At 43.6% G+C, this 61093-nt stretch overlaps 1 protein-coding gene across 4 annotated transcripts; it reads left to right on the top strand.

Annotated features, from left to right (window-relative positions):
• Window positions 1–2065: 2065 nt before the first annotated feature.
• Window positions 2066–19168, top strand: LOC110488809 (protocadherin-10). Of its 4 annotated transcripts, none has more exons than XM_036942957.2 (5): window positions 2066–5271; window positions 6378–6436; window positions 6809–6915; window positions 14718–15074; window positions 17791–19168. In XM_036942957.2, exons 1-5 carry the CDS (start codon window positions 2770–2772, stop codon window positions 17808–17810), a joined length of 3045 nt encoding a protein of 1014 aa, XP_036798852.1. In that variant the 5' UTR covers window positions 2066–2769; the 3' UTR covers window positions 17811–19168. The 4 variants fall into 4 exon arrangements, with proteins under 4 accessions (XP_036798852.1, XP_090054179.1, XP_036798854.1 ...); XM_090198053.1 differs by having other exon boundaries at window positions 2219–5106; window positions 14718–14875; XM_036942959.2 differs by having other exon boundaries at window positions 2219–5106.
• Window positions 19169–61093: the final 41925 nt, after the last annotated feature.

The following is a 61093-nucleotide window of genomic DNA, read 5'->3' as shown; positions in this document are numbered from 1 at the left end:
ATGGACCCTTGATTCTATTCCCCGTGTAGCACTCACCATTGGCTATCAAAGTGAACAGTATAGCAGCGCGATAGATCGACTCTTCTGATTTTATCTGACTTAATTTTAGAAGGAAATCTCCTCTTGGAGGCATCTGATGCTTACCCTCCTGTGGCATATTATGATTTGCCTTGGCAGTTGGCTGCTGAAGCCAATCTCATTCTCCCAATGTGTGGTACGTTCCTTTACTGGAGCCTACGCAGGACATCTTTAACGTCTCCTCTTTCGATCAAAGACGATAAAGGAAGAAGTGCTAAATGGGAAGAAAGGGTATAGTGCTGTTGTTGATCACTAGGGGGAGCTGTTGTTCTCTGGCAGCCTGAACAGGTTCCCCTCATCACCTGTGTTCATCAGTCCATTCCCACTGAACACTTGGCTCTGGGTGGAATCAGCCCACATGCACAGATCTAGGATCAGCTTACCCTGTCTCATTCCTAAACTTAAACCATTGGAGGGAGACACTGACCAACTCATTGGCTGTTTCCCAGTAAAAAATGTATAAAACCATCCTTCTCTTGTTTCCTTTCCTATTTAAACACAGACCTCTGAGGTCCAGGTTAGGAATAGTTTTTATAGGACACATTTGTGAGGCATTTATATGAGGAACAGACTCTGCAAGCAATCTATCAAGTCCCCTCTGATCAGTGCTAGGAAAAGGCTGTTGTGTAAGAGTATAGGGATGAATCCATTTTGTTCCATTAGAAGTAAAAGTACATCCAGAATAGTAGCCTATCTATGCTTCACAATACGTGATGTGTCACCAATGTACTACTTACCACAATGGGCAGTCTAAAGCTGGATGTCAGACATAGCATTTTTACATTCTGATGAGTACAATTACAACAACATGAGGAGGGGATTCACTTCATCCAGACTAGGGTACATACTGCACTCTATAGCATCTATATGGCCTTATTCATATTTTCATTAGATTGAATAATTCCTACAGTAATCATCTGAGAATGCACACTTAAAAATAAAAAATAAAGATTATTTAACCTTTATTTAACTAGTCAACCTTACCAAAAGCTATTCAAGGTTGAAGGTCGGAATCCAATGAAATTACAATCAATTGTACCTTTGTGTGAATCATTCTGTGCAGAGCCGATTCTGTCTCTTTCCTGTGAATGTGCATTATGTTACTGTCTGACGTCATGGACAGCTCCCGGTGATGTGGGATCTTCGTTTCATAAAAAAAAAAAAAATCTAGCCTAGTTATATTCACATCATCAACAACAAAAACAACATCACACGAGTTGTATAACCTATGACTTTTTATATAGAGAGTGTCAATGGGGAGCGTGAATTAGAGTAGGACACTATTTATAGGTCCGGTTTGTTTCGTTCTGGGCGAACCGGTGGATTTGGTTTTATGTTTCTCTCCTGGCCGCTAGGGGGCGCGTAAGGTCTGTGGTTTACGCCTTGCTTAGACAGAGGCTCAGAAAGATTCCACACAAATCTCCAGATTCAGCGTGAGAGCAGTTACAGAGAGAAGTTGCTGGATGAGGAATACTCACATTGTGGTGGTTAAAACTATTATATGAGCATATAAATGATTGACGCATATCCGGCATGTTTCCTATATATCACATGTCAATACATTATCCTCACACACAAACAGTCTGCACACGTCGCCTAGCAGGAATCATACACAGCTATAAACTATCAATCAATGATAATAATCAAATTAATTATTGCGTTCTGTTTTCTTAATAGGCTAGTAAAAGGCATGAGCATTGCCCACACCCCAAAATAAGTTAGGCCTAGAGGTGCTGACTAACGGAGAGTAAACTGAAAGCTATTCAACTAGAGTCGCTACACTATGGAAAGTATAGGCTCCTTGAAATGTGCTGGGAAGTTTGCCTAATACATTTCTGGGAATGTATACATAGTGTGCCACTCTTTATTGTTTTCCTAATAGCCAATGCTATTGTGCATTGTGCTTTTGTTGAAAACAATTTAAGACCCTTTCAGTGTGCTGCGCGTAAACAACTATAAAGCCCCAACTTCCTCCCCTCTTCCAAATGTCTCTTCCTCGTCAGGCATGTATTCAGCTCGAACCAGCAACTGGGCTAGAAGCGTCACATCCCAGTGAGCGATATCCAGCATAGACAAACGTCTCAACCGTCCAATCAGGAGTGAGCTCAGCGGGTGTCCGAGGATCCCGTTGGCTGGTAGGGGAGGTGCGCTGCGGAAAAAGCGAATAGTTGAGTGAAGAGCATTCAATAGTGGGAGAGGAGACCGCTGCAGTGTGTGCGCTAAACGGAGCAGATATCACTGGAGAGAAGAGAGAGAAAAAATCAGATAACAGTGGCTGTTTGAGAATTGGTATAGTTGGACAAAGCTTGTAAAAAAAGTATCGATTACGTGGATTTTTTACATTTTTTTTATTGATTTTGGGCCTATGCTTTTAGAGTCATCTCCTCACTATTATTATTAAGGAACACTCCGCATCATTGGAATGTGCACTGCTGCCGTAACGAGGCGCATCTGAAGCAGCCGAGAGCTTGTTGATCTCGGCAGTGAAGACAGGATTTGGGGGTAATCAAGCCTGCATTGAATATCACAAACAAGAAGGTCCATGTTTGACGGGACTGCTAAAAGGAAAATAAATCTCCAAAAGCCTTCTACATTTTTGGGGACTTTCCTTGGACTAAGGGTAATGGGAATTGACGCTTTAAATAAAAAAGGATAAGATTTATTTTCTCCAAGTGCACTTGTTCTTTGGCGATGATTGTGCTATTCCTTTTGATGTGTATCGCGGATGGAGTGGTCTCGCAGATACGCTACTCTGTGCCGGAGGAGGCTGGACACGGCACGTTCGTAGGGAATATCGCCGAGGACCTGGGACTGGACATGACCAAAATCGCTTCACGCCGCTTCCAGGTTGTGCCCAGCTCGCGGACGCCGTACCTGGAAGTGAACATGGAGAACGGGATTCTGTTCATCAACGAGAAAATTGACCGGGAGCAGATCTGCAAGCAGAGTGCCAGCTGTCTTTTACACCTTGAAGTGTTTTTGGAGAACCCTCTCGAGCTGTTCCGCGTGGAGATAGAGGTCGTGGATATCAATGACAATCCGCCCAGCTTCCCCGAAACCGACATCACCGTAGAGATCTCGGAGAGCGCAGTCCCCGGTACCCGGTTTCCCCTAGAGAGCGCATTCGATCCGGACGTGGGTTCCAATGCGCTGCGCACATACGACATCACCACCAATAACTACTTCTACTTGGATGTGCAGACGCAGACCGACGGGAACAAATTCGCAGAACTGGTGCTAGAGAAGTCACTGGACAGGGAGCAGCAGGCGTCCCACAGGTATGTGCTGACTGCAGTGGACGGGGGCCAGCCGCCACGGACAGGCACTGCTCTGCTGGTGGTCAAAGTGCTGGATTCTAACGACAACGTGCCCGTGTTTGACCAGCCAGTGTACTCAGTGAGTCTTCAGGAGAACACACCGGCGGGGACCCTCGTTATCCAGCTGAACGCCACGGACTTAGACGAGGGGCAGAATGGGGAGATAGTGTATTCATTCAGTAACCACATCTCCAGCCGCGTCAAGGACCTGTTCGCCATAGACGCGCGCACTGGACGCATCGAGGTGCGCAGTGAGGTGGATTTTGAGGAGAGCAGTTTATATCAAATATTCGTTCAGGCGAAAGATCTCGGACCCAATGCCGTGGCCGCGCACTGTAAAGTTCTGGTGAAAATAATGGACGTAAATGATAATGCTCCTGATATCACATTCAGCACAGTGACCGAGTCGGTGAGTGAAAGGGCAGCCCCGGGCACCGTTATAGCCCTGCTGAGCGTGACTGACAAAGATGCTGAGGAAAACGGAAAGATTCACGTTGAAATCCTCGGTGACGTCCCGTTCAAACTCAAACCCTCCTTTAGGAACTATTTCACCATTGTAACGGATGGACCCCTAAATAGAGAGAATGCTGACTCTTATTCAGTGACTGTAGTTGCCAGGGATACAGGGACCCCTTCCCTTGCCACCAGTAAATCAATCAAAGTGCAAGTGTCGGATGAAAATGACAATGCGCCAACGTTTACGCAGCCCATATATGATGTGTATGTGACTGAAAACAATGTGCCAGGTGCTTATATCCACGCTGTGACCGCTCTGGACCCAGACGTTGGACAGAACGCTCTCATTAGTTACTCCATAATGGAGTGCGATATTCAGGGTATGTCTGTGAAAACATATGTGTCAATCAACGAAGAGACGGGCTACCTTTACGCACTCAGATCATTCGATTACGAGCAGTTAAAAGACTTCACTTTCATGGTTCAGGCGAAAGATGCAGGTAGCCCTGAGCTCTTCTCGAACGCCACGGTCAAGGTAATCATTGTGGACCAGAATGACAACCCTCCCTCCGTTATTGCTCCCCTTGGTAAAAATGGCACTGCTAGAGAGCCTCTGCCCCGCTCCGCCGAGCCTGGCTACCTGGTAACCCGTATCATCGCCATGGATGCAGACGACGGAGAGAACGCACGGCTCTCCTACAGCATCCAGCGGGGGAACGAGAACGGCATGTTCCGCATGGACTGGAGGACAGGAGAATTGCGCACTGCCCGGCGCGTCTCCACCAAGCGGGACCCAAACCAGATGTATGACCTGTTGATAGAGGTGAGGGACCACGGCCAGCCACCCCTCTCCTCCACCGCCAGTGTGTTCGTGGTGCTGGTGGACAGTGTGGTGGAGGACCATCGGGAGAGGGGCACCGCCAAGTCCAAGGAGACATCGCTGGACCTCACCCTCATCCTCATCATCGCCCTGGGCTCAGTCTCCTTCATCTTCCTCCTGGCTATGATCGTGCTGGCCGTGCGCTGCCAGAAGGACAAAAAGCTCAACATCTACACGTGCCTCACAAGTGATTGCTGCCTCGGGTGCGCCACATGCTGCAGCAGGCATGCGCGAGCCCGCAAGAAAAAGCTCAGCAAGTCCGATATAATGCTGGTGCAGAGCGCCAACGTCACCGGGGCCGGTACAGCTCAGGTGCCAGTGGAAGAGTCCGGGAGCTTCGGCTCTCACCACCAAAACCAGAACTATTGCTACCAGGTATGTCTGACTCCGGAATCGGCCAAAACCGACCTCATGTTCCTAAAGCCGTGTAGCCCATCTAGGAGCACAGACACGGAACACAACCCGTGTGGGGCCATAGTGACAGGGTACACTGACCAGCAGCCTGACATCATATCAAACGGCAGCATTTTATCAAGCGAGGTAAGAGCCCCCATACCTTTAAACTCCAATACCCCCAGCATGTACTTGCTATCCGTATATTCGATATAGAGTGTGATAACTGCAACATGTGCTTGTCTGAAAAAAAAAGACTCACTACTGCTATTAGTATCTGGATAAAACATGAAATATAATCTGCATTCCTCATTATTAGGACATTTCGTTTCAGTGTCCCTGACATTGATGTTAACTTTCTATGTGTTGCATCACCCATTGTTTTAGTAGAGTCCCTCACAAATACATGTATTATTTCCCCGAACACATAAGTCTGTATATCTTGCTATTTATTTACGTAACGACAATTCAACCCAAAATGATGAATACTAGTTGCTGACATGTTGCCGTTGGCAGTCCCGAGGGAGATTATCATTGGAATAGTAATGATTGCATGTATATGTTCTGCTCAAAAGTGGTTTTGTCGTGCTTTTAAAATAAAATGGATTTGGAGTAATATAATAATACATCAGGATAATGCATGGGTGCCTTGAAGGCTGGAGTTGTGTGTGTGTGTGTGTGTGTCTTCATGCATGTGTGTGTGTGTGTGTGCATGTGTGTGCGTGTGTCTGCATGTGTGTGTGTGTGTGTGTGTGTGTGTGTGTCTTCATGCATGTGTGTGTGTGTGTGTGCATGTGTGTGCGTGTGTCTGCATGTGTGTGTGTGTGTGTGTGTGTGTGTGTGCGCGCGCGTGTTTGCGCGCGTGTGTGTGTGTTGTCATGCGCAATGACCGTGTCCCTTGTGAGAATACACACATTTCGCACACCAGTCACGATCGTGCTGAGTCGCACAAGAACAAAGATCCGTCTATAGTTCAGCAAGCCTGAATAGGTGCACCACTTAATTTTTCTCTTTGGTAGTATATATATATGCTTTCGGCTAGTAGGCTTAAACGACTCTTCTCAAAATATAGATATGAGACGTTTCGTTGTCGAACATCAGCAATCACGTCAAATCTAACGTCAATATCAAAACTATCAATGTCATGTACCAGATTTCTTGTTATTATTTTGTATTTTAAATCTCAGGAACATAGTTTGATAATAAAATGCCACCGCGCCCCAAACTCAAAATGTCTCGTGCTTCTCTTTCAGACCAAACACCAGCGAGCCGAGCTCAGTTACCTGGTGGACAGACCTCGGCGTGTGAACAGGTAACGAGCATGCGCACCCGGTGCCCTGCCAGCAGACGTGATTGAGAGTGTTTTTTAAAGTAGCCATTCAATGCCATAGGGGAGAGACTACAAACCACAACCATGCCAACATGGCTCAATACCTAATACTGGTTAATTAATTCACTCTCTCTGCTGCTGCCCACCTGTGTATGCACTCTCAGTCTATGTTGATGATAATGAAGTGCAGGATAATGAATGAATGATGATTATGATGAAGACGGTGAAAATAAAAGTTATTCATGTTTTATTCTAACATAATTATTGTTTTAATGTACGTTTGAAAATAAAAATAGGCCTTCCACTATCTTCAATACATTAAAGAATGTTCTCTATCCTTCTCTTATCTGCCAGTTCGGCTTTCCAAGAAGCGGATCTCGTAAGCTCTAAAGACAGTGGTCATGGTGACAGCGAGCAAGGCGACAGTGACCATGACGCCACCAATCGAGGTCACTCTGCCGGTAAGTCGAGTTTGTTCGTTCTTGGCTGGTTGCACGGCATTTGCTCTCTTATTTTCTCATTTAAAGCCCCACAGAGGGCGATGACAGTGTTGTAAGGCGTGATATCTGTCCACGGTGCTGATCGATCGATCATGGTGTGTTTCGAGGCCTATAGTCATGTATAGCCTTAAGAATGTTATCCGCGCCCATGGCTGCTGCGTGTCTATAGTATCACTGCGCTGTTATCTTCCGATTGTGGTGCTGAACGGAAAGCGACTCACTGCACACTGCGCTCTGCCAAATCTCGACTACTTTCAGAGTTCACGACTGGCTAGTCGTGTCATAGCCTACTCATTCTCACCATCTCAAATATTGGAAATGTGCTTAGGATTTATGAAATGTAGGCTTGAGTGTTTTTCTACCAGCATGTGATATACAAACGTCTCTTGCTTAGGCTACTGTAAGAACGGGCTGTTTTTTGGTAGGCCTATATTCTAGTCGTCGTGTGTTTGTAAACTCGCTCTTTCCTGGCTGTAGCTCAATCTCTTTATTGTTTTGAACATGGGAAATGTTCTGAGGGACAATGACGCGCTGCTGAACTTAATCCTGTTGTTAGTAAATATGCAGGGTCCTTAATGAGGGAGGGCCCGCTGCTAAATCCATGCTAGAGACCACTTGATGGGTACGTGACAGAATTTATAACGAGGACCGGTTGGCTTGTCATTGGTCGGTGCGGTGTGGGAACGGGACCAAAATGGTTGCACGGCGCAAACAAACAAACGATTCATTCATTGACTGTGCTCTGCCTTCCCGCCCCGAGCCCCCACCGCCCCGAGCCCCCACCATCCCGATCGCATTCCTCCGTCCACGTCGTCGTTTTATCTGTTCCACCTAAAGGTTCACATACGTTTTTTTTATTTTTAAATTGGGCTTCTGAGCTTTGAATGTAGTTATCTCTGCATTCATCCTTGCGATTGCTTTGGTCCAGCCCCGTCTGTGTGTGTCTATGCCCATGTTTTTTGGAAAGCAACAAGGTCTGCCCTTGGGGATGAACCCACAGCATGCGAAATGAGCCACGTCTAGAAATAATAATGGCACTATTTTAAGCCTGTGGATATACACTGACGTTTAAAGGGAAGCATCCTATTTTATGTAGCCCACTTTAAATGTATGATGTATGTAGTTAGCTTGGACTAATTTTTACAAGTCACTTGTCAGATGGTACACCTTTAATGTTCAACCAAAAGGCAAGTCATTTAGCAAGGTGGTTTATATCACGCTACATATTCCATTTTAGCCATATGATAAGGTAGTACAAGCTACTTCTATATAGACACTACAGGAGCTATACTTTCTTTTTAGTTGAACCCTTCTTTCCTTCATACAGGGCTTGACCAGACTCCTAATGCTAAGTGGTGACTCTCTGGCATGGTGTTTTAGTGAACTTGCTGTCTTTGCTATTGACTTTGAGTACCGTCGTATACCGTCGTATGGCAATAGGCTACTGTTGCTTTGTTTTTCGAAATTATCGGACAACTTACTGTCTTCAAACAGATTAATTGCTGTGCATTAAGTCTTGGTTTGATTAGGATCGTTTATACGGGGGCTTTAGTGTTCTCTGCTTGCACGAGACTTAGACATAACTGGCTGCTGTGCTATTTGCTAAAGTGATAATTGAGTTTGTGACAAGCAGAGATGCTAGAACCTCCGGATTTTTCTGTGTCAGTTGATCTTTTTATTCAACATTTTCATGAACAATTCCTTAGTTTAATGAGGTGAGGGTGAACTTAATTATAAACCGGGTGGTTCAAGCCCTGAATGCTAATTGGCTGAATGACATGGTATATCAGACCGCATACCATGGGCATGACAAAAAAAATACTTTTTACTGTTCCAATTATGTTGGTAACCAGTTTATAATAGCAATAAGGGTGTTTGTGGTATATGGCCAATTCAAAGGACAGTCCTTAGCCATGGTACATTGGCCAAATACCTCACCCCTCATGCTTTATTGCTTAATTATAGCACTATGATTGTGATTAGAGACTAAAACAATGATGATAATTTAGGTGAATAAATGTTTGTTGATATTAGATGGATTTAAGCAGTGGAATTACTGTGATGGTATCAGAGATGATATAGCCTGTCTTATATAGACTGTTATCATGGTTACTATGGATCAACTGTCCCCCTACTGTTTGGGAGCATTGGAGATAGCACTCCCTCCACCTCCCTATTTCCCCCTCCATCCTCCCATTCTCCATCCCTTCTTAGGCCCATGGTTCACTTTTTATCGCCATAGTAATATATGCTATTTGTATATTCTTGCTTAACCGTCATCCATTTTCAGAACTCTGCATACCAATGACCAAATTAAGGACGCAATAAAGTAGGGGTTCAGGGCATTTACACAGTCTCTCTCGTTCGAACAATTTTAATTTCTCTCTCTCTCTTCCCCCCCAATTCAAAGGGCTTTATTGGCATGGAAAACATATGTTTACATTGCCAATGCAAGTGAAATAGACGTAAACATTACACTCACAAAAGTTCCAAAATAATAAATACATTTCAAATGTCATATTATGTCTATATACAGTGTTGTAACGATGTGCAAATAGTGCAAAAGGGAAAATAAATAAACAGAAATATGGGTTGTATTTACGATGGTGTTTGTTCTTCACTGGTTGCCCTTTTCTTGTGGCAACAGGTCAGAAATATTGCTGCTGTGATGGCACACTGTGGTTTTACACACAGTGGAAATGGGTGTTTATCAAAATTGGGTTCATTTTCGAATTCTTTGTGGATCTGTGTAATCTGAGGGAAATATATCTCTCTCTCTCTCTCCCTCTCTCCCTCTCTCCCATCCCTCTCTCCCATCCCTCTCTCCCTCTCTTTATCTTTGTTTGGATATGGGGGATCTTTTGACAGTGCTTTCAGTAGATATTGAAGTCAGACTGATATACTGTAGACTCATGTTTGTTCCTTAAAATCATGAAACTACTAAGGCCAATAAATATTGTTGGTTTCGGTTCACAACTTTTATTAAACTTTCAGTTTTACAGAGGGCAGGTTAATTCTTTACTGAGGGCAGGTCTATTCTTTACTGAAGGCAGGTCAATTCTTTACTGAAGGCAGGTCAATTCTTTACCGAGGTCAGGTCAATTCTTTCCCAAGGTCAGGTCAATTCTTTACTGAGGGCGGGTCAATTCTTTCCCGAGGTCATGTCAATTCTTTACTGAGGGCAGGTCAATTCTTTACCGAGGGCAGGTCAATTCTTTACTGAGGGCAGGTCAATTCTTTACGGTCAATTCTTTACTGAGGGCAGGTCAATTCTTTACGGTCAATTCTTTACTGAGGGCAGGTCAATTCTTTCCCGAGGTCATGTCAATTCTTTACTGAGGGCAGGTCAATTCTTTACCGAGGGCAGGTCAATTCTTTACCGAGGGCAGGTCAATTCTTTACCGAGGTCAGGTCAATTCTTTACCGAGGGCAGGTCAATTCTTTACTGAGGGCAGGTCAATTCTTTACGGTCAATTCTTTACTGAGGGCAGGTCAATTCTTTACGGTCAATTCTTTACTGAGGGCAGGTCAATTCTTTCCCGAGGTCATGTCAATTCTTTACTGAGGGCAGGTCAATTCTTTACCGAGGGCAGGTCAATTCTTTACCGAGGGCAGGTCAATTCTTTACCGAGGTCAGGTCAATTCTTTACTGAGGGCAGGTCAATTCTTTACGGTCAATTCTTTACTGAGGGCAGATCAATTCTTTACGGTCAATTCTTTACTGAGGTCAGGTCAATTCTTTACTGAGGGCAGGTCAATTCTTTACTGAGGTCAGGTCAATTCTTTACTGAGGGCAGGTCAATTCTTTAACTGAGGGCAGGTCAATTCTTTACGGTCAATTCTTTACTGAGGTCAGGTCAATTCTTTACGGTCAATTCTTTACTGAGGTCACGTCAATTCTTTACTGAGGTCAGGTCAATTCTTTACTGAGGTCAGGTCAATTCTTTACTGAGGGCAGGTCAATTCTTTACCGGGAGCAGGTCAATTCTTTACCGAGGGCAGGTCAATTCTTTACGCTCAATTCTTTACTGAGGTCAGGTCAATTCTTTACCGAGGGCAGGTCAATTCTTTACTCAGGACAGGTCTATTCTTTACTGAGGGCAGGTCAATTCTTTACAGAGAGCAGGTCAATTCTTTACCGAGAGCAGGTCAATTCTTTACTGAGGGCAGGTCAATTCTTTACAGAGGTCAGGTCAATTCTTTACTGAGGTCAGGTCATTTCTTTACTGAGGTCAGGTCAATTCTTTACTGAGGGAAGGTCAATGCTTTACAGAGGGCAGGTCAATTCTTTACAGAGGTCAGGTCAATTCTTTACTGAGGGAAGGTCAATGCTTTACCGAGGGCAGGTCAATTCTTTACGGTCAATTCTTTACTGAGGGCAGGTCAATTCTTTACCGAGAGCAGGTCAATTCTTTACTGAGGTCAAGTCAATTCTTTACAGAGAGCAGGTCAATTCTTTACCGAGGTCAGGTCAATTCTTTACAGAGGACAGGTCTATTCTTTACTGAGGGCAGGTCAATTCTTTACTGAGGGCAGGTCAATTCTTTACTGAGGGCAGGTCAATTCTTTACTGAGGACAGGTCTATTCTTTACTGAGGACAGGTCTATTCTTTACTGAGGGCAGGTCAATTCTTTACAGAGGACAGGTCAATTCTTTACTGAGAACAGGTCTATTCTTTACTGAGGGCAGGTCTATTCTTTACTGAGGACAGGTCTATTCTTTACTGAGGACAGGTCAATTCTTTACAGAGGACAGGTCAATTCTTATATTTTTTTCAATTTTTTACTTCCCTATTTTTTTCTGAAAAGACACCTCAGGGAATATCTCATTTCCTAAAATGTCAAGAAATATCAAGATGTCTTGATCTGGCTTTTTAGCAGAGACGTTTTTTCTCGGAGTGAGTCTGTGTCTTATCACTTCTCCAGATTCTAAATGCCAAATCTGAAACAGATTGATATTCACAAGCCTCCTCCTGTGATTATTGGATATGGAAATATGTTCATTATCCAGGGTCAGAGGTCACTGTCCCATTGCTTTGGTGAATATCTAAAGAAGTGCAGGTACCACTTGTTGAAATGAGGAGTAAATGTATGATCTATGGAGTCTGTATTAGTAGATACATAATTCAATAATACAAACTTTCTTTCATTGTTGTGTATGTGCTGACACTCAATGTGATGGTGTATTTGTGGATGTTCATTAATATTTAATAAGGAACTCACTCGTTAGGAAGCTCAGCATTTTTCCAAGCTGTTAGCGAGCCAAATTAATCCTCTTTGTAACAAAGCAAATTCCCCCTATGCTGACCTGTGGAAACACACACACACACACACACACACACACACACACACACACCGCAGTCTGAAGCCTAATCAGTCTGTGTACCACAGGATTATCTGAGGATACTCTTGGGGAGCAGTTTGGGTTTTACTCAGACATGCACATCAAATGACTTAAAACGTGGACCACGCCAAATTGACTTTTAAAGATTAAGTTAGGCAATACCCTGGTTTTACTTAGGGCAAAAATATTAGTATCTATATGAATTGAATCAGACACTGATTATTTTCGATTTTGTGTTCCACGATGGGCTATTCATGGATTCACTTGCACTATCATGAAGAATGAACTCAGAATGAACTTCCTCTTTGACAGAACATTGAAGGACTCGGGTTGACTTTTTTTTTGGTGTTATTGCATGGACAGATTGAAAGGACATGAGCAGCCAAAGTAATCCAATACTTTTGAGCCTGTGGTTTAAATGATCTAATACCTTGGTCACAGGAAGCTCAGAGAGTGTAGTAGTGTGGTGTTAATGGTTTTAAACACGTCTCTCACTCTGCATGACCAGTCGTACCTGCTGAGATATCACAGAGAGAAACTACCACAGAGGGTCACAGCAATGATTCAATGATTCTAGCTTGTTTCTCTATTTCCCAATGGCAAAAATATTATAAAAACTACACACACATTACATAATGCATGAATACACCAGGCATAATTTATAGTCCAATATTTACATGTAATTTGGGGAAGGGGGATTAGGGGGCAAGTGTTTAAATTGTGCAGTATTTAGCAATTCTAACAGGAGTCTGATAGCAGCAGTTGTGATGTGTGTGTAGCATGAATGTATATATATGTGTGTGCATGTGTGTGTGTGTGTGTGTCTGTGTGTGTGTGTGTGTGTGTGTGTCTGTCTATGTGTGTGTCTGTGTGCGTGTGCGTGAGTGAGTGAGTGAGTGAGTGAGTGAGTGAGGGCATGTGTGTTAATAAGGTGTGGAGAATCAGGGTAGGTGGTCAGTCCAGTTCATGTGTTCCTCAGTCTGATGGCTTGTAGATAGAAACGGTCTCTTAGCCTGTTGGTATCAGACCTCATGCTCCGATTTCATCTGCCCGACAGGGTGTGTGGGGGTCCTTGATGATGCTGCGTGCCCTCCTCAGACACCATTTTGAGTAAATCCTGGATGGGTGGGAGCATGGTCCCAATGATGCACTGGGCCGTCTTCATCACCCACTGGAGGGCATTGCGGTCGTGGACAGGCTAATTCCCGTACCAGGACGTGATGCAATCGGTCAGGACGCTCTCGATGGTGCAGTGGAAGTATTTGGAGAGGACACGGGTTGGCATCCCAAATGTATTCTGCCGCCTTAGGAAGTAGAGATGCTGTCGGCACCTCTTCACAAGAGTGGTGATGTTGTTGGTCCAAGTCCACAGTGAGGAAATGATAACTACTGACTCTCTCTACTACCATTGATGTGGAGCGGGGCATGTTCCCTCCTCTGTAACAATCAACTCTTTTGTTTTACTGACTTTCACTTACCTCTTCCCTATAGGCTGACTTGCTGTTGTTGGTTTTCAGGCCTACAACTCTGGTGTCGTGAGCAAACTTGATTATTGACTTGGTGTCGTGCAAATGTATTTTAGCAGTTTTGGTTGGTTTCACAAAGGTCTGTTTTTATTTGAATCTCTCCTTAGTGTATCGGTAGAAAGATGAGGTAGAACGAGGAAGACGATAACCTCGTGACCTTTCCCTGTGCATGCTGGGCTTTCTAGTAGTTTTTGCTGTTCTGCGAGGCTGAGAGTTTATCTCTCCACGTATGCTGCTGTTTCTTTTGATCTTGTTCAGTGAAAGAGAGAACCCTGCAATGAGGAATTAGAGATCTGAGTCTACACGCGCACGCGCACGTACACACACAGCAGCAGCTTTGTGTGTATTTGTGTTCGTGAGTGAGTGTATGTGTGAGAGTGCGCACGTTTCCCCTGCTTCCTTTTTTGTCTTGTTTCAAGATTAATTGATTATTACCTTTATGACCACTAACTGTCTTTCCTCCCTCTCCATCTCTCCTCCCTCGTTCCCCTCCCCAGGCACGGATCTCTTCTCTAACTGTCTTTTTTCTCTCTCCATCTCTCCTCCCTCGATCCCCTCCCCAGGCACGGATCTCTTCTCTAACTGTCTTTTCTCTCTCTCCATCTCTCCTCCCTCGTTCCCATCCCCAGGCACGGATCTCTTCTCTAACTGTCTTTTCTCTCTCTCCATCTCTCCTCCCTCGATCCCCTCCCCAGGCACAGATCTCTTCTCTAACTGTCTTTTCTCTCTCTCCATCTCTCCTCCCTCGTTCCCCTCCCCAGGCACTGATCTCTTTTCTAACTGTCTTTTCTCTCTCTCCATCTCTCCTCCCTCGTTCCCCTCCCCAGGCACTGATCTCTTCTCTAACTGTCTTTTCTCTCTCTCCATCTCTCCTCCCTCGTTCCCCTCCCCAGGCACTGATCTCTTCTCTAACTGCACGGAGGAGTGCAAGGCACTGGGACACTCCGACCGCTGTTGGATGCCCTCCTTTGTGCCCTCCGATGGGCGCCAGGCAGCAGACTACCGCAGCAACCTGCATGTGCCAGGCATGGACTCCGTGCCCGACACTGAGGTATTTGAAAGCCAAGAGCAAACGGGCGATAAGTCATTCTCCACCTTTGGCAAAGAGACCCCCCTCAGCCACCACCACCAAAACCACCTCCACCTCAGCCACCACCATGCCACCCACGCCAACCAAGCCAAGTTAGAGAGGAAAGCGTTTGAGGCACTTCTGTCTAGCACGCGAGCGCCTTACAAACCTGCCTATTTGAGTGAGTATCCGCTTTGCACGGCAGCTCTGTAGCTAACCCACTCTATTCTCTCAACCAACCAACCCTGATCTGATGATTGACTTGAACAATACAAAAAAAATCAAATTATATTTCTTCCCCCATTGGCTGGAAGTGCCATGAAATTCTTTCACGTGCGCTGACCCATCTAATTTACCCTCTTCAGTCGTTAACAGACAGTCGTTAACTAACTCTCTCTCTTCCTTTCACACATATTCATTATCGCTCTCTCTATCTGTGATGATCTAATCCTCCGTCACAGTCTTCCATATCACTCCCTCCTTCCACCAACAGCAGCAGCCCCGTCTATGTGCCTTTTGAATTTAATGTGCCATGATCAATTGGAGTAGAGGTTGGAATCCATAGGAGAGTTTTGACATCGGCGAGACGTTGAAATGATGGATGATTTGTCCCATTATAGGGAGATGGGTGTGTTAATATACACGATGCTTCCTTCACCCCGAAAGGGAATGAAAAAAGGAGTGTTTTTAATCTGCTGAAAAGAATAGAGGCTAAGAGATTACCCTCTCGCTCCTTTTCTTCTGACGGTATTACTCTAGCTCCTAGGATCAAAACCGTTTAAGATAATCAGGGAAAGCAGAGGAAGGAGGAGGCAAATTTCCATGGGGAATTTCTGTTTCCAAACTCCCTTTTCAAAGGGCACAAAGAGAGACATCCTCATCACTGCAATTTGGTGATAATGCTTAATTATAATTTTGTCAGCACTGCCTTAAGAGTTGCACGTTCTTTCACCGCTCATCAGAACTTCCTAGAAGAATTCTCAAACTGCTGGAGTCTCCCCTACCACTGTAATTCCCAGCCGCAGCATGGGGCACTACCTCTGATGAATACAGATGAGGTAGAGACTCCATAAAGATAAAGATGTCGACTTCCTCTCTCAGAGGCTATTCTCATTGACAAACATTTAAGGAGAGGCAGCGTGATGAGATTTACAAGTTACATAATATGTACATAAACGTTTCAATTGACATGCCATCCTTGCCTTACCTTTTGTTCTGGCTGGCAATGTGACATTGTTGCTCTGCAGCTCCACATCTACTGTAATGATCAGTTTCATAGTAGCTACTGACTAGCCAGGAAACTTGCAAGCTATTCAACAATGCAAGCATCTTTTCCTCTATAACATACTATCTACACTCTTGAATAATGCAATCGAACCGTATCACTTAATTGAATAATGCAACCATTTGCTCGTTGGTACACACAAGAGCTAAATGTAGCTTGCAAGACAATAACACAGCTAGCTAGCTATGCTCGCTAGTAACATTAGCTAACATATCAAACATGAATGTTTACCTCTCTCATATATATATACACACACACACACACACACACACACACACAAGTACAGTTTCAGCATATTACAAGTTACATCAGAACAAACCAGGCTTCATTTGATCAATATCGTGGAAGTCATTATACGAGGTAAACCCAAAATTGCAACTGAAAATGTTGATAATTCCCCTGGTGAGTTGATCAGTTTCTTGCTGCATTCTTCTTGCCTGGATGATGGCTCAGAGCAACCTAGGGGAAAACTCCCTTTCTTAAAGATACAGCAACATTTTCAGAATGTATTTATTTTAATTTTATTTAAACTTTATTTAACTAGGCAAGTCAGTTAAGAACAAATAATTATTTACAATGACGGCCTACCCCAGCCAAACCCTAACCCGGATGACGCTGGGCCAATTGTGCACCGCCCTATGGGACTCCCAATCACGGCCAGTTGTGATACAGCCTCAAATCGAACCAGGGTCTGTAGTGATGCCTCGAGCACTGAGATGCAGTGCCTTAGACCGCTGCACCACTTGGGAGCCTCAAGTTCCAGACTCCATTTCCTTAGAATGTAATAGGCTACTGCCATTTCAGGAAAAATTATCTATAAAACAAGTCTCAAATATAAGGACAATGTTTATACATTTCAACTGTTTCAAAAACCTTGCTCTGCTATTAAGATTTTGACCATATGAATGTTGGGGGGATGGGGCGGTATCCTCATGATACTAAGAGTCTGTGTCTTATTTCGGAGGGGAGTCTGGAAGGGTGGGTGGGGATAAGATGGTGTGTCCCCATGATACTAAGAGGCTGTGTCTTATTTTGGATTGGAGTCTGGAAGCGGGAGTGGGGGGGGGGGGGGGGGGGGGTGTAATCCTCATGATACTAAGAGACTGTGCCTTTCCCCTAATCTGATAAAGTCATCTGGAGACACAGAGCCCCTTGTAGCCAGAGACAGCGGTCGGTCATTACCCTAATCAAACAGTGATGACATAGAGCTGCTGCTAGCTGGGGGATTGTTGAGCTGTCATGGGGAAGGGGGAGAGGGGGGTGTTGGGGGTAAGGGGTGTGGGCGGAGGGGGAGCTCCATTTGTTTCCATGTTGGCCGTGGCCCATTTGAGTTAAGGCCCATTGTTGCTGTCCTAAATAAATTGAGCAAGAAACATTCTCAGAGACACAGACCCATATTCACACGCATTATCAATGAGAGATTTCACAGTGGGGATATAAATGGTTCCAGAAGAGAACGGATGAAGGGCTTCCTAACCTTCCTAACCTTGTTTTCTTGACTGTCTTACAACACTGTGTAAATAAATGAAGGTTCCTCTAGATGCATTGTCTGTTTTTCTTTTCTCTCTCAGACAAACTTGATCCCTAACCAGCATGTGTTCTCTTCTTGCAGCGAGGAAAGGGGTTTGCTAGCTCCTTTCGCGTGGACATACCAGAGACCGTATGACTTTGCACAATCAGTCAAAACAACAAAAACTAAAAAGAGCATCAAGTTCCAGACTCCATCTCCTTAACTGTTCCACGTCTGACTGACATTCCCCCTAAGTAACATGGAACTCTGTGGACAACATTCCCTCCGGAATTCTCTTGGAACACTGCCGGCCTTGGAAACTACTACCTTTTGGACTCTGGAGGGGTTGGAAGTGGTGGGGACAGACAGAGAGACAGGGTCAGGAGACGGACAGACAGACGGCTCTGCACGTGGACCCCACCGCTCTCAGCAGGACTGAGACAGAGTTGAAAACACAACTAATAGAGGGAGGAGAAGGAAGAGGAGGAGGACGAGGATCCCTCCTCTCCAATCTATGTGTGCCTGTTTACAGCACTAATGTACATCTTTAACAAATAAAATAAAACAAAATAAAAAAAGAACAACAAAAAAAAAAGACAAAAATGAGAAACCAATTGGAAAAGGAACGTCAACGTCACTGAGCCCTTTAGATGTTTATACTCACAGCAGAAGCCAGTTGTACAGGAGATCTTTGTGCATTTTAAATGCAATACCACTGTTTTAGACTTGACTGTTTTTCTATTCAGTTTGTGTGGTCAGGTGTCTTCTCCTCAGATCTAAAGTACTTCAACTTTATAAGGAAAGATTGTGGGCTGGATTATGAATTTTCAAGTTCCGTTTCTTCTTTTTTTTCCATGACATAGTGAATCTGAACAGTGATGGGCTTCACCTTTGAATTCTGAGCTGTTTAGTAGTTTATATCATGTGAGAAGTGTTTAATGTACTCTTTTGAAAAGCTTCAAAATGCATATAAATCTATATATAAATCTATCAATATATACTTTTTCTGAAGGTGTGCTATCCATTTGGTGGGTTTCCTATTCTGTGTAGACAGAGGTCCATAAGCTGCTTAAAGTGCTGTAGAAGGGACGATCTAACAGGTTGGGGGTGTTCTTTACCATGAAAACACAACAGCCTTGTCTGCCACGTGATCGTTTTCATCCGGTTTGATTTCATTTGTCTTTTTTTTTGGATATTGAAAGTTGAAACTCATGTCTATAAATAAAATACAAGGCGGTAATAATTTAGATTGAACTCCATGGTAATTCTGTGTTATTGTAACCAAAAAAAAAAGGGTCAATTAAAAAGAACAAAACAAAAAGTGGCCATATAATGAAAGGTGTTGTGCACTTGCAGTGCAAAATCAAATATGTGCACATACACACACTCACATACACATGCACACACATACACACACTCACATACACAGACTCTCACACACACCATTATGCCAACAATAAATCAAAAAATGAGAAATGTACGGTTTGTCTCATGTTGTTTGATTTTCGATAACTTGGGCGGGTTTACATCCAATCACAGCGAAGGGAATGTCTGATATCCTGACCTCTAGTCCCAATGTATATCTATTGTATGTCAGCGCCCTTACATCATTTCAATTCATATTTGACTCTGTAAAGTGTCACCTGTTTTATAGGATATGGTGAGGTTGTTTTCACATTCTCTATTACTCTTGATTTTACATACACCCCTTGTGATTCTTTCCATCTGGTGACAGATACAGGGTAAGGACATGTTCTTTTTTCGGGGGAGGCTTTTTGACAGCGTCTGAATGGAGGAAGGATGCACAGAAAGACTCCAGGCACAGTTGGGTTATGGAATACATGGCGCAGCTCTGGAAGATTACAGGTCTCAATTGGACACCCACGTTCTTCAGCTTTCAATGGAGTTCCCCATTCTGACAACCGCTAAAGAGATCTCATAGAAAATCTATGTTTATGTGTGAGTGGTGAGAAATGCCTATGTAGGCCACACAATGATGGCATATGTTAACTAACACACTGTGGCCACATGCTTCTTTCAGTCGTTTGTCAGTCTGGTGCGTTTCCTCGCTAAAAACTTCCTCGCTAAAAAAAAAAATGACATGTTTTTTTTTTAATCTATTCTTTTCACACAGAACAAGTGTTTCAGATTAAACTTCTGCCTTCAATTATACAGTACATGTGTAATCTTCCTGACGTGGCAGTAACGACACATAAACAAGGCAGAATAAGATATTAGCCACAGATGGTGACTAACCAATAGCAGAGTCTAAATGAGAGACATAATGACATGTAATCCTTTATAATCTCACATGTTTGAATATTCATTGATGTTTTTCCACCAGAGATGTGTTCAAATCTGATAAACAGGAGGTATTAAAATCTATATTAATCTTTGGCTCACAGTCTACATCAAAAACATAACATGTACAACATCTTTACTGAGTTTATATTTATTCAAGTCTTTAAGTAACAATTGCAAATCTACATGTAGAATAAATATAAATAAAATGAGTTGAAATCTGCCTCTTGACTATCCTTTATTCCAGCATAATGAGGGCAGAACTATCAGCTCTGTTCTGCTTAGATTTAGAAGGAAACTTTGACGAACATATGGGGTATAATCAGGTCTCCTTTCTTCCTAAATGGAACCCATTATACTTGACCTCAGTCACTCAGGTTAATCTCTTTCGTATTCCAAAAGTTTTAATTTCCGCATGTGTTTATGAACACAAGGCTAAAAATGAAAAAAAAAAGCATTAGAGCATAATGAAATCTAATTTAAGAACAAAAAATAAATGACTTACAATTTCCAAAACAGGACGGAAGATTTAGAAAGGGAGAGAGGAACACAGAGAGAGGTAGAAACAGAGAGAGAGAGAGAGGGCAAAGTGAGAGAGAGAGGCTGAGAGACAGAGAGAGAGAAGGAGACTAACATGCTTTTTATATTCCTGGGTGCATTCGTTATTAACCGAAAGTGAGTTTCAAAGTCACTCATTGCACAAAGGCAGAGAGGATTAGGGAGTGCCAACTTCTATGTTGGAGTGCTCCACTTTTCACACGCAGACACCAAAAGACTTAACACAATGGCTAGCTCTCAAACCCCCCATTCATCAACGCTGGAGACATAAAATAAACGTATTAGCAAATTATGTGACTGTGAACAGATGCTTAACATGCTAACTGAAGGTTGATTAGGGATGTTCTGGGGGGTTTCAAGTGTTTTTATTTTCATCAGAGTTACCATGATGTAGTGTAGTCTACCAAGAGCAAATACCACCAACTGTGGTTGAGTTGTATTAAAGGGACTTGAATGGAAGTTTATTCCGTCATATTGATTGAGGACATTAGTAGAAACACACCAAGACAAAACTTTTCCCCCTCAGGAGACTAAAAGATTTGACAATGGTCCCCAGATCCTCAAAATGTTCCACAGCTAGCACCATCGAGAGCATCCTGACTGGTTGTATCACCGCCTGGTATGGCAACTGCTCTGCATCTGACCGTAAAGCGCTACAGAGGGTAGTGCAAATGGCCCAGTACATCACTGGGACCAAGCTTCCTGCCATCCAGGACCTATATAATAGGTGGTGTCGGAGGAAAGTCCATAAAATTGTCAAAGACTCCATCGGTACACCCTGTATATAGCCTCGTTATTGTTATTTTATTGTGTTACTTTTTTAATTTTTTACTTTAGTTTATTTGATAAATATTTTCTAAACTCTTCATGAACTGCACTGGTGATTAAGGGCTTGTAACTAAGCATTTCACGGTAAGGTCTACACTTGTTGTATTCGGCGCATGTGACAAATAAAGTTTTATTTGATTTGAGTACAGAAAACATTGCTTTTAAAGGGTTCTTCCGCTGTCCCCATGGGATAACCTATTTTGGTTCCAGGTGTAATCCTTGTAGGTTCCAGGTAGACCCCTCTGTGGAAAGGGTTCTACATGGAACTAAACAGAGTTCTACCTGCAACCAAAAAGGGTTTTTCAAAGGGTTATTCTATTGGGACAGCCCTTTATAGGGTCTAGAGAGCACCTTCTTTTCCAAGAGTGTAGTTACGGAAACAACTTTTATTGAGATGCAATACTTTTACCTTGCAAGAACAGTTATGCTAATATACATTTACCTTCAACTGTGATAGGGAGTTCTTTTCTCTATGATCACAAGCTATTGAAGGTAGTAACAGCTTGATCCCAACAGATATCCCCACAGAACAGAACACATGTTCAGTGTCTTTTGTCTTTCTCCCCCCTCTGTCAACCTCTCCCCTCCTTCCTCTTCCTCCTCTAACACCTCCTAGTCTGTTATCACTCCATTTGTCTCTTCTTAGAAGTGGCGTATTTTGCGGCGGGCGTTTTTTTCTCCCCTCTCCTGCCCCTCTGGAATCCAGAGACAGAGGTTGAGCATAGCAGGAGACGACAGACAAGAAGAAAGGAGGAGGAACAGAAGGGGAGGTTGTTGGTCTTTCTCTCTCTCTCTCTCTCTCTCTCTCTCGTTCTCTGGAAAGGTGTTGTACGTCTGCTCACAATCTCGATGTGCTTCCCTCCACTGGGAGATGTTTTTGAAGGCCCCGGCTCTTCTGAAGCGACGGCGAGATAGCACCCTGTCTTTTGTCGGGAGAGCCGGGGTGAGAGGAGGAGGCAGAGTGTGAGGAGGTGGAGTGGGTGTGTGGGGGTTGGGGGACGTTAGGGGCCTGTCGGGGCATTGGGCAGGGTCATGGGGGACTGATGAGGTGCTGAGACAGGATTGAAAGGAGTAGGATTGGAATGTAACGGCAGGGAGTAGTGTGGAGGCCATAATTCCCAGGTGTGGTGGGGCTGTCTGAAAATCCTGCAGGGGATAAAAAATATAAAATAACACACTGTTGAACAAAGAGGCCTAGTGTTACCGTTCATATTTGTTCACATTCTACAATTGAATTCATTTGAAATTAACCCTATTTTCTTTCTATTTTTTCATATACCCCCTGATATAAACTAAACTTACACAGCCTACTACATTCTGCTTTCTCACTCACAACAAACAGCAGGACAATGAAATGCTCATCCCACAGGTACATCCATGCAGTTGACACACACACACACACACACACACACACACACACACACACACACACACACACACACACACACACACACACACACACACACACACACACACACACACACACACACACACACACACACACACACACACAGAGAGACAGCTATTAGCCTAGGTTCTATCCTGACCAGGGAACAGCTTCCTGCTGTGTGGATCAACAGACCATTACCCCCATCACTAACCCCTCTCCAGGCCTCCCTTATCCCCCCTGACCCCTCTCTGCCTCAGCTACACCTTCCCTGGCTCCATCTGGGGTGTCCTGGTGCTGGGGAGTGAGACCAGGGATAGGGACTGGTTAAAGTCAATCCCCCTAGAGAGAGTGAGAGAGAGAGAGAGAGAGAGAGAAATAGACTGTTAAGGACATGGTTCATCAACATGACAGGGAGAGAGTGGATGAGACGAGGAGAGAGAGCGAAAAAAGGAAAAGAAAACAAACAGGCTGATTCCTTGGTGAAATATTGAATACTAGCCTGAGGGAGCTATTGTGGTTTTGCAAGTCTAATTTCCAGTTTCCACTCCTACTTATTTTATGTCCTCTGGACAATGATTCCAATTTCAAGTGCAAAAGGAAGGAAATAAATGATAATGCATTTATATAAGTTGGATATGGTTTAAGTAAATTGATAAAAGTTATGGACTGTAGTACTTACTTTCACTCTCGGGGTAGTTATTTTACGATGTTTTTCTCTGAATGTACTTTAACTGGTATGTTAGGGATCCCGAGTGACACAGCGGTCTGAGGCACTGCATCTCAGTGCTAGAGGTGTCACTACAGAGCCTGGTTTGATTCCAGGCTGTATCACAACCGTCCATGATTGGGAGTCCCATAGGGCGGCGCACAATTGGCCCAGCGTCATTAGGGTTTGGCCGGGGTAGGCCGTCATTGTAAATAAGAATGTTTTCTTAACTGACTTGCCTAGTTAAATAAAGGTTAAATAAAAATGACAGAAATAAATGAAGTTAAACAACACATCTTACAAGCTATTTTTGTTGCCTGCAACTGAATTGCTTCTTGACTGCTCCGTGAAACACCCCCCAACTAACAAGAAAGTCATCTGCAACTTGGTTGCATCCAATTGAAACGTTTCAACGTTGTGCAACTAGTTGCAAGCAGCAACCAATCAAAACAAAATGCTTTTGTGTCAGGATCCATTGGAAGGTTCAGAACTCCAGCCCAGTTGTCATGTCAAAAACACAGCTGTCAGTGCTGCAGAACCATGATGAAGGTGGACAGAAGAAACATGACCAATCCTGGCACCAGGGCTATTAAAGGTTTGTGTACATGGTTTGGAAGTCAATGAAGACCATTTTTTAAGTAAACCTAGACCTCCCTCTGACCAGTTTCAACTAAAAATGGTCAACATGAGCTGCACTCTCTAGCAAGCTAGTTGCTAGCTTGGTTAGCTCGTCGCTAGCTATCTAGCTAACTTGATCAAACAGTGCTGGCAATTTCGTTTAGTCTTGCTAGTTAAATTGTACAGTCAGCATTTTGTCTAAATCAATTCTCATACAATAACGATACGGTTGGATAAACAAATAATGTGTGAAATAACGATGGAATGCAGCAGATGACTTCTCAAACAACATGACAGAGGCAGCTTCAATTTGATTGGCTGTTGCATGCAATTTTAATTGTGATTGAATTGCTTCAAATAACAGCAACGTTGCTTGAGATGATGTCACTTGCAACCTTCAGCTGCAACTAAAATTGTATGAAAGTGGCTTCGTGTAACTCCAGCCTTAGACTCTAAGTGAAATGATCTAAGTCAATCTCCAGCTACTGTATAGCCATACTCTATAGTCATAAACAGTATGACACATATCCTACAGGGTTCAACTGCAATACTGTTAACAGATCTGAAGTATAAAGTGTATGTTATAAAGTATCTCTGTGTAGAGTGTGGTAAGTTTTTTGTAAAGTATGATAAGTTCACTTGATACTTTCCATACGTGACAGAGCGCTCCTAGCATGCTTCACCTATCCACAAGGTTCCACACCTCTCTGTTTCCCTCTCTTCAATGGGGTCGACATGACCTTCCTAATGCTCTCTGTTTCTCTCAACTCAGTTCGCTCTTTTCTTCTCTCTCATCTCTCTTCTTTGACAAAACTGAATAGTGCACTTACTGTAGATCCGTAGCCTGATTTCCGAGATATTGGAACCAGTCCAATTCTTGCTGTAGGATGTTCAGACAAGCTCTGGATCCCCTGGCGAGCCCACTTTAACTAGCTGAAGTAGACTTGAAGTAGACAGACTGTTGGTCTTTATCAAAGGTCTGAATGGAGTATAATATTTCACCGCTTTAAAATCTCCAAACCAGTCATTTACATACCTACCTCCCCTCTTGTGTGTGTGTGTGTTTGTGCAGAAATTGCATCTCACTGCTAATGAGTGGGTAATTAGACACACAGATACACACACTTCACTCCTCAGGACTGACCGCCATATGTTCCAACAGTTGGCAGTTGCCAGGAACAGATTTTAAGGAGGAAGGATGGGAAATTATGAAGTTCAGACCGCAAACAAACCAGGAAGAAAAGCAACCTTCACCAGCACAGTGATGCCACTCACTCTGCTAACTCTAGATTGTATATTAAGAAGATCATGTTGACTCTCAATGTTGTGTGTATTATAATCTCTCAAATTCATAACAGCTTACTTACAGTGCATTTACTTCATCCTCTTTGTCCCTATTGGGAATTGGGACGTACGGCCCAATTTATAACAGCTACCCATTTAAACTTGCTACCACTATTTTGCCCCATGTAACATGATCTATCCCTTCAACACCTGGACAATGACAGGTGAGAACGAAGAACACAAAGAATGCAAGGTCTGGGGACGATGATTAGCTTGGTCTAGTTCACGCCCAGCAGACAGGGAATCAACACCTAGACAACAGATTATAACAGATTATATAGATGTTCTCAACACAACTAGGTTAGAAAAATGAATCGTTCATCAACAATCCTTTGCCACGGGACGAAGCTGGTCTTTGACAAGATCTCAATGGTTCACCAGGAGATTTGGTCCTGGAGATTTGGTCCATGAGATTTGGTTCTGGAGATTTGGTTCTGGAGATTTGGTCCAGGAGATTTGGTCCAGGAGATTTGGTCCAAGAGATTTGGTCCATTAGATTTGGTCCAAGAGATTTGGTCCAAGAGATTTGGTCCAAGAGATTTGGTCCAGGAGATTTGGTACAAGAGATTTGGTCCTGGAGATTTGGTACAAGATATTTGGTCTAAGAGATTTTGGTCCTGGAGATTTGGTGCACGAGATTTGGTCCAGGAGATTTGGTTCTGGAGATTTGGTCCAAGAGATTTGGTCCTGGAGATTTGGTCCTGGACATTTGTTCCAGGAAATTTGATCCAGGAGATTTGGTCCTGGAGATTTGGTCCTGGAGATTTGGTATTTAAATGGTAAAAAAAATATTTCTTGACTTGAACTGATAACCAGGCAGGACCATTTGTAGGGTTGTCCGACACACTACCCACACACACACAAGCACACATGCGCGCACACACACACACGCACACACACACACACACACAAACAAACAAACATACGCTATCAGAGCCATCTGTTCCTAAACAGGATCTAAAGACGGTGGAGCTCAACAAACAACCAACACACCAGGGGGCCTGTTAAGGGGCCGTGAGGGGGGCTGGGTTCAGTCAGGGAGCCTGTTAGAGGGGCTGTTAAGGTGCCGTGAGGGGGGCTGGGTTCAGTCAGGGAGCCTGTTAGAGGACCTGTTAAGGGGCCGTGAGGGGGGCTGGATTCAGTCACTGAGCCTGTTAGAGGGCCTGTTAAGGGTGCTGTGAGGAGGGCTGGGTTCAGTCAGGGAGCCTGTTAGAGGGCCTGTTAAGGGTGCTGTGAGGGGGGCTTGGTTCAGTCAGTGAGCTTGTTAGAGGGCCTGTTAAGGGTGCTGTGGGGGGGGCTTGGTTCAGTCAGGGAGCCTGTAGAGGACCTGTTAAGGGTGCTGTGAGGGGGGCTTGGACAATCAGGGAGCCTGTTATAGGGCCTGTTAAGGGTGCTATGAGGGGGGCTGGGTTCAGTCAGGGAGCCTGTAGAGGGCCTGTTAAGGGTGCTATGAGGGGGGCTGGGTTCAGTCAGGGAGCCTGTAGAGGGCCTGTTAAGAGTGCTATGAGGGGGGCTGGGTTCAGTCAGGGAGCCTGTTAGCGGGTGTAACGGCTCTCGTTGGTGGTAGAAAGAGTAGACCAAGGCGCAGCATGGAAAGTGTTCATGATTTTAATAAAAAAAAAACACTCAAACAAAAGAACAAAATTGAAAACAAAAACACACAGTTCTGTCAGGCAACAGTAACTAAACATAAAACAAGATCCCACAACCTAATGGTGGGAAAAAGGGCTGCCTAAGTATGATCCCCAATCAGAGTCAACGATAGACAGCTGCCTCTGATTGGGAACCACACTCGGCCAAAAACAAAGAACCAGAAAAATAGAATTTCCCACCCAAGTCACACCCTGACCTAACCAAACATAGAGAATCATAAGGAGAATCATAAGGATCTCTAAGGTCAGGGCGTGCCTGTTAAGGGCACTGTGAGTGGGGCTTGGTTCAGATAGGGGGACTGGGGGGGACAAACCTCCATTTGCTGCAAATTGCTGAATAGGCTGCAATCAATATGTAATTTATTGTGTGAACACACACACACACACACGATTTTGCAACAAAAACAATGTTCATTAAGAGATATTAACATTTTATGATACTACCTCTTGTTAGTTATTTAATAGATCTGATACAGCATTTTTAATTCCCAGATGACAATGTGGTGAATGTAAGGTCAAAGTCACAATAACACACAACAGTGATTGAGATAGATTCCCCTAGAGATAATCGGGTCCATCAACAGCTGTGTGGTGACACTTAACATAGTGTACGTGTTGTACCCACTGTTCCGGCCAACTCTGTGGAAAGCATGGCTCTCTATGGCCCTCAAGAACGATCAATTGTATCGTCCGCCCCGTCTCCTGCTCCTCGCCATGTGCACCCTGATCATTAGCCAAAGAGATTTGTAGAACACTTTCAGTTGCTTCGGGGGAATTCATATCGACATCTTCCTCTGTCCGCCACACGGTGAACTCTCAATAGATAATAACATTCATCACCAGCCGCCATCCCCTCTCTGTACTGGGTGATATATAATGTATCCTATAATGTTACCATATTTACTAAACCACAGCCAGGCTTGTCTGCTTCTGAATATTGATATTAATAGGAAGTCGGTGATGTGAAGTTTTTTTCATTTTTTTCACAATTTTTCCTACGTGATCAATTGTTGCGAACAAATCATTTTCCATAAACCTGTTCAATAACAATATAATTTAACATGAACCCAAACTTCAGCCAACTCATGTGTACTTAGGCCTAACTCTTTTGCCGGGAAGACACAATTTGCACTAGGGTCTAATACAGACAGTGTGTGATAATCCCAGCCAGAAATAACAGATCAAGACACAGCAGCAACAGCTACGCTAGCAGAGTCGAGTCCTGATGAAGATACATCCGCGATATGGGACTGACTCTGGCGAGATGGCGAGATGGGACTGGCGAGATGGGACTGACTCTGCCCTGTCCCTTTGACCTAGCAGTGGACACACAGGCCTTCTCCTTTATACAGCCCTTCCAATCAGGTACTGGTGACATATTTAATCTGGCAGCACCAACCAATCAGATTCAGGAGATACAGATTCAGTAGAGGAAATGGGGTTGACAGGCTAATCATATTATACACGATATTTCATCAGAATCTCGTAGGTTTCTAAGGTGCGTTTGGACTGATAACACACAGCTGGTGATGTCTCTAGGCCTATTCATTAATAGGACACTTTTAGTCATTTTATCAGACATTCTTATCAATTTACAGTAGTGAGTGCATACATTTTCTTACTTTTTTGGGGGGTTCTGGTCCCCCGTGGGAATCAAACCCACAACCCTGGCATTGGCAAGCACCGTGCTCTATCAACTGAGCCCCATGGGACTAAGACCTTCAAAACTTCATATCAAAGTTGTGATTCCCACGCACGACTGGGAACGACATCTATTGACATGGAGTTATGTGTTCGCGAGCAAAGCAAAGTACACACAGGTGTGCCCATACCTGAGCCCATGTTAAGCAGGTTATGGTGAACTCAAGACAGACGCCACGACTCAGAAACATGAAAGGGCTCCATTTAAACCAAACAAGACTAAGTCGACGACAGGTATTCTAGTAGCGTCTGAACACAGATGAAATAGAGATCCTGGTAGGGAGCCCGAGAAGAGAGACCCTCTGAGACAAATTGCTACAACTTTGATCTTAATTTGGTTGATGGTTACTAAGCAACTCCACTTGAGGAAATCAAAGCCCTCTTCATTATTATTGATTCAGATCTCTCTATTGATATTAATCTACAAAATATGGCTGCTGTCAGACTCCACTAAAAGATAATAATTTGCCAAAATAGTTGCTTTCTCACCATAACATAATTCATTAAATTGTCTTTCTCAAAAATGTTTTGTCATTCATGTAAACTCTAATTATATTTTAATACAATGATGAATACACTTATATCTGACAGATGACATCTAGATAACTACATAATAGATTATGTATGTACTCCTTTGATCAGAAGAGGACCTTCCATAAAAGTAGAGCAAGAATGCTTTCAACTCTTACATTTATTTTCATCTGCAGCCATACTGTAAAAGTCCAATACTACCAAAACCACCAGCAGCAACAAAAACAACCACACACACACGCACACACACACACACACACACACACACACACACACACACACACACACACACACCCTGAAAAATGTTAGATTAATTCACTGGAGAGGAAACCATTATGGAAAGAACAATTGGAGTGTCTATCCCCCTGGAGTACACCATCCGTCACTGTCTGATAGCCTTATTACGACTCAACTATATAGTAGACCCTAATTCCACACCAGAATAGAAAACCAGTACTACTTCCTTTTTACATTATACAACACACACACACACACACACACACACACACACACACACACAAACACCACCAGGCAGGCAGATAGGGTAGTATGCACATGCACAAACACATACAACCAACTAGCCCACCACAAACATGTATGCAGTCACGGCCACAACGATGCTCAAACATTTGTCCAAGTTCTCATTGGTTTCCCATGAGGCCATGAAGTTGAACAGTAAGTTTATAAGAAACACATGGCGCTGTGCTGCTCCTACACTTCAGAGAAACCTGGGTTCTTTGTAATACGGATGAACATGCACAGATAGACAGCCATTACAGCTTACTCCCCTCGCTAAAGAAGCATAAACAACCTGTTCACACCGCATACCGTGCCAAACTGGCAACTGGCACATACACACTTGGCACAGGCAAACGGGCTGCTCTCAAATAAAAGGGAAAAACCTTGATTGGTTGTTCCTGAAAACTGTAGGAGTAGTGGTTAGCGAGAACACAGGATGTAGGTAGCTGAAACTGTTGGGATATCTGAGGTTATTCTCTTTTCCGAGAAGCAGAATGCCCAAAGCAGTTATCATGAATTGATGATGATCTGTGCCCACTTGCAGCTGGTGAGTGCAATCTGTGGCTTTTCAGACTGACCCTAAACCCTCTGATTTATAATACATTGCATCTTCATTCCTGAAGACCTTACATTACCTTGTCTGATCTAAATTCACAGTGTTATATTCAAATTCACTTCCTCTCAGGTAGTGGACAGGGTGCAAGAAATATTATTGATCTGCTTCCCTTGTTATACTCTCTCTCTTGCTCTCTTGATCTCTCTCCTCTTTCTCTCTCCCGCTTTCCCTCTCTCTCAGAAAAACAGAAGAATCATAAAACACGGGACGAGATGTTAAAAACTGTCAATTGTGCCAATAGATGGTATGCACTCACATGAGATTTGCCGTGATGTTGACAGAGTGGCATAGTAGGTTTATTTCTTAGACTGGGATGTCAATTTTGGGACACATCCTCAGTAGTGTGCCTTTGAATCAGTGGGTGTTTCGGCCTTTAATCACTAAACACCCTCATCAAAGGTGTCCAGCTAAAGGGTGATCAAACCTTAGCTTGTGTCCCATGCCCAATTAAGATTTCCCACGGGACTATGCAAGGCAGGAGCGTCCTCTTCTCTGAGTCAGCCCTACAGCTGACCGCATACCTCATATGCCCTCCTCAAGTTGGAGGGATCTGAATTGGGTTCTCAGGTGGGGGTGGGGGGGTCATGAAGTTATAGCCCAGCAAGGGTCCTTCCGTTTGATCTGATCCAGATCCACTGGCTGCCTCTTTCAGCTGCTTGAGAAACTGCTCTGATGGTCTGCCGCAGAGCCTGTCCATGGATTCCAAGTTTGTTCAGCAACCTGATGGTAGAAGAAGCCACGAATCCTCTGCATTCCACTTCAACTGGCCAGACTTTTGCATTCCAGCCACGCTGAGTTGCGTCTGCTGCCAACTCTGTGTAACGCAGTTTCTTACGCTCGTAGGCCTCTTCAACAGAGTTTTCCCACGGGACTGTGAGCTCTATGATGTACACAGCCTTTCGTGAAGGGGACCAGAGTACCATGTCTGGCCTAAGGTTGGTAGAAGCAGTCTCAGGTGGAAAAATTAGTTGCTGGCCGTTATCGACAAGCATCTTCCAGTCCCGGGCCATGGCTAGGTGTCCAGTTTCTGGCTTCGTAGGAGGATGCTTGGGCCTTTTCTGTCCCTCCCGGATGAATGTTGTTGTTTTGACGGGATTGCTTGTTTTTGGAGGTAATGAATTGGTTGCACTCCTCTTGGTCTCAAGTGCTGCAGCCAGGCTCTTGAGGACCTGATTATGCCTCCAGGTGTAGCGGCCTTGTGAGAGGCTGGTCTTGCAACCTGTCATTATATGCCTGAGAGTCGCTGGAGCTGGGCAGAGGGGGCACGTCGGGTCCTCGCCATACCATTGATGTAGGTTTTTTGGTGATGGAAGCACATCATAAACAGCTCCTATGATGAAGCTGATGTTGCTTGCCTCCATTTGCCAAAGCTCACTCCAGTTGATCTTTCTCCTCTCCAGGCCTTCCCACCGCATCCATTGCCCTTGTTTAGCAAGAGAGACAGCCTTTGCACTTCTTGCAGTCTCCTCCTGTCTGCGTTACCTCCTCGACCACCAGCTTCCTGCGTTCAGATGTTTTTGCCTTCTGGAACGTTGGTTTGCTTACTGCCAGGCCAAAGCCTCCTCTTCCATGCTGGATATTCCCCAGAATTTCTTGGTGTCTCAGGGCTGATGTTGCTTGCTGCACAGCCTTGGATGATGTCAATCTCCGTCCAGTTTGTAGGGGAGGTGCAGCCTTGCTAATGGTCTGGTCTTTGGTGTCCTTCAATGTCATCTGAAGTCTTACTTTAGAGCACTTGTACTCCTCCGTTAGACTTGTAAGAGGTAGTTCAAGAACCCCTTTGCCATAGAGGCCGACGTTACTCAGGCATCGTGGGACACCCAGCCATTTCTTCACGTATGAAGTAATGGTTCGCTCCATCTTCTCCACTGTTGTTATTGGGACCTCATAGACGGTGAGTGGCCACATTACCCGGGGGAGAAGTCCAAACTGTAGGCACCAAAGCTTGAGCTTCCCAGGCAGTAGGGTCTTGTTGATGTTCTCAAGACCGTCGGCGATGTCCTGCCTTACTTGCTGCACTTGATCTTTATCCCGGAGGCTTTTGTTGTACCATCTACCCAGGCTCTTGACGGGTTGCTCAGACACCGTTGGTATCGGGTCATCTCCAATGCAAAACCTCACATCTTTAAGCTGTCCTTTGACTATGGAGATGCTTTGAAGAATCTAAGTGAAATATTAACCTCTTGCGCTGAGCCATGCCGGATCCGGTAGCGTAATGATAGCCTCAAGCTCAATACCATAACGCAACGTTAACTATTCATGAAAATCGCAAATGAAATGAAATTAATATACTAACTCTCAAGCTTAGCCTTTTGTTAACAACACTGTCATCTCAGATTTTCAAAAATATGCTTCTCAAGCATAGCAAACTTGCATTTGTGTAACAGTACTGATAACTAGCGTATCATTTAGCATTAGCATCAGCAGGAAACATTTTCACAAAAACCAACAAAAACATTCAAATAAATCTTTCACATTTGAAGAACGGATGTTTTCCAGCCTTTTCCCATGGTTCCTCAACTGTAGTGCATGATATACCATTTTCTAGTTCCGAGTCTCTACTTTTATCCATGTCAAATACACCATTTCAAATTTTGCTACATAACACCGAATCGAGCCAGTCGGTCACATTTCTGTCAAACTTCTTCATATGTTGGTAGTGTCCTAATGTTGAGATGTGTCCATTTCCCACGGCATTTATCCCATATCCATAAAAATGTATGCAGTCTTGATTCCCAGTATCACGACACAGGATATGACCCAGATGAAGACATGGTTCGGTTCTCAGAATATTTAATATAACAAAGGGACAGGAAAAAGGTCAGATCAAGGGCAGGCAGAGGTTTATAATCCAAGGCAGAGTCAAAAAAGGACAGAACGGCAGGTAGACTCAGGGTCAGGGCAGGCAGAAAGGTCGGAACCGGGAAGACTAGAAAACAAGAACTTGAGAACTGGTAACACATGGAAAACATGCTAGAACGATTTGACGTGACAAGACCTTGTTACTTAATTATAGGTAACAAAGTGAAGCTGGTCTTGTTCTCCATCCTGGAATTTGTGAATCCATCCAACTTTTTAGCATTTTCTCCCTGTTTTGACTGTTCCCGCACATTCAAAATTGCTTCTTGTTTTGACTCAATTCCTGAGATCTGACGGGAATAGACGGGTTAGCTGACAACGTCACGAAAACGACATTCATGCTTCCATGGGGCAGAAGTCAGCATGGTGTTGTGATTCTGAATGGCCAGATTGCTTGCAAGAATGTCAAGAAACTTCCATGTGGGGAATCGTAAGTGGCTCATTTCAGCTAGTTTAATATTGTTTTTGATACTATGTCTTGTTTTGAGGTGTTTTAACTGATTACATGGCATTGCTAATATGGCAAAAAGTTTCTAGCTAGCTAACCAAAAACTGTTACGATGTGTTTGAGAGACTACGTGTGCTCATTGTGCAAATGTATTTACATTTTCAATGAACATTGGAGATTAAATATAGTTACGCACGCCTCAGTTTTGTTGCTAAACATTCATCTATACAGTCAGGCCTGGCGGTAACAGGAAGCACATTTGAAAGTGACATATTTGTCCCCCAAAAAAGTTCAGCAACATAGCAAATTAGCACCGCTAAATATATTCAAAGAAATAGAGTCCAGGATAGAGAAGAAGAGATATAGAGCTGGCTTAGGAGGAATAAATGTAGCTACTTGAGGACACGTCTGACAAAGTTTGTTTCAAGGGTGAAATACACCTATCCATTTCCCTAGTAAAGTCAAGCCATGCATCTCCACTCCCTGCTGTGGTCAGAACACATCATGTTCCAAGTTGTTCCAAATATCCTACCAAGGTAACTATTACTCCCTATAAAACATTCATAGGCTGATCATTAATTCAACCTCCAGGCTAGAGCAGTCTTGTTTTGAGAGGCTCTTGAAGTTTCTCTCTCTGGTGGATTTTATGAAATAGACATAGATTGGGGTGAAAGAGTGTGTGTGTGTGTGTGTGTGTCTGTGTCTGTGTGTCTGTGTCTGTGTGTGTGGGTGTTTGCAGTCCTCACCCCTTTCATCTCTGTATGACCAGTGGCACATACTCACTGCATTCATTCTCATCACCTCAAGAGCTGAAATTTAAATGTACTCTTTATCAACAACAACAAAATGCCAAACCACGTATGCATTATTGCATTATTCAATTGTACTCCAATATTGAATTTTAAAAGCTTGTTATTTTCAATTAAGTGTCCTTTAATATGGACCACATGAAAACTTCAATAATTCAGAATTTTATTATGAATAAATACTCGCTGTAGAGCTAAAATTCTGTATTTTGACCATCCGTGCTGTCACGCCCTGGCCATAGAGAGGCTTTTTGTTCTCTATTTTGGTTGGGCCAGGGTGTGACTAGGGTGGGCATTCTATGTTATTTTTTCTATGTTTTTTGGCCGGGTATGGTTCTCAATCAGGGACAGCTGTCTGTCGTTGTCTCAGATTGAGAACCATACTTAGGTAGCCTTTTCCCACCTGTGTTTTGTGGGTAATTATTTTTCAGTGTGTGTTTGTGTGCACCGCTGGTGCATCACGGTCTTTGCTGTTTACCTGTTTGTTTTTTTTGGTTGTTTAGGTTTCTCTTTCATTAAAAGATGTGGAACTATAGGCACACTGCGCCTTGGTCGATTTATGACAGGGAGGATAGCGAGCGTGACACTTGCACGCTCTGTGACTTCCAGGAAGATTTTAACCCACTTAGGCACAACATTTCTCAAAGTTTTCACCATTGTTGTAAAGCCCTAGTTATTTTGTTGTTTTGATAAAGTAATTTCTGAAGATGATTATTTATTTAGTGATTCATTTACAGTGCCTTGCGAAAGTATTCGGCCCCCTTGAACTTTGCGACCTTTTGCCACATTTCAGGCTTCAAACATAAAGATATAAAACTGTATTTTTTTGTGAAGAATCAACAACAAGTGGGACACAATCATGAAGTGGAACGAAATTTATTGGATATTTCAAACTTTTTTAACAAATCAAAAACTGAAAAATTGGGCGTGCAAAATTATTCAGCCCCTTTACTTTCAGTGCAGCAAACTCTCTCCAGAAGTTCAGTGAGGATCTCTGAATGATCCAATGTTGACCTAAATGACTAATGATGATAAATACAATCCACCTGTGTGTAATCAAGTCTCCGTATAAATGCACCTGCACTGTGATAGTCTCAGAGGTCCGTTAAAAGCGCAGAGAGCATCATGAAGAACAAGGAACACACCAGGCAGGTCCAAGATACTGTTGTGAAGAAGTTTAAAGCCGGATTTGGATACAAAAAGATTTCCCAAGCTTTAAACATCCCAAGGAGCACTGTGCAAGCGATAATATTGAAATGGAAGGAGTATCAGACCACTGCAATTCTACCAAGACCTGGCCGTCCCTCTAAACTTTCAGCTCATACAAGGAGAAGACTGATCAGAGATGCAGCCAAGAGGCCCATGATCACTCTGGATGAACTGCAGAGATCTACAGCTGAGGTGGGAGACTCTGTCCATAGGACAACAATCAGTCGTATATTGCACAAATCTGGCCTTTATGGAAGAGTGGCAAGAAGAAAGCCATTTCTTGAAGATATCCATAAAAAGTGGCGTTTAAAGTTTGCCACAAGCCACCTGGGAGACACACCAAACATGTGGAAGAAGGTGCTCTGGTCAGATGAAACCAAAATTGAACTTTTTGGCAACAATGCAAGACGTTATGTTTGGCGTAAAAGCAACACAGCTCATCACCCTGAACACACCATCCCCACTGTCAAACATGGTGGTGGCAGCATCATGGTTTGGGCCTGCTTTTCTTCAGCAGGGACAGGGAAGATGGTTCAAATTGATGGGAAGATGGATGGAGCCAAATACAGGACCATTCTGGAAGAAAACCTGATGGAGTCTGCAAAAGACCTGAGACTGAGACGGAGATTTGTCTTCCAACAAGACAATGATCCAAAACATAAAGCAAAATCTACAATGGAATGGTTCAAAAAAAAAAATATCCAGCTGTTAGAATGGCCAAGTCAAAGTCCAGACCTGAATCCAATCGAGAATCTGTGGAAAGAACTGAAAACTGCTGTTCACAAATGCTCTCCATCCAACCTCACTGAGCTTGAGCTGTTTTGCAAGGAGGAATGGGAAAACATTTCAGTCTCTCGATGTGCAAAACTGATAGAGACATACCAAAAGGTGGTCCTACAAAGTATTAACTTAAGGGGGCTGAATAATTTTGCACGCCCAATTTTTCAGTTTTTGATTTATTAAAAAAGTTTGAAATATCCAATAAATGTCGTTCCACTTCATGATTGTGTCCCACTTGTTGTTGATTCTTCACAAAAAAATACAGTTTTATATCTTTATGTTTGAAGCCTGAAATGTGGCAAAAGGTCGCAAAGTTCAAGGGGGCCGAATACTTTCGCAAGGCACTGTAAACCCCCAAACCAGGAAGTACTAGCATAATCAAAATGGCATTGAATGAGTGCAGTAGCTAGCACTTTCATGGAGTCCTGATGTGTATTGTTATGGGGTATGTGTGTATAATATTGCAGACATGGGCATGTCAAATACAATCTAACCTCTGAGTGGGTTATTAGTCACAGCAGCCATCAACCCTGAACATTACATGCATAATCCCAAGAATTTAATTAAGTGTATGGATGGTGTCAGTGATTTGGATGGTTTAAAGCTCTTTTTTACAGGAAACCTGGATGCATATTTTGTCATCACATGTGCTCATCCTTAAGCATGATTCACTGATTCATCCAGATCATTTATAACTGTTGAGCTCACGGGGCAGGTGTAACACAAAAGCCTTTTAGCCTTCGCTATCAGCGGCTTCGTCGGTGAACGCCTGACCCCCGAGAGACTCTGTGGCAGCTAAGGAACAGGTTGAGGCAGGACAGAGGGAGTCTAATTCATCAGAGGGAACAGAATGGCAGGCAGCCATGGTCGGATGGTGGGACAGCGTTATTCAGTGGGGTAATGACGCGTGGTGTAATTCTGTTTTCACTCTCTCTCTCTGTCTCTCTCTCTCTTTCTTTGCTTCCTGTGACGAGAGGATTCCTCAGACCACACCTCACTGCTGAGAGAGAGAGAGAGAGAGAGAGAGATAGAGATAGAGATAGAGAGAGAGAGAGAGAGAGGTAGGATATGTGAAGGTTTGGCCCTGCTCGATGCGGTTCAGACTGTCTGTCATTGCACCTCCAGCCGGTCAGGCCCTCCCCAGTTGAGAGGCCTCTATGTGGGCCGCTGAGCTGACAGACCTCCTGCCTGGCCACTTTATCATCCAGCCCAGACAAGGCTCGGGGGCTCCAGGAATGCTCTTTACAGGGAGGTGCTGAGGCACGGAAGCTCAGGCGCTAGCTCTTCTCACAGGGGGAGGGCTGACACTGACTCTCTCACCTGCAGCGGCTTGTTATAAAATGTCTCAGTGGAAAGCCAAGCGTTAAGATAAGGTGTATGATTGCATTGTCAAGGAGTCTCTGGTGTTTTTTGGGCTCCCCTTCCTCTCCCTCCCCAGAGAATGGGACTATCTGGCAGTGTGCCATTAAACCTTCACATCTCACTGCCACTGAGCATGGCTGTCTCATCATCAAAAAAAAACACTTTAACCCTACTCATGACAGTCTAATATGTTGGCATGTAAACGTGTTTTTCCCTTCTGGTATATCGTACACAGGTAACTTTGAAAATAAAGGAAACACCAACATGAAGTGTCTTAATAATAGGGTGGTGGGCCACCACGAGACAGAACTGCTTCACCTGCGGGATAGTCCGAGACCAGCCACCTGGACAGCTGATGAAACTGTGGGGTTGCACAACTGAAAGAATTCTGCACAAACTGCCAGAAACTGTCTCAGGGTGGTTTGCTGATGTCAACGTTGTGAACAGAGGGCCCCATGATGGCAGTGGGGTTATGGTATGGGCAGGCATAAGCTACAGATAAGGAACACAATTGTACTTTATTAATGGCAATTTGACTGCACAAATACACCGTGACAAGATCCTGAGGCCCATTGTCGTGCCGTTCATCCACTGCGGTCAGCTCTTGTTTCAGTATGATAACGCTTGGCCCCATGTCACAAAGATCTGTACACAATTCCTGGAAGCTGAAAATGTCCCAGTTCTTCCATGGCCTGCATACTCACCAGACATTTCACCCATTGAGCATGTTTGAGATGCTCTGGATCGAGGTGTATGACAGTTTGTTCCAGTTCCCGCCAATATCCAGCAACTTCACACAGCCCTTGAAGAGGAGTGGGACAACATTCCACAGGCCACAAACAACTATATGCAAAGAAGATGTGTTGCGCTGCATGACGCAAATGGTGGTCCCACCAGATACTGACTGGTTTTCTGATCCACGCCCCTACCTTTTTTTTGAAGGTATCTGTGACCAAAAGATGCATATCTGTATTCCCAGTCATGTGAAATTCATAGATTGGGGCCTAGTGAATTTTTTGTTTTTTAATTAAAAACTTAATTGATGCATGTTGTGTTTATATTTTTGCTCAGTGTATGTATGGGTAATTCTTTTTAATTTCACAAATGTTAAAGTGAGAGTTCAGTTCACATAACAGGGTTGTACAGTGCCTTGCGAAAGTATTCGGCCCCCTTGAACTTTGCGACCTTTTGCCACATTTCAGGCTTCAAACATAAAGATATAGAACTGTATTTTTTTGTGAAGAATCAACAACAAGTGGGACACAATCATGAAGTGGAACGACATTTATTGGATATTTCAAACTTTTTTAACAAATCAAAAACTGAAAAATTGGGCGTGCAAAATTATTCAGCTCCCTTAAGTTAATACTTTGTAGCGCCACCTTTTGCTGCGATTACAGCTGTAAGTCGCTTGGGGTATGTCTCTATCAGTTTTGCACATTGAGAGACTGAATGTTTTTCCCATTCCTCCTTGCAAAACAGCTCGAGCTCAGTGAGGTTGGATGGAGAGCATTTGTGAACAGCAGTTTTCAGTTCTTTCCACAGATTCTCGATTGGATTCAGGTCTGGACTTTGACTTGGCCATTCTAACACCTGGATATGTTTATTTTTGAACCATTCCATTGTAGATTTTGCTTTATGTTTTGGATCATTGTCTTGTTGGAAGACAAATCTCCGTCCCAGTCTCAGGTCTTTTGCAGACTCCATCAGGTTTTCTTCCAGAATGGTCCTGTATTTGGCTCCATCCATCTTCCCATCAATTTGAACCATCTTCCCTGTCCCTGCTGAAGAAAAGCAGGCCCAAACCATGATGCTGCCACCACCATGTTTGACAGTGGGGATGGTGTGTTGCTTTTACGCCAAACGTAACGTTTTGCATTGTTGCCAAAAAGTTCAATTTTGGTTTCATCTGACCAGAGCACCTTCTTCCACATGTTTGGTGTGTCTCCCAGGTGGCTTGTGGCAAACTTTAAACGCCACTTTTTATGGATATCTTTAAGAAATGGCTTTCTTCTTGCCACTCTTCCATAAAGGCCAGATTTGTGCAATATACGACTGATTGTTGTCCTATGGACAGAGTCTCCCACCTCAGCTGTAGATCTCTGCAGTTCATCCAGAGTGATCATGGGCCTCTTGGCTGCATCTCTGACATGTCTTCTCCTTGTATGAGCTGAAAGTTTAGAGGGACGGCCAGGTCTTGGTAGATTTGCAGTGGTCTGATACTCCTTCCATTTCAATATTATCGCTTGCACAGTGCTCCTTGGGATGTTTAAAGCTTGGGAAATCTTTTTGTATCCAAATCCGGCTTTAAACTTCTTCACAACAGTATCTCGGACCTGCCTGGTGTGTTCCTTGTTCTTCATGATGCTCTCTGTGCTTTTAACGGACCTCTGAGACTGTCACAGTGCAGGTGCATTTATACGGAGACTTGATTACACACAGGTGGATTGTATTTATCATCATTAGTCATTTAGGTCAACATTGGACCATTCAGAGATCCTCACTGAACTTCTGGAGAGAGTTTGCTGCACTGAAAGTAAAGGGGCTGAATAATTTTGCACGCCCAATTTTTCAGTTTTTGATTTGTTAAAAAAGTTTGAAATATCCAATAAATGTCGTTCCACTTCATGATTGTGTCCCACTTGTTGTTGATTCTTCACAAAAAAATACAGTTTTATATCTTTATGTTTGAAGCCTGAAATGTGGCAAAAGGTCGCAAAGTTCAAGGGGGCCGAATACTTTCGCAAGGCACTGTAGATGTTCTTCTTCTCTGTTTTTGTTTTATTATTTCACTGCCATACTGTGTTCCATCTTGTCTAGCCATCTTGCCTCAAGAGAACCACAATGGAAATATGTCCCAGACTTTATTGTGTGTTGTCCTCAATGATTTTATTCATGTAAGGCATTTTCAAGTGTTATGTGTGCTTGTTTTTTTAAATGTTCAAATGAATACACTAAACTAAAAAAAAAACACACAAGGAAAATGGAATCCCAATTCCATCATGTCATCAAACTTCCCGACAGAATTCCCAATCAATCCCCTCCCTCCCTCTCTCCCCGCCTCCCTCCCTCCCTTCTACAAGCAGAAGGAAGAAGTGACAGCAGTCACCTTCCACCTTCTCCCTGGAATATTCAGCACCAGCAGAAACAGCACATTCCGATACTGAAATGCCAGAAACTCCATCATCCAAGAAAACAAAAGCACATATGTTCCTTGTGTTGCAGAGTAGGTAATTAAAACAGCAGATTCTCTCTGAGCAACATAAGACAGTCCACAGCCCACAGCTGCACATTTCAGATTCATGATTCCATGCCCGTGTGCACATCTGACAAAGCTACAATGATGACATATGCACAAACGCTCCCCATTCAAGAACACTAGACTGACACACAGATAAGCTATTGTTTCCCTGGTGAAGTATTGTTGATAATATCTATCGACTGTATCAAGAGTCTTACTCTCTGATCTGCTCTGATCTCTGAGAGCCTTAATGACTCAACTGTTTCCCATCAGTGGATAATAACCTTTGAGGCACAAGGCTTTAACACAGACCTGCTCATCATGTACACCATGATGTAAACCCAGGCAAGGCAGCTAGCTAGCGCCTAGTCCCATGTAGCCAGCCTGAGGTCTGATAACACAAGCTAATCACTCTTCATCCCCCAGGTTCACTCAGTTAACTCCCTCATTTACTCAGTCTCTTACTCTCCTACTCTCTTACCTTCCACTATTCCCTATACAGAACCCCAAAAAGCACACAGAGGGTATTTTAGAGGTGTGAGCGTCAACCGGTGCTAACGTTTGCAATGTATTGCATCAGTGTTAGAGCAGGAGAGCAGGGAAAAGCTGGTGAGGGTGATTGGGACAAACAGAGAGGGGTGTTGGCCGCTATCCCTGAGTCCCATTGGCTTTCATTGGCTACAGTACCTGTTTCCTCCCACCTGCACGTTACCTGTCTGCTCAGACCAGTGGACATGGCTGCAACTTCCAGGAAACTTGTGTGCAATGTTAGGAAACTTCTGGAATAAGTCAAAGTAATGGCAGCTTGGATACACTCAGAAAGTCTCCAGTAGTCTCGATAAAATTAGGGACCCAGATATGCTCTCTGTCAGTGAATTGCCTCGATTAAATTCAATCAATTTCCATACCGAGTTTTACAATTTAAGACAGCTTTCTCGCAAAGCTATTTGTCACTAAACACTTAACAAAAGACAGGCCCAGACCTGAACTGTCCAAAAGGAGGAAAGGAGGGGATGAGAGGAAAGAAAGGAAAATAAAAACATGTCATTTTAGTTAGGACAGAACTAAGCTCAGAGGAACTAGACTTTTGCAGTGGAGTCTTAGTCTCATGGTGTTGTTAACCTTCCAAAATTCACCAGAAAAGCAATACATGTTATCTCCTTGTTCACCATTGTATTAAAAGTGTATGGACACGGGGTGTTGATAGTTTTGCAACACAGTCCTAACCCAGCTAGCAAATACTGCTCTAAGAATCATGTTTCTTAGAGCTTGGTGAGAGTGTGGTTGTCCTATGGTTATTTGTCATGTAGGAGCACCCTTTGAAGAACAATCTTTCTTTCCAGGTAGAACCCAATTGGGTTCTATGTACAACCCTTTCCCCAGAGGGTTCTACATGGAACCCAAAGGAGTTCTACCTGGAACCAAAAAGGGTTCTGTCAGGACCAAAAAGGGTTCTCCTATGCGGACAGCCGAAGTACCCATTTCAACCCCTTTTTTTCTAAGAATGTATTTCAGTGTGTTCAGGTGTATTGGTTGCTCCCACTAATTGACCATACCTGATCTTAAAGAGTGCTTACTTCCTTTGAAATGGGGTATGACAAAAATTAATTATCAGCTTTGTATGCGCACAACACATGGCATGCTAGCTCCATCCTGTTGGCGAAGTATACTAATTAAATGGATAGAGAACAAAAGATTATAGGTTAAAATCTCACTGATGCCATGCCAAAATGAAAAAACAAATGTGCTCACATGATTAATGCCTCAGGAAAATAATTTCCATGAGTCCGATCTGTGCTTAGAGTTCATGTGCTTAGAGTTTCTACAACAAGCTAGCAGCGTTAATAAAAGTCTTATTGAAACATTCGGTGCAAGTTTTTAACAAAGTTCTCAAAAACCTCAACATAACCTGTAATTTATGTTCTATGAGCGTTAATAAAACCTCCAGGAAAACATACAAGGAACCAGAGTAAAACGTTCTCAGAACCTCCATGCAGTTTAACAATGAACATCCCCAGGTCAGGCAAAATGTTCACTTTCATTCTCAGAACGTTTAAAAAACAAACACTCCCAAAACTTCCAAGGAACCAAATGTGACCGATCAGCTCAAATCAGTCTTATGTAGTAAAATCTGAAAGTGTTTTTTTTACATTGGATAAAAGTAGAGACTCAGAGCTAGAAAACAATATATCACACACTACAGTTGAGGAAATGTATGGGAAAGTAATTTTGCTTTGAAAGTTGATCAACTTGTAAACTCACTTTTGAGAAAACGGTCTTGGACTACTGGAGCGCCCTTCTTTGTCTACACCCATTCAGTATCGTTCACACCTTCATAAGCTTTAACCCCACCCATCTCTTTAAGGTCTTATCTGAACGTTCTGTACTAGCAACAGCAGTCAAGCACCCACGCTAACTTGCTAACTACTTCCAGACATCTAAGTGAGAGAGAACAGCTCAAGAACAACACTCGCCCTAGCAGAGCTGGTTAGGCTGTTATGTTATCCAGAGCGTTGGTGACTGTAACTGTGCTGTCAGATTGTCCATTCGTAAATTGGATGCTCTGGCCAATGAGTAGGGTTGATCCACAATGGCAGTCAAGCACCCAAGCTAACTGGCTAACATTGGTGAGACATAATGAGAGGACACCCCATTCTGACCATTTTACTCGCACAAGCAGAGTTGGTTAGGCTATTTTCATGTTATATAGAGCGTAGGTGAATCTAGCTGTGCTACTGGCAACAATTTAATTACAATATTTTTGCCAATGTTTGCTGACATATTCAACGGGTGCAGAGCGTTCATAAATTCATCAGTTACTCCGCGCTCTGGCACACTCAGACAAGAGTGTTCTGAAATTGGAGTAGATGGCCAGACTGAATTTAAGAAATCACCCGAAATAGTTACTTGCATAGTGGAGTCTTTTGTTAAGAGATGTAGCTAGCTAGCTAGGTAAACAATGAACCATAATCAAAACTTTACTACCCTGCATGAATCTGCAGGTAGCTAACCAACCAGGTTCAATGGTAGCTAGCTAACATTCGCCTACAGCTACCCAAGCAAATGGCTCTGAGATATGAATAGTAAGATCATACAGGTAATGTTAGCTAGCGAGCCAGCTAACATTAGCTAGCTAGCTAGGTAAACAATGAACTATAATCCCAACTCTTGACCCTAATACCCTGTATGAATCTTCAAGTAGCTAACCTACAGGTTCAATGTTAGCTAGCTAAAATTAGGCTATAGCTAGCCAGGCAAATGGCTCAGATACATGAATAATACGATCATACATGTAATGTTAGCTAGCGAGCCAGCTAACATTAGATAGCCAGCTAGATAAACAATGAACAATAATCTCAACTAATGACGTTACTAATCTGCAAGAATCTGCAGGTAGCAAACCAACCAGGTTCAATGTTAACTAGATAACATTAGGCTAAAGCTAGCCTAGCAAATGGCTATGAGATATGAATAATAAGATCATACACGTAACTTGAATGTCTGCTAGGTATCTAGGTCAACAATGAACCATAATCTGCATGGCCAGGCACAACTCCAAAACCGTCATTAAATTTGCGATGACTCAACATCCTGATCACCGACAACGACGAGACAGCCTATAGGGAGAAGGTCAGAGACCTTATATATTTGTGGAGTTTTTCCCATTCTTCTCTGCAGATCCTCTCAAGCTCTGTCAAGATGAATGGGGAGCGTCACTCCAGCGATTTTCAGGTGTCTCCAGAGATGTTCTATTGGGTTCATGTCCAGGCTCTGGCTGGACCACTCTAGGACATTCAGAGAATTGTCCCGAAGCCACTCCTGTATTGTCTTGGCTGTGTGCTTAAGGTTGTTGTCCTGTTGGAAGTTGAACCTTCACCTCCAGTCTGAGGTCCAGAGCACTCTGGAGCAGGTTTTCATCAAGGAACATTCTGTACTTTGCACCATTCATATTTCCCTCGATCCTGACTAGTCTCCCAGTTCCTGCCGCTAAAAAATATTCCACACAGCATGATGCTGCCACCACCATGCTTCACCGTAGAGAAGTTGCCATGTTCCCTCCAGACGTGGCGCTTGGCATTTAGGCCAAACAGCTCAATCAAGATTTATTCAGACCAGATAATCTTGTTTCTCATGGTTTGGGAGTCCTTTAGTTGCCTTTTGGCAAACTCAAAGTGGGCTGTCGTGCTTTTTACTGAGGAGGCGCTACCATAAATGCCTGATTGGTGGAGTGCTGCAGAGATGGTTGTCCTGGATGGTTCTCCCATCTCCACAGAGGAACTGTAGAGCTCTATCAGAGTGACCATCGGGTTCTTGGTCACCTCCCTGACCAAGGCCCTTCTCTCCCAATTGCTCACTTTCAGCTCTAGTAAGAGACTTGGTGGATCCAATCTTCTTCCATTTAAGAATGATGGAGACCTTCATTCTTTAAACTGCAGATCTGTTTTGGCACCCTTCCGCAGATCTGTGCCTCGACACAATCCTGTCTCGGCGCACAACGGACAATTCCTTCGACCTCATTGTTTGGTTTTTGCTCTGACATGCACTGTCAACTGTGGGACCTTACATAGACAGGTGTGTGCCTTTCAAAATTATGTCCAATCAATTGAATTTACCACAGGTGGACTCTAATCAAGTTGTAGAAACATCTCAAGGATGATTAATGAAAACAGTTCAATTTCCAATCTCATAGCAAAGGGTTTGAATACTAATGTATATCTGTTTTTTCCTTTAACACATTTTCAAAAAATTCTAAAAAACTGTTTTTGCTTTGTTATTATGGGATATTGTGTGTAGATTGATGAGGAAAACATTTTATTTATTTTAGAACAAGGCTGTAACATAAACATTTTTAGAAAAGGGGAAGGGTTCTGAACACTTTCTGAATGCAATGTATCAGGCCGCTAAATAGGTCCAGTGCACTACTTTTCTGAAGACATTTTTTATTTGTTTTATTTGATTATTAATATCCCAGCCGGGCTACAAACCATTCTCCCTTTCTGACACCCTTACTCTGGGCCCTAACCGTCACAGAACAATAGACCATTCTAGCTGCTTAAAGAGTTATGTTAGCAGCAATAGCTTTGGGAGGCTAATGCTGAAACGTTCAGGAGATAAGATAAGCCATATTGACTGAAGAGAAACTGACTGCTCACCAAGGACTGTTAAAGGCCCATTGCACTACATTTGTGAGAGAAAAAAACATCATTTTTTATTTTACTTTATTATTAATATTTTATTTAAATTCAGTTTTTTTCAGGGGGTGCTGCAGCGCCCTCACCACCCCTACGACCCGTGGCTATGAATGCAACTGATTGATTAAACAAATGTATCCAGGCAAGTTTCATTAGAGGTCACACAAACACACACACATACACACACACAGTTTGTGTAGGTTTGCAGTGAAAGGTTGCATAAAACAGTGTTTCGCAACCTTCTTTGTGCCAGTGACCAGCAAGCTAGGGCGCTTCCTCCGTCGTGGACTGCTTACATTACATCATCCCAGGGACCGGTAAATATCATCCCAGGGACCGGTAAATATCATCCCAGGGACCGGTAAATATCATCCCAGGGACCAGTAGTCATTATAAACCCAGGGAATGAAAGGGATAGTGTTTTAAACCATGTTTTTCTGGATCACACAGCTCAGAAGAACACATAACACACCTACCAGTTTGTTTTGCATCTGTTGCACCAAATTACATCACCACCGTGTGTGTGTGTGTGTGTGTGAGAGAGAGAGAGAGATAGAGAGAGAGAGAGAGGGAGGGGGGGGGTGTGCGCAGTAAAGTTCAACAGCCAGCCACTGCCTCTACTGTACGGACCAGGGAACACAGATGTCTGAATGTTTGTGTGTGAGTGTGTGAGTGTGTGAGTGTGTGTCAGTGTGAGAATGTCAGTGCGATGGATAACACACTACGCACAATCTGTGGTGACAGCTATGAGCGTGTTAACTCTCCTTTAAGTCCGTCATAAACATACTCATAGGTCTTTCAAAAAGCGTTTCCTGGCATCTATTTCAGACATGAGAGAGTTATATCCTTTACTGATTAATGTATCACAATATTAATTGAAAACAATTCAGCAACCAGTGTAATACGCTAGCTAATGGCTAAACTGAAAATTACCCATGTTACTAAAAACCTGCATTACAATATTGCTTGCAAATCATTCCAATCTAGCTGACAACTGACTACATTGTGATGATGAATCACATGAAATGGATATTTATGATGCTAAGGGAGAAGGCCTATAATAATATAATTAACATGTTGAACAGTAGCAGCAGTAGTGACCCTGGGTGAAGGCATAGAGCAGGGAGCAATGGAGAACCAGGGCCAGGGGCCTTGTCCAAGGACCTGAGGCTCAGCTCAAGGCCAGTTTTATGGGCATGTGGGCTGGAGTGGGACCCCGTGAGGCCCGGCTAGAACACCCTCTCAGCCTTCAGTCAAGGACGCTGACACCACCGACCCTCTAAGACTGCCTCCATGCACTCCTGAGGGGCACCAAGAGGAAGGAGAGGAAGAAGGGGAGGAAAATATAACAGTTAGTTTGACGCAAGAGTGCACACTGCACCGCCCGGCTACATTACATTACAGTACACCCCCTGAATTAAAGTAAGAGGCAAAGTCGAAGCAGAGGACTTGACAGCCAAAGTCACAGAAAAGAGTGTCTTAAAGTCAACTTCGTGGATGAAGGACTAAGAGATGGCAAGGCTAAAATTAAACCACCAGGCAACCTTAAGTCATGCACAAAGGACATCATCTTTCTCCACAAGGCCATGTTATCACAGAAAATTACTTTGAGTCAGAAAGACAGAAAATATTAAAATGGGAAGTTAAATGACTTAGTATTAATAGAATGCTATGAATTGAAATAGCTATCTAGTGCCTTGAGTGGCCATGTATAACCTTCAACCGAGCACGATATTCCACCTTTAAAAACCCAGTATCTTTTATCTTGTTGCATGGCTTCAGCTAGTGCATTAAGAATATATACCATGTATCTGGAGCGCTTGAATAAAAAACAAAATACGTCTTCTTGGTTGACCCCGTTGGCTAAAGGTCGCTGGTGTTTACAAGAAGGTGGCACAGACACTATCACTCATTAACCCCCAAGCCCTGCTAACGAGCTCTGGTCCAGACCGGAGTTCTCTCCTCATTAAGGGAACACTAACCACGGTGGGAAAGACAGGGCCAGGGAGTAGAATAATACACTCTACCTAACACCATCCTAGTGCTACCTACTAGCCTCTCTCCATTACATTTTGAGATGGTGCCAAGGTTAAGGCCAAAGTCTCCAGGTGAGGAGGAAAGAGATAAATAAGAATACTTGGTTCAATACGTCACCAGGGGAACGGGATTAAATCCGGGATTTACAAGTGCTTGTGTTACATTTTGTTCCCACCTGAAATATAAGAGAAGACTTTGTCCTAGATGTAAATACTGCGTGAGGGCTCGGTTACTTAATAGTATTGTCTTCCTTAGCCTCTCCTGTAGTCCCAGCCAGGCTACAAACCATTCTCCCTTTCTGACACCCTCACCCTGGGCCCTAGCCTGGTTTACGCCAATAGCTTTGGGAGGCTAATGCTGAAACACTCAGGAGATAAGCTAAGTCATATTGACTGAAGAGAAACTGACTGCTCACTGAGCGCAGTATGTAAATCCTGGACTTACTACAGCAGAGATCAAACCGAGCGGGCTCTGAGATGTTCAAAATGAACCCACTCTCCCAAATGGCATATACTTCAGAGGTAATGTGTGTGGTAGTTAAGACTGAGACAGTGACTTATTCCCCTCTGTTATACATTCAGGCCTATAGCTGGGAAGGAGTGGTGCAGTGCTGAGAGCTGAGAGAGAGAGATAGAGGGAGCGGGGACTGGGAAGTGCTCTGCAAATGGACCATCTGTTGGCCTGTTATAGCTCGAGGAATACGACTGACCATCATTTTTTATGCCAGTGCTGTATTTCTATATTGAGAACAAAGCATTTTGCTCATTACGGCTTTTCAAAGATGAAAAACTACAGTGCTATAAACAGTGCCTTACATATCTAATGGGAGAAATTACATTAGATTACATTAATGGATATTTATATTACAACCTGCATGCCATGAGGAAATGTATTGCTTTGAAAGCACCTAGAGGGAAGTTTTAGCTTTGAGAAGAAAGGGAACAAAAACAACATCTACATCTTTGGCATCTGATCCTCCCTTCAAAGAAAAATCAGTTTGACTTTCAAAATGATTTAAAAGTCTGATGAGAAGTTTTGAATTATAGGCTCTGCAGGTTTTGGGGGTCTGAACATTCTCTTTTCTTCTCCTCTAGCAGGGTATTTGGTTTCGCTCCGTCTAGCACTGATTGTGTGCTATCTAATATTAGTATTTGTATTCATTATCTTAAATGAACTGTCAAAGTGGTTAATTAACATTATTAATGTGTGGCAACAACGCCGTGTAGTATTTGAAAAATGTAGAAAACACGTCTATTGTAAGTGTCAAAAATACATAACTACCCAAAATAATTAAACTTTGGCAGCGTCAGACAAGCTCATTATAATATTTTTAATACAGAGGGAAGAAGGCAGAAGCAGAGACTCCTCAAGTCTTAATGAAACACGACTATAATATTGAACAATATATAAATCAACATCTTTCAACACTTCCGTTTTTAAGAAGAATTTGAGTAGGTCGCTTAGTCAAGCCTCAGTCCCGTGGACTGATACTATTTCAGGGTAGTCAGGCCAATAGGGAAGTGTTTGTCTAGGGTAGTGATTTCAGACCGTCCTCGACGGAATACTGCTCTAGGCGTCTTTCTAAGGGGGAAAGATATAGATCATATTTAGAGTACTGTACAGTTTCTCTGGAGTCTGGTAAATGACATGTGAAGCTCCTCTTCTCAGTTTTGATCAACAGGCAGTAGCGACATTGAGGGCCTGTTTTGAGCCCAACCTTTTTTGAAAAAAATTAAGTGCCTGTTTTGTATGTTATTTTGACATGAATACGTTTCACATATCAGTTTGCAATCAATGTACAACATTTAAAATAATAATTGAGTTAATAAAGCCGCATACAAACGTGGTCTCTATTGTAATGAATACGATGGGAGACAGAGAGCTGGTTTCAAGCGCAAGGCACAGCAGGTGTTTATTTGTAAAGGACCACAGGAGAAGGCAGGTAGCTGGGTCTAGGGACAGGCAGAAGGTCATACATGGGGGGTCCAAAAAAGCAACAGTACAGGCAGGGAAAAGGCTTGTAACGTCGTCCGGGAAATCAGGCAATAGGTTGAAAACAGGAAATCCGATAGGCTAAAGTACAGGCAGGGAATAGGCGAAAGGCGTCATTAGTGAGGCAGGCCAAAACCATCATACACAGGAGGATTAAATTACGGGAAACCCAGCACTCTGTCACAAAAAAAAAAAAAAAAACTCATAATGTTGAAGTGCAAAGAACTGAACTAAATAGTGTGTGATAATGACATACAGGTGTGTGAACAGGTGATCAGAATTCAGGTGATTGGGATCTGGAGAGTGAGCTGCGTTCAGGGGATCTATGTATTTGAGAGTGTGAGCTGGAAAGTGAGCTGCGTTCAGGGGATCTATGTGTTTGAGAGTGTGAGTTGGAAGCAGACGTTACATATTTTTTGATTTCTTAAGTAAGGCAGCTCCAAAATGAAGGTGTTTCAGCCTAGCTCAGTGCTTTCTGTGGTGGTGGGGCAGCCAGCTGAAAATACGAGGCGTAGGGGTTGGTAATGTTCTCCAGTTGCGCCGTGATTGGCTCAGTGTTCTGTCACTCATGGAGAAACTACATCACCACCAAATCTAAGGGTAGAGCTCGAAAATTCAGGCCCCTTGGGTACAGCCATAGAGTTACATTAGAAGTGCCCATCCAAGTAGGCTCAAGGTCATTGGCCACAGATACAATTACGTCAAATCACGTTATATCTACAGTAGCTTTGATTGGAATGATGTCAACATCATACTTTCATCATATATGTCAACATGTCAACCAGTGTCTCCACCCCTCAACAGCCCACTTAACTGCCAAGAGCTTCCGGTTGTCATATTTTCAAAATCTTAGCTAGCAAGCTAGCAGTCATCATCATGAATCAAGTCGACAATCTACTGGCAAATGCTTTTTAATCCTTCTCATATGAAGAGAAATAATGACTAGAAATTATAGATAAAACATATCGTGCTCATTGGCCATTGGACATAAACATTACACAACACGTTGGAAATCGCTAATTCAACAATGAGTAGTTTGGAAGGAATTAGAGGCTAACTGCAAGCACGGTAAAGCAGTCAATAGCCTGCTATTCAGTGGAGTGGGTTTGTGGTTCCAAGTCTGAGTTTAAGGGTCTCTTTTCCAAGCTTAAAAGGATAAACATTCAATATTGCCCATGCTGTCAATCCAGCATGACTTCTGCCACGCTCAAAACAACTGTGAACTCAGAACTGGGAAATCTGACTTCAGTGAGTTCAAGACAACTGGGAACTCAGAAAAAAACAGTTCTGACTGGGAAAATAGATTTAGAAAATACATAATTCAACTTGGAATTGCAAGTCGGGAACTCAGGCCTCTTTCTACAGCTCCGACCTGAAGATCACTGACGTCATCATGATTCGACCAGTTGTCTCGAAAGCACCATAAATCCAAAGAATGCCAGACTTTGATGACAAAATTTGCCTACGAAGGACTGCCGCGCCACCTTACTGTTCAAGTGAGCACAGCGCAACAAGGCGAGTCCAAAAATGTATTCTATGCTGTGGCATAAATTATGTAATATGCCAGGGAGATATGTATACTGTAGCTAAGTACGTAATATTTTCCCCCTCTTCATTTTGCCTACTGTTCTGACTTGGTGGTGCCTGTTTTAGAGAAATGTAATTATTTAATATTGTAAGAGCTTTCATTGTCTGCTTATATGCCCCTTTATTTATCCTACTGACTTGGTGTGCAGGGAGAATACAGTAAAAACTGTCACTGTACATTTAAAAAATGCTGAATAAATAATAATATTGACTCCGTCCATCCTAGCTCGGTCATGTCTTAATGTCTTAATCGAAATTACGTATTGCCTCTTATCAGGTATATTTCACTGGTCACCCCCAAAGCCAAATCCTCGTTTGGACGCCTTTCCTTACAGCTCTCTGCTGCCAATGACTAGAATGAATTGCAAAAATCGTTGAAGCTGGAGATTCATATCTCCCTCACTAACTTTAAGCATCAGCTGTCAGAGCAGCTTACAGATCATTGCACCTGTACATAGCCCATCTGCAAATAGCCCATCCAACTACCTCACCCCCATATTGTTATTATTATTATTTTTTGCACCCCAGTATATCTACTTGCACATTCATCTTCTGCACATCTATCACTCCTGTGTTTAATTGCTAAATTGTAATTACTTCGCCACTACGGCCTATTTGTTGCCTTAACTCCCTAATCTAATCTCCCTTACCTCATTTGCACACACTGTATATAGACTTTTCTATTGTGTTATTGACCATACGTTTGTTAATTCCATGTGTAATTCTGTGTTGTTGTTTGTGTCACACTGCTTTACTTTATCTTGGCCAGGTCGCAGTTGTAAATGAGAACTTATTCTCAACTGACCTACCTGGTTAAATAATGGTGAAAAAAATAATCTAAATGATCTACTCATCGTCCCCTTATGCCATAGTTTGTACATCTCAATTGTTAGTAGAAACCACATTTATTTAAGCAAGTCAGCCATATCAGCTATATTGTTTCACTGCCAGATAAGACTCTGCTGATAGCCAGCTGGAGCAGTGGTAAGGTGTTGGGACTGCTGTTCGGACTCTGCAGTTTGGACAGCTTTATGCAGGCCCTAACTTTGACGTGGTTGGACCCAGGTGCAGAGAAGAGATCAGACGAAGGATCAGTGGTTAAGGATAAACTTAAATACTTTACTGAGAAACAGTAGCCGCAGGATCACAATACACTAGAAAAATGTGTCACTCAGGAAATGAACCCACACGGATGCACATGGTAAACAATTCAAGCTTCTGCAAAAGACCACAGAAAACACACCTCTTTTAACAGACATGAAAGGACGGACAGACACTCATGGACCTGGGAAGTCGAATTAATGCCTTGGCTGATGGCACCCCCGCTTCAGCCCCTTGTTCAGGAAACCAGGGGGAAAACCTGAACTGACATTCAAACGGCAACAGTCCAGTGGATGAGTTCGGCAGTGTGTTATGAGTATACTCCACCTAGACGAGGAGCTTGCTCCAGTTGCTGGCCATACTGGAGATGAAACAGTGGAGGAACTTCTCCAGCTCCTTGTTGGCCTGCTCAATATGCCCATTCGACTGAGGGTGTAACCCCGAGGAGAGACACACCGATGTCTCCAACAGGGAACAGATGGCCTTCCAATACCGTGTGACGAACTCGGACTCACGATCTGAGACAATGTCCTAGGGAAGTCTGTGTAGTCGAAAGACATGGATAATCATGAGATTGGGGGAATCAAGTTCTCCCTCGCTGAAGGTAAATTGGGTAAGGAAATGGGCTGCCTTGGAGAACCGATTGATGACCACCAGGATAGTGGTAAGTGGTAGTGGTAAGCCCTTGAGATGGAGATAACCCTGTAAAAAAGTCTACAGACAGATGAGACCACGTCGCTGACGTGAAGAATTGCTTTGGGCACAGATGGAACAGGCCGCAACAAAGGATCTCACATCTTCTATCATGTTGGACCACCAGAATTTCCGCCTCAGGAACTTCAGTGTCTGTTTAACCCCTGGATGCCCAGTTTATTTAGAGGAGTTGTAGTACTACCCATTGTAGTACTCGGGAGCGGTCTGATCACGGAACGTAAAGTCAGTTAGTGGGTCAGGTTCAGGTCTGGGCTTGTCAGACCGTGGTCTCAATACTCCATATCACAGGGGCCACAATGCATGAGCTGGGGATAATGGGCTCGGGGTCCCTCTCCTTGTCAGAGACATAGTGTTTCCTGGAAAGGGCTTCTGCCTTCTGATTATTGGATCCCGGGCAATAAGCTAGTGAGAAATTGAACCTGTTAAAAAACAGAGCCACCCTAGCCTGGCGAGCATTCAACCTCTTGGCTACCTGAATGGAGACCAATTTCATACGGTCCGTCCAAATCACGAAAGGATGAGGTGCTCCTTCCAACCAGTGTCTCCACCCCTCAACAGCCCACTTAATTGCCAAGAGCTTCTGGTTGCCTACATCGTGGTTGCGTTCCGCTGATGAGAACCTCTTGGATAGAAAGGCGCATGGGTGCAGTTTCCTGTCCTCCTCAATCCGCTGTGCAAGGACTGCCCCTGCTCCGTTGTTCGAGGCATCTACCTCCACCATAAAGGGACGAGTCGGATCAGGATGAACGAGGATTGGTCCAAAGGTGAAACATCCTTTGAACTCCATGAATGCTCTGTCAGCCTCGGGGGTCCAGCAGAAACAGGTCTGGGACTTGTGGGTTAAGACCATGGGAGGAGCTGCCAACGCACCAATGTTGCGTATATACAGTGCCTTGCGAAAGTATTCGGCCCCCTTGAACTTTGCGACCTTTTGCCATATTTCAGGCTTCAAACATAAAGATATAAAACTGTATTTTCTTTGTGAAGAATCAACAACAAGTGGGACACAATCATGAAGTGGAAAGACGTTTATTGGATATTTCAAACTTTTTTAACAAATCAAAAACTGAAAAATTGGGCGTGCAAAATTATTCAGCCCCCTTAAGTTAATACTTTGAAGCGCCACCTTTTGCTGCGATTACAGCTGTAAGTCGCTTGGGGTATGTCTCTATCAGTTTTGCACATCGAGAGACTGACATTTTTCCCATTCCTCCTTGCAAAACAGCTCGAGCTCAGTGAGGTTGGATGGAGAGCATTTGTGAACAGCAGTTTTCAGTTCTTTCCACAGATTCTCGATTGGATTCAGGTCTGGACTTTGACTTGGCCATTCTAACACCTGGATATGTTTATTTTTGAACCATTCCATTGTAGATTTTGCTTTATGTTTTGGATCATTGTCTTGTTGGAAGACAAATCTCCGTCCCAGTCTCAGGACTTTTGCAGACTCCATCAGGTTTTCTTCCAGAATGGTCCTGTATTTGGCTCCATCCATCTTCCCATCAATTTTAACCATCTTCCCTGTCCCTGCTGAATAAAAGCAGGCCCAAACCATGATGCTGCCACCACCATGTTTGACAGTGGGGATGGTGTGTTCAGCTGTGTTGCTTTTACGCCAAACATAACGTTTTGCAATGTTGCAAAGTTCAATTTTGGTTTCATCTGACCAGAGCACCTTCTTCCACATGTTTGGTGTGTCTCCCAGGTGGCTTGTGGCAAACTTTAACCGACACTTTTTATGGATATCTTTAAGAAATGGCTTTCTTCTTGCCACTCTTCCATAAAGGCCAGATTTGTGCTATATACGACTGATTGTTGTCCTATGGACAGAGTCTCCCACCTCAGCTGTAGATCTCTGCAGTTCATCCAGAGTGATCATGGGCCTCTTGGCTGCATCTCTGATCAGTCTTCTCCTCCTTCTCTTTGAAATATCCAATAAATGTCGTTCCACTTCATGATTGTGTCCCACTTGTTGTTGATTCTTCACAAAAAAATACAGTTTTATATCTTTATGTTTGAAGCCTGAAATGTGGCAAAAGGTCGCAAAGTTCAAGGGGGCCGAATACTTTCGCAAGGCACTGTAACGCCTGTAAAAACTGGAAAACCCGAGGAACCACTGGACCTGCTTGAGTGAGGTGAGACAGGACCAGTTGGCGACCACCTCAATTTTTACGAGGTCCATTTGGATGCCTGCAGTAGAGATAATGTGACCCAGGAAGGAAACCTGGGATACGTGGAACTCACACTTCTCTATCTTGACATATAATTGACTCTGTAGGAGGTGTCGCAAGACTTGGCGGACGTGCAGTATGTGTTCTGGAAGGGTCTTGGAGAAGATCAAGATGTCATCGAGGTTAACAAAGACGAACCGATTCAACATATCCCTCAGGGTGCTTGAAAGACTGATGGTATGAGTTCGATATTCCAAAGGGCATTACTAAATACGCATCGTGGTCACTAGGGGTGTTCTAGGGGTGTTCTAGGGGTGTTCTTCTACTCATCTTCCTCCCTGATTCTCACCAGATTGTATGCATTGCAGAGGTCCAGTTTGGTGGATAATTGTGTCCCTTGGACCAACTCCAATGCAGAGGACATCAGGGATAGGGGATAATTCTTGATCTTAATCTGCTTCAGCCCTCTGTAGTCGATGCAGGGATGCAGGCCTCCATCATTCTTACCCACGAAGAAGAAGCATGCACCAGCAGGGGATGTAGAGGTGGCAAAGGAAACCTGTCTCCAGCGACTCCAGGATGTAATTGTCCATGACTGCTGCTTCAAGGGTCGAGAGGGAGTACAGATGACCCTGGGTAGGTGTGGCTCTGGGTAGGAGTTCTATGGCATAGTCGCAAGGAAGATGAGGGTGACGGCCTGCTTCTTACTGAAGGCCTCCTGGAGGTTGAAGTTTTCGGGTGTGAGAGCGGAAAAGTCTTGGTCTTCAAGGGATGCAGGAGGACACAGTAAGATTCTTGGTGGGGGTCTCAGACATTTAGTCTGGCATTCCTTAGCACAGTCTAATAGGTGTCCTGTGGACCAGGAAACTAGTGGGTTATGCAGCGTTAACCAGGGGTATCCTAGGGTAAGGGGGTTCTCGGGAGCAGTGATCGATGGAAAACTAAGAGGGGTTCACCCCAACCTGCTGTAGAATGGGCTTGGTCTGATATACCACCTGACCAGAGTCAATTGGGCATCCATCGTGAGCTTGAATCTGCAGAGGGATGGGACATTTAATGCAGCGGATCTGTAACTCTCTGGCAAAGTTTTGATCAATAAAATGATCTGCGTCCCCGGGGTCCACAAAGGCTTGAATCTGCTGCTGACGGTTTTCCCAGTGGAGGGCTGCAGGAGGTAACAGACGGTGACTGAGTAGCCTGGAGGTAACTGCACTGCTTGTCAGGGTCTCCCCCTGTCCACTGGCAAGCCCTGGCGTTTCCCAGCAGCTCTGGGCAGGTAGCATGGAGATGGCAGAAACCTCCGCCGTAGATGCAGCAGCCTTCGCGCATGCGCCTATGGCCTCAGACGTGTGTGACCCAGCTGCATGGGATCCATGGGCTCGGTGGCCTTGAGGTGCTCAGGAAACTGGAACACTGGTGTGGTGTCAAAAGGGTGCTGTCTCACCCGTTCCCGGATGCGGTTGTCAATCCTGATTTCCAGCGTTATCAGGGACTCGATGTCCTATTCCAGTTCCCGAGTGGCCAGTTCATCTTTGATAGAGTTAGACAGACCCTACTGGAAAGCGGTAACGAGTTCCTCCATATTCCACCTACTCTCGGCGGGGAGGGCGTGGAACTCAATGGCAAAGTCAGCCACTGGTCTGGCTCCTTGGCGGAGGTTGAACAGTCGGCTGACCGCAGTGAAGGCTACTATGGATCTGCAATATAGTGGCTGCTGTTCCAACACCGCTGATGCCCTCGCCAGGGTCTTGCCCGAGATTAGAGAGATGATGTAGGCAATAATGCCCCGATCGGTGTGGAATGAGGAGGACTGTAGCTCGAACACCGGGTGGCTGCCACACCGCTCGAGGGCTGGGATCTTGGGTTCCTGGTGCAGGTTCCCTGGAGGAACCACGGCAATGACAGTAGCACTGGGCGATGAGACCTGGGCATTGGCTCCTCCTGGGTTGGGGGTGTGTCATGGTTGGAGGGTCTCAGCAAGTGCCTGGAGATTTAGGAGAGCTGTTCTTGCTGCCGTCCTACAGTGCTCCTTGGTGGGCTACCACATTCCGGATCTGGGTGATCTCTGCTGGGTCCATGTTGTGGCAGAATCTTGCTGTGACGTGGTGAGGTTTGACCCAGTTGCAAAGAGACCAGATGAGGAATCAGTGGTTAAGGATAAACATAAATACTTTTCTTAGAAACAGTAGCCGCAGGATCAAAGTACACAAAAAAAATAACAATCACTAAGTCTCGAAAACTCACTCAGGAAACAAACACACATTCAAGCTTCTCAAATGAACCACAGAAAACACACCTCTTTTAACAGGAAAACAATCTTGAAATAATAACACACCTGAGTCCAATTAAAGTCTTTGCCGCCCTCTGGTGCCAGAAGGAACCATGACACTAACAGTTGTGGGCACTGTTTGTCACTGTTATAGTGCATTTAATGTATTGCTTAGTGTTATGTTCTGTAGTGGCTTTGCTGACATACATCTAAAAATAGATTTACATGCTAAAATTACCACCGTCTACAGGTAACTACAAAAGTAAAGGAAATACTTGTGTAAATGAGGGTGTGCATTTTCCTGGCATGGTTTATGTCTACTCAACATACATTTTTATTATTATGACAACCACTATGGGGTATAGGAACCAGGGGTTGGAACCCAAATCATTTTCATATTGTTTAGTTCTGAACAGAACCAGTATTATTTTTTGAAGCGCTTAGCATCATGATATGATGTGCATTATACTGTGTTTAGAATATTAGTAATAGGCCTATCATTCCTATTCTGAATTACATTGTATACTAGCTAGTTACCGATGGAGGAGAGGAAAATATGGAGAAACTTTGAACTTCCGAATGTTGGCTCAACACCGTGGACCAGAGCTAATAATAAGCTTGTGTGTGCAGTGGTACCAGAATTCAAAACACATATTAACTTTTTGAAATAAATAAATCCAATGTGAAACATGATAACCATTAGTATCCTTTAACCACCATAGCAAACGCTGGCAGGTAGACAATGGGAGGAGAGGTTTATGAGTGACAGAGTGATTGCTTTGCGTAGGCGCTTTGATGGCAGTTTTGTGGTACTGAATATAATTCTCGGAACTTAAAAGAACATTGTTAACCGGTTCTCAAGATTTGAAAATAACTGGTTTGTTCCGGAACATAAAAGATTACTTTCATAGATTTTTTTTCAGATTTCGGTTCTATTCCATGAACCAGTTCTAACCCCTTATATAACTATACAGTTACATATTTGTATACATGTTAAAGTTATAATATTCAAGAAGTGTAGCTATATATTTGCAGTGTTGCCCATTTCAACTGAACTATATAGAGACTGCCCCAGTTGGTGCTTGGCCTATGTCTGATGTACACTTCAGGTGAAATGACCTGACAAAGATCCTTGCAGGATCGAACGAGTGGTCACTGAATGGTTTGACGGGCATGAAAATTATGTAAACCGTATGCCATGGCCTTTACCAGATCTCAACCCAATTGTACACTTATGGAGATTGTGGAGAGGCGCCTGAGACAGTGTTTTCCACCACCATCAACAAAACACCAAACCCAATAGAGTTCCAGACACTTGTAGAATCTATGCCACGGCGCATTGAAGCTGTTCTGGTGGATCATGGTGGCCCAACACCATATTAAGGCAATTCATGTTGTGTTTCCTTTATTTTGTGAGTTACCTGTATCTCTAACATGGCAGGGCAATAATGTTAGCTGAGACAGAATCATGGCTGACATGACTGTGGCTTAACATCTTCGCTGAGGTTCCCTACATTTGTCCTCTGAGTCTAAACATCCTGACTCCAATGTTCTTACCGAGTCTGTGATTAAATATTCATGTAGTGTTGCATAACAGCCAAATCTTGCAGTTGCACAGTAGGCTATTTATCTGGGCATGCCTGATCAGCCACTGAGAAGACAAGAGCCGGAATGACAGGTTGAAAGTAGGAGTCGAGCTGGCTCGTTGTGGGGACTTTACAAAAGAGCAAATATGATGTGTTCAAGAGAATCCAATGTTAATCAGTGTGAACTTTTATTCATGTTGCCGTGTAAAAGACTTGTGAAGTACACAATCCAGAAATAAGACTGTCAGTATCTGAAAATTCTCTACGCTCTTTGCACGATCCAATCCATATACAGTGCGTTCGGAAAGTATTCAGACCCCTTGACTTTTGTTACGTTACAGCCTTATTCTAAAAGGCATTAAATTGTTAGTTGTATTTCTCATCAAACTACACACAATACTGCACAATGACAAAGCAAAAACTGGTTTTCAGAAATGTAGAAAATGTAGAAAAATGGAAGTATGACATTTACATAAGTATTCGGACCCTTTACTCTGTACTTTGTTGGAGCACCTTCGGCAAAGATTACAGCTTCGAGACTTATTGGGTATGATGCTACAAGCTAGGCACACATGTTTTTGGAGAGTTTCTCCCATTCTTCTCTGCAGATCCTCTCTGTCAGGTTGGAGCGTTTGCTACACAGCTATTTTCAGGTCTCTCCAGACATGTTAGATCGGATTCATGTCCGGACTATGGCTGGGCCACTCAAGGACATTCAGAGACTTGTCCCGAAGCCACTCCTGCTTTGTCTTGGCTGTGAGCTTATGTTCGTTTCATTGTCCTGTTGGAAGGTGAACCTTCGTCCCAGTCTGAGGTCCTGAGCGCACTGGAGCAGGTGTTCATCAAGGATCTCTCTGCACTTTGTACCATTCATCTTTCCCTCGATCCTGACTAGTCTCCCAGTCCCTGCCGCTGAAAAACATCCAAACAGAATGATTCTGCTGCCACCATGCTTCACCATAGGGATGGTGCCAGGTTTCCTCCAGAAGTGACACTTGGCATTCAAGCCAAAATTGTTTTAATCAGACCAGAGAATCTTGTTACTCATGGTCTGAGAGTCTTTAGGTGCCTTTTGGCAAACTCCAAGCAGGCTGTCATGTGCCTTTTACTGAGGAATGTCTTCCATCTGGCCACTTTGGCCACCCTACCTGAACGATAGAGTGCTGCAGAGATTGTTGTTCTTCTGGAAGGCTCTTCCATCTCAAAAGAGGAACTCAAGAGCTCTGTCAGGTTGCCATGGGCTCTTGGTCACCTCCCTTACCAAGGCCCTTCTCCCCTGATTACTCAGTT

Source organism: Oncorhynchus mykiss, chromosome 14, assembly GCF_057628025.1.
Source record: "Oncorhynchus mykiss isolate SJ-2025 chromosome 14, ASM5762802v1, whole genome shotgun sequence".
In the NCBI taxonomy this organism is placed as follows: Eukaryota; Metazoa; Chordata; class Actinopteri; order Salmoniformes; family Salmonidae; genus Oncorhynchus; species Oncorhynchus mykiss.
This window is presented reverse-complemented; position numbering and strand designations above follow the sequence as displayed.

Coding starts and splice junctions, on each gene's coding strand:
- LOC110488809 (XM_036942957.2), top strand. CDS start 2,770: ATGATTGTGCTATTCCTTTTGATGTGTATCGCGGATGGAGTGGTCTCG. Junction 6,437..6,808: donor AGACCTCGGCGTGTGAACAG/GTAACGAGCATG, acceptor CTTATCTGCCAG/TTCGGCTTTCCAAGAAGCGG. Junction 15,075..17,790: donor TTACAAACCTGCCTATTTGA/GTGAGTATCCGC, acceptor CTCTTCTTGCAG/CGAGGAAAGGGGTTTGCTAG.